The sequence below is a fragment of the Chionomys nivalis genome, chromosome 8 (assembly GCF_950005125.1).
Source record: "Chionomys nivalis chromosome 8, mChiNiv1.1, whole genome shotgun sequence".
In the NCBI taxonomy this organism is placed as follows: domain Eukaryota; kingdom Metazoa; phylum Chordata; class Mammalia; order Rodentia; family Cricetidae; genus Chionomys; species Chionomys nivalis.
Genome location: NC_080093.1, coordinates 45,581,413 through 45,650,534, shown reverse-complemented (window position 1 = coordinate 45,650,534; position 69,122 = coordinate 45,581,413). Strand labels below are relative to the sequence as shown.

Below are 69,122 nucleotides of genomic sequence, written 5' to 3'. Positions count from 1 at the left end.
ATATGTAAATTCTAGATATCGGTTCTTTGAAGTGTAGTTGGTAAAGACTTTCTCCCATTCCTTGGGCTGTCTGTTTGCTCTGCTGATGGTTTCCTTTGCTGTGCAGAGAGACTTTTACCTTCAAGTTGTCCTGTCTGTCACACTTGGGGCAAGTCCCTGTGCTACTGATGCTCTGCTCAGAGCGTCCTGCCTACCCCAGTGTCACAAAGTGATGCCTATGCGTTCATCTAGAAGTGTGAGCATTTGGGGATTTAAATTAATATCTTTGATCCATTTCCAACTGAGTTTTTTTGTAAGATGAGAGATTTGAATCTAATTTCATTATTCTGTAGGTGGAGATCAACTCTGTCACGGTATTTTTTTTGTAGTGGGTAAGTGCATAAAAAGTAAACTATAGAGAAAGTATAAAACCCTAACTAGAACTCCATAGCTTCCAAACAGCCATTCTAGCTAGATAGAAGTTCATTGAGATGTATGGAGTTTGTGACTGGGCAAGCAACTGTTTAAGTGACTACTTTATTCTAGCTGTGTGGTGTGTTTTATTTCTGAGTGTATTACAGCAAAGTGATTTTTATTTATAAAGAAAGAAAAAAAAGGGTAGGTAGTTAAGCATGGGTCTGCGAGGAAGCCAGCAAACATTGTTCTTCCTGTTTTTCCTGATCTCTCTCATTGACAGACTGTGACCTATAAGCTGAAACAGTCCTTACCCTGCAGAGGTGCTTTTGGCCAGAGTGATATATAGTGTTCTGTATAATATATATTACACAGCATATATTATATAGTATATCATATAATATATTTAGTATTGTGTATAATATATATTATATATTGTGTGTAATATATAACATCATATAATATAATGCAATATATTGTATATAGTATTTATATCATATATATTATAATATATTATATAGTATTTTGAGTGTTTTATATATAAGATATATGTATACATTATAAATAAGATATTATATATACACATATATATACATACATACACACACACACATATATGTGTGTGTGTGTGTGTGTGTGTGTGTGATTGTCAACCCATTGCATACAATCCCTCATGGAGACTTCCTTCCCTGGTGATTGGTTGTATCAAGTTGACACAGGTAACTATCACACTAATTAAGGTATAGACATTGTGGTGGTTTAAAAGAAAATGGTCCCAAAGGGAGTGACACTGTTAGGAGGTGTGACCTTGTTAGATTAGATGTGACCTTGGAGAAAGTATCACTGTGGAGGTGGGCTTTGAGGTCTCATATATGCTCAAGCCAGGCCCATGAGACAGACCACTTCCTGTTGCCTGTCAGGATGCAGGACTCTCAGTTCCTCTAACACCATGTCTGCTTGCATGTTGCCTTGCTTCCCAGCATGACGGTAATGGACTGAAACTTTGAACGGTAAGTGAGCCACCACAATGGAATATTTTCCTTTATAAGAGTTGCCGTGGCCATGGTGTTTCTTCACAGCAATAGAAACCTTAGCTAAGACAGACATTTATTGGCCCTCTATTACATGCTCGCCATACCTAGGTTATCTCATTTCAATGGGAAAAACAAAAACAAAAACCCGTTCCCCAAAGTCTCTAAGCCCTGGAGAAATAGACAGATGAACAGATAGTATGACATGAGCTGTAACAGGGGCTCTGAGAGGTAACCCAACCTCCCCAGGGAAATTAGGGGAGACTTTTCAGAAAAGGTGACTACTGGGTCAAGTCCTGAGGGACCAAGAGTACCGAGTCATGGAAAGTTCTAGGCTTGAGGAACAGCATGGGTCCAGATGCAGATGAGGTGGAGCTGGAAGCCGAGCAGAGGGCAGAGTGAGGGCAGAGTGAGCCAGGACGTGTTCAACCCTCAAAAGATTGAGACCCATAGGCTTCCACGCTGTTCTACGCCCACTGTCAAACTGCTTAGGTCATTGTCTTCTGTATTACAAGAAATGAACATTTCCATTTCTGGTTAGCTTTTGGTGCTATGGCTCTGACCCTAATTTTTAGCCTTTTATTAAGTCCAAATATGAACATTATAAAACATTTTATAAGCACAGATGTCCCACAGCCTTATAAATTTATTTTAAAACTTTTTAAATTAGAATCTCTTAAATGTCTTCCTGCAATATCAAAAATAAAGTACTTCTTTGGTCCCACGCTTGACAGCATATACATAGCCTGTCTCTGAGATCTCAGCCTGCTCACTGTAGCTGGCACTTTTGGTGATATCACCTGGCACTGGCATTTCTAAAACTGTTAAGGTCCATTGTTGCAACTGCACATTCCTTGGGACTCTAGTCCTGCCGTACGTTTATAAACCTCAGCTGTTTCCTAAGATCCCTTTATGTCTTTATAACCATTGTCACCTGGGTGACTGTCAAATTAAAGCCTAGCTGGCAGAGCAAGGTACATTTTTGAGTATAAAAACATGAAGGTGCAGCTTTAATAAAACAGTTTTAACGTTATCTATACCTAAAAATCATCTGAATTTCTGCTAACCCAAATCCAGTAACCAGAGCTCAGAGATAAATTCTGAAGTCAGGCCCATCAATGTGGCCAACAGCAGTCATGGGTGGCAGAGACAGCGAAAATATCCAAACCATTTCTGTCTCAGCAACAAAACAAGCATATTCAGTATTTGCAGGTAGGAGAAACCACAGCAAACATAGTTCACATCCCCTTCTGACCTTCTATCATTTTTTAGAAACCTTCAATCCATTTTTCCTCTCTTCATTCTTTCAGTATCCTGCTTTCTCCCTCGCTTTCCAGGCAACATACCAAAGTCTTTCTCGCTTCTCAGACAACATTAAAAACTCTTACCAAAGTCTTTCTTATGGTTTCCCTCAGTGGTATATGATATATTGTATGGCTACAGTATTTTAAACAAGAACAGAAGCATTCATATACTATAACAAAAATAACTTCAAATTTACATCACATAAAATCCCGTACCAACGTGAAAGATCTGAGACTAAGAGTAGCTTTTTCCATCCGCTAACCAATAGAAATTTGTAACCAGCCCTTCTAAATGATGGCAGATATTTATAACCCACCTGAATGCCAAAGCAGCGCCGGTGGAGGGGAGTCTGGCTATAGTGTCACAACACGGCTACTGCAGCTTCACACCTACAGCCAGTGACTGCAACTCATTGCCTTTGGCACGCGGAGCCAAACCTTGGCCAGGTTTGGCCAGAAATGGAGACCCACAGCCTCCAGGGCAGGCTGAGGGAACCCACCCATCAGCATGGGAGGGGGCAGGGTGGCATGCAACATGGGAGTTTTAAGGGAAAAACCTGCAAAGGCGAAGGGGGTGCAGTCGGATTAGCCAGAAGGAAAGGCCTATCTGGTCAAGTCAACCATCAACAGAAATACAAAGACAACACACAAGACCGACAAACACAACATTTAGACAAAGGGCCCAGAACAGACTCCCATTTGTTGAGAGCCCAGAGACTTCAGCCTTGATAAGACCAAAAACCATACAGATGGGACAGGAGCTGTTAAGGCTACCTGATCCCCAGATTCTTACAGATGGGGCCTGACTGGGTCCCTAATGGGATGATCTCAGGTGAAAGACCCCCATCCAGACAAGGAAAGGAGACATCGCCCCATTCCTCCAGGCTGGCCCTCTAGAGCATTCACCAAGGCAAATTGACCTGTTCAGATTCAGATTCGGATTCAGACTAAGATTCAAAGATTGGTGCTGACAAAAACAGAAGACAGACAGACAAGACTTCGAACACAGACTTACCATGGTTGATCAGAATAAACCTTCGGCTCAGGGGTTTGGATAGGGGTCTCTGGGAATCTCAGATGAGCCCCCAAGTGTTGTGCCCGGTCAGCAGGGACCCCAGAAGACCACCAGAGAGACAGACTCACTGAAATGCAAAAGCAAGTTTATTATTGTGCATGTGTACAAGCCGGCAGGGACCTCGTCAGCATAGCAGCGAGAGGAAGTACCCTGCTCTTCTAGAGAGCACTATTTAAAGGCAAAACCCAGAAAAGTTACATTAGCAGGGTTTGGGGTGACGGGTTCAATCCTGATTGGCCGACATTTGTCTAGGGGTGTCCTGGTGAAAAGCGATGGGTGTGTGCTGGTAGCTGATCCTATCTACAATGGTTGGAAAGTTACAACTTTCCTTTGGATGGTCTGTTCCTGGGTGGTGCCTGGGTGGTCTCAGGTTATGGTTAGTCCTGAGACTCAGGCCTCAATCAAGCTTATCATGGCTGGGTTCTATAAAAAATAGACTGAGGATATTGTTTTCATACCATTTCCATTGGTTGATTTACAAAATATTGACACAAAACTGGGCTATTTAGCAATTTTTAAGGAAGTACTTTTATTAATATTTCTTTACAGATTAGGCATTATTACAAGTAGCTACTATGAAGGCAATTTTTCCTATCCTGTTCTTGTAAAGGAATCCCAGGCTGTGATGATCCCAAAGGTTGAATTATCTTTTTAATAGCTCTTAGATCAGTGACTGTTTCCCATCATCCAGATTCCTTTTTATTACAAATATAGGAGAATTTAAGGCTAGTGGTTTCCTTGGTGTGTTTAACATCTAACGGTTCTTTTATTAGGTTTTTTTTAAAGAGTTATTTATTATGTGTACAGTATTCTGCCTGCATGTATGCCTGCATGCCAGAAGAGGGTACCAGATCTCATTACAGATTGTTGTAAACCACCATGTGCTTGTTGGGAATTGAACTCATGACCTCAGGAAGAGCAGTCAGCGCTCTTAACCTCTGAGCCATCTCTCCAACCCCTTTTATTAGTTTTTTAAGTGCCTGCAATTTTTACCTACATAGGATTTAACATCAGTTCCTGTCCTTCAGTTTTTATACATTTAATCCACTTTATATTTTGCTCCACTTGAGATAAGGTTTCAGTGTCTAAAAACTGAGAGGAGACCTCTTGCAAAGGCCAATTGGGATTCTAGGATTTTGAAAAACTACAGATATATCAGCTTTAGCTTTTAGTAGGCCTAAATCTCAATGTCATTTACATGTAACTTTGGCTTTGGTCTCACATCATAAATAACAGTTTGCTAAGACACCTTCTCTCCAGTATTTTTAAAACCCTTATCGTATAATTAGAGCTGTTTTACCTTTAAATATTGGAAGCAATGACAATTAAGCAATTCCATCACCAGTTTCTGTCTGCATCGTCTTTTTCACACAAGCCATCTATGAGAGCATTAAAGCAATCTCTATAGGATTTTAAAGGTAACTTCAGGCAATACTCATGGAGCATTTTTATAAAATCTTATAGATTCCAAGTAACACGTTAATGCAGCTTGTCAATTATTGATAGTGTGGATAAAATAATTTACCTGCATTTTATTTAATGGATAAACAATTCTGTAACCACTTTATCAGTAAAAGATTACTTTTATGAGCTTTTACCTTAGTAGCCATAGTATCTAATAACCTAATAACTCAATCTGTTTCAGGTGTTACATTTTTAGAGAATTTAACCACAAATTTTTAGAGAATAACTTAAAGAGCAGAGCCAAATTTTCAGTAATGGAAAGTATGGGCTCTCCTTTTTGATGAGCTCTCCTCAAAGCTCGCAGAACTTGCTTCCCAACCTTCAGTTTCAACTGAACACGAGGAGTTGCCTGGGACCAATGGCAATGCTGCCTGATTAACAGCATTTACTCTGTAAGCTGTTTGTTCTTTATTTTCACTCCGTTTCCTTTGAGCAGGCATTTTAATAACTGGACACACTGTTGCACCTGAAATAGGAAGCTTTTCATGGCCCTGCCAATCCTGGAGTCCCCTTACTTTGAGAGCACTTGTTCTTTTAGTTCTCAAAGTGACCAGATTCTGTGTTCTTTTTTAGGAGATCCTTTGTCCGTCTTTAAGCCCTGTGTTGGGTGTCAAAATGTCACAGGTAATGTGGTACGGGATGGTGAAATGAAGACTCAGAGACACTTTGAGAATGAACTTAGCTTTAGCAATGGCAGGAGACCCAGCCTCTGTGGATTGAAACACTTCCCTTAGCCCTTTGACATTTTTATTTTTCCCTATTTTTACACTTTAGCTAGTAGATTTTCATATGCTCAAAACAACCTCAATAAAGCTTCCAAAAATACATTGCCAAGTGAAAATACCTGATTCATAAGGCTTCATGGTTTTCTGGGTTGCCCTTAACCAAGTTTTGCATAGGCTTTGTATCCATGGGAAACTCTCAGACAAGATTTACATAGGGTAACAAAAGGTATCTGTAACAAAAATGGATTAGGGCTGGGTGCTAACATCAGAGCTAGACCAGGTAAGGCCCAGCAGGAGTTGCTTGCTAACCCTCTGGTGCCAGGTTGACAGGAATTCTCTCTCTCTCTCTCTCTCTCTCTCTCTCTCTCTCTCTCTCTCTCTCTCTCTCTCTCATATACACACACACACACACAAGATGTAAAAGAGAATAAAAATTAAAGTTATTATCCAGCGGGGGCAGCGCATGCCTTTAATCCCAGTGCCTGGGAGGCAGAGACGGGCAGATCTCAGTGAGTTTGAGGCCAGCCTGGTCATCAAAGTGAGTTCCAGGACAGCCAGAGCTGTTACACAGAGAAATCCTATCTCAAAAAATGTAAATAAATAAATAAATAAAAATTACTGAAAAAAAATAACTATTACTATCACTATAGCCAGTATATATCTTGAAGATTTTCCCCAAAGGTTCAAGTGTCCAAGGCTTGGTACTTCTGAAGCTTCTGAACACTCACAGTACCTTCAGGAAGTGAGGCCTGGTGAAAAGAAATTAGAAAACTGGATGTCTGTGAAGGGGATTTTGGGACAGGAGGCCCTTCCTGTTTCACCCTTTGATTCCCAGCTGCCACCATTCACCACAAGTTCCCAGCCATACGGTTCCCGAGTCACCACGGCCCCAAAGCATCTGGACTAAGGGATTATGAACTAAACCCATGGGCCAAGTGTCAACTTTTTCTCCTTAAATGTTTCCAGACCTCGGGCGATTCGTCACCATGATGGGAGGTAATTCATTGCCGCCCCCATTAATCCCAGTACATGGCTAGTCACATTCCTCATTCCTGGGAGCTAAGAGGACAGAGAAGACAGCAGAGGGGTATACTCTCAACTGCTGTTTTCTGTGGGCCAGCCTACAGTCTGTGCCCCATCCCTAGAAAAAGCTATGCTTGGCTCTGAGCTGTCTGCTCTGCTCCATCTGGCTCTCCCGATGGTGGGAACAGATACAAAGTTTCTGAAGCCTGCTCTGTGCCGGATAAGTGAATGGCTGCCTTCTCTTACTTGCCCTCCCCTCCTAAGAACAGGAGTGTTCACGCCCTTCCCTTCTCTTTCTACACCCCTAGGGCCTCGGTTGAACTCAGGACTCTCAAGGCCCAGCCTCAGAAGTGCCGGGAGTGTCAGGGGCACACCGTCATGCCCAGCCTCCGGGATTGTCATTTTCTGCTGCTTTCTTTGGGTTTCTCTCAGCAGAAGAGGAGACTTTCTCTTCATGGATTCCTGAAGATGAGTGACATCTAGTGAATTTTATCGTTCGTCTCACTCTCCTGGATTGGCGTGTCATGTCTGCCTAGCTCCGTGGCTAGTGGAGGAAGGAGTTGGGTCTGATGTGACCTGAGCTTCATCACCACATCTTGGTATCCGAGGATCCTGAAACATCTTCCAAGAGAGGCTGAGAAATTTTCTTTGGGCCATCAGTTCACAAAAAAATGACACAGGGCTTATTATTAATTATGAAAGCTTGGCCTATAGACTGGGCTACTCCTACTATCTCTTATAACTTAAATTAACTCATTCCTAGTCATTTACATGTTTGCATGTGACTCCTGGCTTTTACATCCCCTCTTGTATGTCTTGTTCTCTTTCTGCCTCTGGCTGGCAACCCCACCTTTATTGTTCCCAGAGCTCTCTCTCTCTCTCTCTCTCTCTCTCTCTCTCTCTCTCTCCAGAAAGTTCCTGCTGTTCTTCCTGCCTAGCCATTGGCCATTTAGCGTTTTAATAAACCACAGTGACACATCTTCACACAGTGTGAAGAAATATTCCACAGTAGAGATGGCTTTTGAGAGCAGCCTTTTCTGTCACTGTCTCTGCCGATTTAATTTAATTTAATTTAAGACTATGTCTCACTATGTAGTTCTAACAGTCCTGAAAGTTGCTATGTAGGCCAGGTTGGCCATGAACTCGAGATCCACCTGCCTCTGCCTCTTAAGGGCTGGGTTTGATGATATGTGTCATTACTCCCAGCCTTCTCTTTGTCTTAACCAAACTATGTTATCCCTCCCCACAGTGGAAAGCAAAATCAGGGTGCAATCCCCACCCCTTTCTGACCACCAAACCCTGAGCCTTATGCTTCCATGGACTTTCTCTGTTACAACTAGGCTTCTTCCCTAGTATAAAATGTTAAAAACTGGGCTGAAAGACTAGAGAGATGACTTAGTGATTAAGCACACAGGTTGCTTTTCCAAAGAGCCCAGGTTTGGTTCCCAAAATTCATATGGTGGCTCCAGTGGATCTGACATCCTCTTCAGACTTGTGAGAGGACCAGGCACTCAATGTGGTATAGATACACACACACACACACACACACATGCATACATACATACATATATACATATAGGTAAAGCATCCATACACATAAAGAAAAATAAATACATCTCTAAAATCAAGTAGAAGAATGAATAAAACCCAGGCTGGGGCTGTAGCTCAATCTGTAGAGTACTAGCCACACATGGTCAAAGCCCAGGTTTAATTACCAAGCACTACATATACTGGACATGGTGGCATTCTGAGGGTAGAAGCAGGAAGAATAGAAGTTCAAGGTCACCCTTGGCTACGTAGTGAGTTACAGAACAACCTAGCCTACATGAGACCTTACCTCAAAAACCAAGCAAACAGGGGCTGGAGAGTTAAGAGCACTGGTTGCTCTCATAAAGTACCTGGGTTCAATTCTCAGCACCCATAAAACAGTTCACAACTGTCTTATAACTGTAACTACATCCCAAGGGATCTGACACCCTCACAGAGACATGCATGCAGGCAAAACACCAATGCACATACAATAAAAAATAATATATATGAACACACACACACACACACACATATATATATATGCAAACAAAAAAGGAAATCACACACACAAGTTTAAAGCCCAGGTATTTGATGTTGACTCTGGCTTTGCCAAGGCTGCTATTTTAGCTTTTAGCTTCCTGGTTTTGTTTTTGCAAATGCGGCTGCTTAAGCTTGCTCTTTTTTGAATTCATTTATTCAACCAATGCTTTATGAACAGCTGCCATTCACAAGCACTGGAAAGTACTCAGAATGAATGGCAAAAGATTCTCAAAGGTGCCTGCCCTGATAGCGAGTCTTTCCCACCATGGAGCAGAGCACAAAACAGTAGCTCAGCCATAGCTGAACTGGGACAGCCTGACCTATTGAGTGCAATGGTGAAAATCCTTCTGGGTACTTGTTAACCTCATGCCGTCTGGGAAGGCCCCTAGGAACACCCAAGGGAAGAGAAAGTAGCCACATAAAGGACTGGAGGAAGAGCCTGTCTGTACAGGTGACAGCAAAGTAAGTGGGGGAGCGAACAGAAAGGTCAGCGGACCATACTCAGTGGGTTGAGATGAAGTCAGAAGAAGGGTCAGATCCCTCTAAGCTTATAGGTCGGTGTGTAGCTGGTTCTTCTTTATTCTCCCACATGCCGCCAGAGGGGCATGCAGGGGGTGACTGTGATTGAGTCTGAGGTCAGTGCCCATCAATCTTGTGGCTCTCATATGGCGCCACTTCCTTCCCCTTCTCAGCTTTTGCAATGCAGAGTGCCCGTGAGCACTTCTGTTGACACAGGCAGTGGGGGACCCTGGGGCTCAGATACCAGGATTCAGTCACCTCCTTCCTCCCTTCCCCACCCCTCCTGGGCTGTCTCTGGTTCTGGTAAAGGACATTCCAGCCACCAAATGCTCCATGTGGCCTTCACAGCTCTGCGTGTCTGAACTCAGTGTCACTACCTCACATTTGTGTTGAAGGATCCTGAACGTCCACCAAAGGTGGCTCCCTAGGCAGAAGCTGTCCCTCAGTGTCTGCCTGCCTCACCCAAAGTCCCTAACTTCAGTGATAAACAAACTCTGGTGGAAGTGGATGCTGCTCCAAGTGGGATAGGGAGGGGGATGGGGTGGAGTGAAAGCGAAAGCTGCTTGTGCTCCTGGTCCTGGGAAAGCCGGCAGACTTGGGCTAGCGGGCCGACGACAGTCCAGAAGAAGGGAGGTTTTAGAAAGCTGAGTGACAGGGGACCCTGTGACCCATACGCTTTCATTTCTCCTAAAATCTGAGTGACGCAGGCAGCCACAGGGCCAGTGAAAGGGGAAGTCCAGAGTTTCTTAAGAAGCAGAGAGACGGACAGTCTGAGCCAGGAGGAAAAGACAGAAGAGACTGGGGGAGGAAGGGAGGCAGTGAAGCGAAGAGGGGTGTGGAGGAGGTGGTTGCAGGGCCTGTGGGGGAGGCATTGAGGCTCAGGTGTCATAAGAGAAGGGGACAACAGTTAAGAAAAGGCAGCAGGGAGGTGGGGGCAGGGGTGGACTAGCAGGAAGGAGGGGAAGATTAGAGAAGTGGAGTGTGGAGAGCAGGGGTGATAGCGTGTGGGGATAGACAAGGCCGCAGTGGAGGAGGGAGAGGAGGAGGGAGGGGTAGAAGCACTGGGGTGGAAGGAGAGAGTGGAGAATTAAGGTGGAGATCAAATCTGGGTAGCAAGGAGAGGGACCTGAGGGGGAAAAGAGGAGAAAAAAGGGCAGTCGGCTTAGGGAAAAAGGCAGTAGAGGAGAGGCTCTGGGTCACCGAGACAGGAGGCCCACGATGTCCACACCTCGAGCTCAGGAGCAACCAAACAGATCTGAGGAGCGGCGACCGCTGGTGGCTCGAGGCCCGCGGGGTCCCCGACGATGGAGAAGGACAGCAGCCGCAGCGGTGCTGCTGGTGGAGATGCTGGAACGCGCTGCCTTCTTTGGTGTCACCTCCAATCTTGTGCTCTACCTCAACAGCTTGAACTTCAATTGGGAGGGAGAGCAGGCGTCGAGGGCCACACTCCTCTTCCTGGGCGCCTCCTACCTGCTGTCTCCTGTGGGAGGATGGCTGGCTGATGTGTACCTGGGCCGTTTTCTCACCATCTCGCTCAGCCTGGTACTCTACCTGGCTGCCTCGGGCTTGTTGCTTACTATCATCACCTACGATGGCCGCAGATCTTTCTGCGGAGAGATGCCCTTGTCGCCGCTGGAACCCGCGTGCCCATCCTCAGACTGCCCAGGTTCCTGGTCCAGCCCCTACTGCGCCACCACCCTCTACTTGGTGCTGCTGCTCCTGGCGCTGGCTGCCAGCTCTGTCAGGAGCAACCTCACTTCATTTGGAGCTGACCAGGTGAGTGGCCAGAGGTTCTAGCCTTCAGAGTGACTTCAGACAAACCACTTCCCCTCTCGGCACCAGTTTCCTTATATAAAAATAGAAGAGCTGCTTGCTCTCAGAACAGTCATGCAATCTTTAGTAAGACTGGACATAGCTCCCACCTCTAAGCCATGCCCCAAGTCTCAGGCCAAGCGCCTTTGATTTATTTATTTATTTATTTTTTAAAAAAGCAGGTTGTCAGAGTTCCAGGCTGGCCTCCAAATTTGTGGCTGTGGAAAGCCTTGAACTCCTGAACCTACTGCCTCCACCTCCCAAATGCTGGTGTGCCACTATGCCTGCCCCAGTGGTGTGTGTCTCTGTGTGTGTCTCTCTCTCTGTGTGTGTGTCTGTCTTATTTTGACACAAGGTCTCACCAGCCTGGTCTAGAATTCATTAAGTAACCAGGTTGACTGATGCCTCTCCTCCTGGCTCAGACTGCTACGTGTTGAGATTTCCGCTGTGAGCCACCATGCCTAGCTGCGGTGGCTTTCCATGTTTTATCTTGGCCTTCTTACCTTCACCAGGCGTGGGTAGTGTTGTAATGTCTCATCTTATCTCAGATTACAGAGAGCAGCAAGTCAGGAGGGCTGGTGAGGCCACTGAGCCTTAGGTCCTTGAACCCTGTATTGAATCCTAATGTATTATTGGGACTTGGCGGCTGGTGCAGGAGCCAGTCAGGCTCTTCTCTCCCAGCAGCACCAGAGGCAGTGGGCACACATATTCAGATCTCACCTGTGCCCCTCGTCAGAGGGGCAGCCAGATATATACCTCGACCTCGGTCCTTGACACTCCATATGGGGAAAACAAAACCAGAAAATAAATACTTGCTAAATGACGAACTTAAAGCCTTGCTGCCATGGTCCTGTTTTGGTAGCTATGCACAAATAGTACCGCTGATAATAAAATAAACTAGGAGAGAATATTATTAAAACACAGTGGCAGGATCACAGGCAGAATGCAGAAACAGTCATAGACAGGCGTGGGGAAGGCAAGTGACCATGTACAGAGGGACCCGGGATGCTGGCAGTGTGATCAGGCCGCTGGGTGAATCGTACTTTCTCTAATTCATTCTGTTTCCCTCAGAAAGCACTCCCCAGTCAGGCAGTTAACAAATGAGGTATGTCTTTCAGTTGGTATCCACAGCCTGGCACCTCACAGTAACCAGTGTCCTTGCCGAGGATTGCCCTTTTTAGTAACAAGTATTGTATTTGTTTGTGCGTGAGCAGATGCATAGCAGAGGTCAGCAGCGTATGTCGGGTCCCTTGGAACTGGCGATACAGGCGTTTATCGACAGCTTGAACTCAGGCACTCTCTCTCCCATTCAGTGTTGACCAGGAGATTCCCAGTACTTGCCAAAAAGAATGTCCCATCTTCTACCAACTTTATTCTTTCACTGACATCCCACTACTCACCCACTCCCAGCTGCCCTGCAACCCTGGTGTAGATAGTGGTGGCCAGCTATTACAGAGGGCTGGCAGGCAAGGAACAAGCTTGTTCTACAAAACAGAATATGAAGAGTGGTTTGTTGATATTGCGTGTGTTGTGAAGAAGAGCTGGCAGGGGAATAGATGGTATGACACCTACAGCACAGGGTGATGATGTGTGGGTCTCCATTTGGTTAGGGGGAGTCTCCTTGTGGGCATTTCCTGCCATGTGATTTGCGCCCCATGAGGGAAGGGAGCCCAGATTGGTAGCGTACAGTTCTGGAAGGTTACACAAGCTGCTGTGTATAGAACATCTGGTTGTGCAATATCACCTATGCAAATGAGAGCCATGCAAATCTGGGCAGTTCCTGTTGATGGAGATTCAGCCCATCAAAGCTCAGGTCAGAGGCAACTCTGTCAGCTCAGAGAACCCTGCCGCTAGCAGTCTGGAATTCTTAGACCAAGCTTATGAAAATTCCCTAAAGGAGGCCACCTCTGTTTTCTGATCTCTCATCAATGGTCTTTCCACCATCCCTCCAAGGGCCTCAGCCACCAAGCACCTCTTCTCTCTTTCCTTCTGGCGGCAGAACTGGTTGCCCAACTGCCAGATCACTGAGCCTCCTGTGACATTTATAGCTTTATTCAGTGAGTTGTCTCTTCAACTCGGGCATTGCTATTTAAACATAAAATCATTGTCCATAAGATGAATACAGTTTCTATGTTGGCAACCATCACAACAACCATTCATTGTGCTGGAATTCTTGATTCTCAGCTGGTGAGTGGCTTCAAACCAGACTCTGGGTTGAGGGCTCCTTTCCTGTCCCCATAATTTTTGCTGTCTTGGTAACCTGCTCCCCAGAATAGTGTAGAGACACTGGATTGGCTTAAGGCAGGATAGACTTTACTGGATTTGAGTTCTTTAAAGATGGTTCTACTGGCCAGGTGATGGTGGCACATGCCTTTAATCCCAGCAGTCAGGAGGCAGAGGCAGGTGAATCCCTGGGTTCAAGATCAGCCTGATCTACAGAGTGAGTTCCAGGACAGACAAGGCTACACTGAGAAACCCTGTCTCAAAAAACTGAAACAAAACAAACAAACAAAAATGGCTCTGCTGCGGTGGAAATATGGGTGGGGCCACAGGATTGGGTGAGCACAGGACAGGCTGCTGCAACATTCAGGAGGTTAGGGAGGCGGTCTAGGGATATGCGGAGCTTGGCACCATCTGGAAGAGAGCCATGCATAGGTGCTGCAAGTTTAGCAGAGCTGCTGATTTCAGGAAGGGCCATCCATCATTCTCCACACGGCGTTCGCTTACTCTGGAAGGACTCATTTATATCCCGCATGGGCTGCCTGGCCGGCCCCTTCCAGTTACACTTGTCATCTGTACTTACTTCCAATTAATGAATGGAAGTAGCTGTTCATAATGGGGTGTGTTCAATTTTCTGCTTGAAGGTCCAGGCAAGGATTCCCAGTAAGCTGACACGGCAGTGCCCCTCCTTCCTTCTTCAAGGAAGAATCCCAAAGGCAGTGAAATTTTAAGCACATCTGTATGAATTATAATTTTACATTTAGATAAGTAGGAAAACATTTTTTTTCGCTTCCTCAGCACAACAGCTGCAAGGAAAGCGTGGGAGAATCCTCTTAGTAAGTGGAATATGTATTCCGTGTTGGATGACGATGAATCCTAAGATTTGGTGGTTGTTGAAAGATGACTGTTAGCCAGTCTGGTACCACAGACCCAGAATCCCAGCTGTTTGGGAGGTTTAGGAAGGAGGATGGCAGGTTTTGCAGAAGCCACAGAGTAAATTCAAGGTCAGACTCCACAACTTAATGAGAGTCTGTTTCAAAATAAAAGTCAAAGAGAGCTGGAGATGTGTCTCAGTGGTAAAGTACATGTGTAGCGTGTTTGAGGCCCTTACTTGGATCTTCAGCATGGAAGGCTGAGGGTAAAAGGGTAAGAGTACATGTTACAAAAACATGAAGACCTGAGTGAGATCCCAACAACCTGTAAAAAGCATAGTGTGGGGTCTGGAGAAATGGCCCAGAGGTTAAGAGCACTGACTACTCTTCCAAGGACTTGGGTTCAATTCCCAGCACCCACATGACAGCTTACAACTGTCTGTAACTCAGTTCTAGGGGCTCTGACACTCTCACACAGACATAAATGCAGGCAAAACACCAATGCACATTTTTTTTTAAAAAAGCACAGTGTGAACGCAAATACCTGTCACCCCAATGCACACACACATGTAGATAAACCCTAGCAATACATGTTCGTATGCACATGCATGCATGCATGTACACACATGCACACATACACACATATACACCTGCATACATACACACACATTGATAAACCTCAGTATACTTGCACACAAATGCACGCACACATGCACAAACAATAATATAGAGTCATTTGAGAAGAAACCCCCAGTTCTTCCGACATTTCAGAAATACTGGAGCCTGAGCCTTCCTTCTGAGCTTTTGAATCAGAATCTAGAAGCTATGATCTGGGAATGGGAGTGAGAGCAATGCAGCTAGCCAGAGAAAGCAGGACAGAGTAGAGGATCTACTGTATGTAGAGTGACCTAACTCCTGGGGTGAGATCTGCCCTTGCTAAGGGGCCTGAGAAAGATTTTTTTCATAAGGTCAGAGCTTGCACCTAGAACCACCTCCACCCACCTCCTATTTCTCCATCTTTGTCTGGCCATGCATAGAAGGGAGGTTAGCACATCAGAAGGGGTAAGCTCCATGCAATACTCAGTCTGCAACTCGATCCTCAGAAAAAATTCTTAACCAGTCTCGGCCTAATCTTTCAGTGGTAGGCATCCATCACGTTTAATAGTGTGGAATGAACAGAGACTTTTATGGACATTTTGCTGATTATGAAAGTAACGCACAGCATAGGCTGTTCAAAGACAAAGGGATAAATCAACCAAAAGTGAACAACATGGCCCTGAAGACATCTGCTGCATAGCCTAGTTGGTGGCAGTAAAAAACAATGTGTGTCATGAGCATATAAAAACAGCTGGGTAAAAGTATTTCCGTCGTTAACTGGCTCTCAAGAGAAGGGCGTATGTATGCATGGACTGGAGAGATTGTGCAGCAATTGGCTTGCTTACTGTGCCAGCATGAAGACCAGAGTTTGGGTTCCCAGAACCCACACAGAATGCCAAGTGGACTTGGTGGCCTGCCTATAATTCCTGTCTTAAACAACAGAGATGGGATCCCCAGAACAACCTGGCTAGGAAGATGAGCCATGTTGATGAACTCTGGGTATGACTGAGAGACCCTGCCTTACTGAATAAGGTGCAAGAGTAATTGATACATCTGACCTCAAACCTCCATATGTGTGTGTGTGCACCTCTGGACATGTGTACCTACATACATACAAACATACATGCAAACATATGTACACCACATACATGAAAAAGTATATTCATTATTCATTTAATGGATATTTATTAAATATATATTTAGTAATCAGAAATTAGAAATATGCTTATTTGCTGACCCCAGAAGCATCCCTGTGGGATGTATGAGTACAGAGGACTTCCTGAGTCCTCCCTCACTCTCATCTCTGGCTGGATGGCAGGTGATGGATCTCGGACGGGATGCCACTCGCCGCTTCTTCAACTGGTTCTACTGGAGCATCAACTTGGGTGCTGTACTGTCCCTGCTGGTGGTGGCCTTCATTGAGCAGAACATCAGCTTCCTATGGGGCTACGGCATCATCGTGGGCCTTGTGGGCTTGGCATTCTTCATTTTCCTCTTTGCCACCCCTGTCTTCATCACCAAGCCCCCAACAGGCAGCCAAGTGTCATCTATGCTGAAGCTTGCCTTCCAAAACTGCTGTCCCTGGCGTCCTTCCAGGTAACAGAGGGTAAATATGGCTGCCAAGCCCCTGGGGGATGCCAGATGCAGCTTGTTGGGCTTTGGGTTCTGTTTGAGGGCTGGCACTGATGAGAACCTGCCCTCCAGGTGACTAAGGACGGTGGTTAAAGGGGAAAATGATGGGGGTGCTGCTGGTGCTGGTGGCAGTGATGTGGGGTGATGGTGGCAGTAGTGTTACCGATGATCTTCTAATTAGAAATCATAAGGACTGGGCTGTGGGGATGGCCCAGTCAGTAAAGCTTGCCCGAGTTTCATCCCAGCCCCAATAGAAAAATGCCCTTATTGATGGCGCAGAGAGCTACAATCTCAGCACTGGGGAGGTAGAGACAGGTGAGTCCCTGGGAATTGCTTAACATCCTGTCTAGCCTCATTTGTGAGCTACAGGCCAATGAGAGATCATCTCAAAGAAGTTAGACAGCATCCCTAAAAATGAGACCCACGGTTATTCTCTGGCCTCTACATGCACATGCACACATGGGCACCTGCACACACACGCACGCACACGCACACACACACATTGAAAACCATGTTAATAGGGAGAAGGAATTAAGAAAGACACTCAGTGCACCTCCAGCCTACACAGGAACGTGCACACACTGTTCCAATCTCATTCTGTTGCTGTAACAAGCACCGTGATCAAAAGCAGCTTAGAGGAGAAAGGGGCTTATTTTGGCTTACAGGTTACAGTCCGTCGCTCAAGAAAGTCAAGGCAGGAACTTGAAGCAGAAACCACACAGGAACACTGCTTGAGGCTCACCCAGGCTTGTATAGGCTTTTTTATAGAGCCCAGGACTACCTGCCTAGGGAATAGTCCCCACCACAGTGAGCTGGGTCCTCCTACATCAATTAAAAATCAAGGTAATTCCCATAGACACCATGGCGAATCTTAACTGAACAACCCCTCGGTTAAGACTCCCTTCTTCAGGTGACTCTAAGCTGTGTGAAGAAGTTGGCAATTGAAGCTAACAAAGGCACCTGCACACATGAACTGAACACAGAAGCGTTCTCTCTCTCTCTCTCTCTCTCTCTCTCTCTCTCTCTCTCTCTCTCTCTCTCTCTCTCTCTCTCTCCCACACACACACACACACACACACACACACAAATGTGTACATACACATTCACAATTTTAAGAAGGAAAAGAGAAATGCAGAGCACAGTGATGGTCTTGGCAGCAGCAGTGGGGATGTATGATGGGATTGGTAGTAAAAACAAACACTGTCGGTGGCCTTATGGTGACAATCAGGACGGGTGGGTAATGTGATGGGGACAGTGATGCTCCCCAAGATATGAACTGCACGTTGGAGAGGACTACACTGGCATCATTTCCTTTCGTGAGTCTCAGAGGATGACACTCTTGGACAGAAAAGGATCAGAAAGTCTCAGGACAAAAGACGAAGAGCAAAGGTCAGAGGTGTAGCCACAGCTGACCTAATTATTCCAAAATAAACAACCCTGTTATCAGGTGAAATAGTCTTCAGAAAGTAATTTCATGGCTCCCTATATCATGAGCTCACACCTGAGAGAAACTGATTCCAAGTGTCCTTGGAAATGATTGGTAGTCTCCTTCTGTCCCTTCCATCTGGTCTGGTTCTTGAATGTAGTGTGTGTGTGTGTGTGTGTGTGTGTGTGTGTGTGTGTGTGTGTGTGTGAAGCGATTACTTACATAATATTATTAAATAAAATTTGGGAGTCAGATATCGGGGTAAAAACTTGATTGATCAGAGAAGTATCAGAGAAGTGACCAGTGACCTCTCTCTCTCCTTCCTCCATGCAAAAGGACTGTGAATCTCTAAACCCCTCCCCCCTCCTACTTCCTGTGTCTCTCTATGTCCTGGGTTCTCTAAAACCTCTATGGCTGATTCTGGTCAGCTAGTAGCTAACTCTGCCCTCTGATTCAAGGTAAACTTTATTGGCAGTATCGGGAGTATCAGAATGTGATCAAAATATCCCACAACGTGTGTGTGTGTGTGTGTGTGTGCCTGCTTACAACATGCATATGGAGATCATAGGACAATTTGTGATAGTCTTCAGAAAGTAAATTCATGGCTCCCTATATCATGAGCTCACACCTGAGAGAAACTGATTCCAAGTGTCCTTGGAAATGATTGGTAGTCTCCTTCTGTCCCTTCCATCTAGTCTGGTTCTTGAATGTAGTGTGTGTGTGTGTGTGTGTGTGTGTGTGTGTGTGTGTGTGTGTGTGAAGCGATTACTTACATAGTATTATTAAATAAAATTTGGGAGTCAGATATCGGGGTAGATATCCCTTCTACCATGTGGGGCCCAGGGGTCAAACTCAGGTCATCAGACTTGGTGGCAAATGCCTTAACCAACTCCCTTTGTTGTACCTCCAGTCTCTGGGTTTCTCTGTGCAGCTGTCTTGAAACTCACTCTGTAGACCAGGCTGGCCTCGACCGCAGAGATCCACCTGCCTCTGCCTCCTGAGTGCTGAATTAAAGGTGTGAATCTCTTTTTAAATTGGCTTCCAAAACAGCAGGTGTCCTTCTGACGTTTTCATACATCTTTCCCCTTCCTCATCTCCCTGACCCCACTCCTTACTGTACCCTTCTAGCCCCTCTTCTCCCTTCCTATCATGTGTTCTATTACCCTTCCTAACCTCTCATTAAAGCCTCTTTATTTTCTTCTCTCCCAGTCCCCTTTCTAGTTTCCTAACATCTAAACATACTCATACCTACCTACACATATGTAATAGTTAGCAGGTGGGATCCACCTGACAGAGACCATGCAGCATTTGTCTGGGCCTGGGTTACCTCACTCAGTATGATGCTTTCCAGTTCCATCCATTTTCCTCAGATTTTGTAATTTCATTGCTTTAGGTGAAATAAATTCTATTGCATAAAATTGACCACTTATGCCAAACAAATCTATCTCTAGTTCCGGGCTGGGCCTAGTTCCAGCCAGGGTCAGTGGAGTCTAGAGAAAAGGATGATGCGCCAGCCTTCCCCAGCCTGCTGGGTTGTTGGAGGTCAGTCCGTGAAGTTACAGGTGCCGAGGAGTCTGGTGGTTTTAATTAGCCCTTACTGCCTCACAAACCATACCGCAACTTTCCACTCAAGTACCAGCTTTTCATTCTCTTTCAAATGCTGTGGGCAACTATGGTTAGTGGGGCGTGTCTTCTGCTGCTCTTAACATCACCAGGTCATTTGGGAGCTTTAAAGGGCTAGATTCCAGCACATTCTCACACATTGGTAGGAGATGGTGAGCTCAGAGCTCAGCTGGGACTGATGGTGGAATCCTAAGTCTCCCCTTCCCTTGGCCTTCTTCCCATGGCCTCATCTGTAGCTTGCACTTTTCAGGGATGGTGTCTGGGATGGGAAAAGGAGCATTCTAAGAAGGAATGTTCCAGAAGATATGTGATAGAAGCAGCTGTGGGTTTTCTTAAGGTTTGCAGGTTTTGCAAAGCATGGCATCACATCGGTCTCTCTCTGCTGAGTAAAGAGTCACAAAGCCAGGCTGGATCTGGCAAGAGAAACAGACCACAGCACTGTTGAGGAACAGCACGAATTGCTGGGAGGGGGGAGCTCATGGCAGATGTCCCTGAAGGAGACCAGCTGGACATTTTCATTTTGGAGTCTCAGGGGACAGCTCAGGGCTTTTGGATGAGAAAGGTTCAGAAAGCTTGAGGGCAAAGGGTAAAGGTCGTAGTGCTGGTCAGACTATCTGGTTTTCCATCTCTGCCTCTCCCTCCACTCTCCACCCCACTGCTAAGTCCACTGAGATAGACCTGGGTCAGCAGCAAGGGAGTTGGGGTGCATCAAATCTGTGGGAGACTCTGAGTTAGATTGTGTTGGGACTCCTGTGGTTCTCATGACAAATGGATACCACAAGTCAAAAACAAAAACAAAATCCCTGCTCCAAAACCACAGAGAAACCCTGTCTCGAAAAACCAAAAAAAAAAAAAAAAATTCCCTGAAGACTCTGCTTTCCTCCCTCTCTGGGTTTACTCCCCCTTCCCCAAATCCAAAAGCTGTTTATAGCTTGATAGTGGTGAAAGTCTGATGGCCACTCGTGATAGTTTGGGCTACATCGATGACATCGTCACCAGTGGGGGTGATGGGAAGGGTGGCGGAGTTGGTGCTGGAGGTCCTTACGGTGTAAATGGAGGGGAGGAGTGGCTAGGATTCTCAGGGATCTGGGAACTGGTTCTCTCCATCCACTGTGTGGGCCCTGGGAATTAAACTGAGATGAAAGGCAAATGCCTTTGCCAGCTGAGTCATCTCATTGGCCCCTCAATGGGGATCCTGGAAGGAGGATGATCGAGGTAGAAATGGTGGCTTTAGTGCTAGAGAGAGCTGAGGTGTAGCTGTTTTTTTTTTTTTTTTTTTCTCTCCTGTGGCCTTACAGAGACTCTGAAGGTGCCCGTCTGCTGCCTGACCAGAGGTCTCACCCACAGGGTCCTTCTCCACAAGAAGACATGGCCAACTTCCAGGTGCTGGTGAAGCTCCTGCCTGTGATGGTGACCCTCGTGCCTTACTGGATGGTATATTTCCAGGTAGGCACCCTGCCTTCTGATCTGGGGCCTGGTATCCCAAGCCCCTCATAGGCTCAGCCTTTGCTGTAAACGCCTGCAGCATTACCTCCCCAGGGTAATGGTGTGTGTGAGTGTGTGCAAGCATGTACATGTGTATGTGTCCATGTGTGTGCACATGTGCATGTGTACATAGACTTAATGTGCATATGAGTGTATATATGTGCACCATACATGTGTGCATGCGTTTTCACATGTGTGGAACCAGGGCAGCAACTTAATCCTGTAGTTGGATTTCTCTTTGGACATCCAACTCACAAATAACAACATAGAGATTTATTATTAATAAAGAAAGCTTGACAGCTTGGCCTTAGCTTAGGCTTGTCCCACTAGGGTTTTTTTTTTTTTTTTTTTTTTTTTTTGTTTGTTTTCTGGTTTTTCGAGACAGGGTTTCTCTGTAGCTTTGGTTCCTGTTCAGGAACTAGCTCTTGTAGACCAGGCTGGCCTCGAACTCACAGAGATCCACCTGCCTCTGCCTCCCGAGTGCTGGGATTAAAGGCGTGCGCCACCACCTCCCGGCTCCCACTAGCTCTTATAACTTAAATTAACCCATTTATTTTAATCTACATTTTTTTGTGTGGCTTGTTACCTTGTCCTCCCCATGCTGCCATGCTGCTTTCTCTGCCTCTCACTGGTGACTCTGTTGTCTTCTTTCCAGAGTTCTCTCTCCTGCCTAGCTATTGGCTATTCAGCCAACCACAGCAATACATTTTCACACAGTGTACAAATCTCCCACAGCCTATTCCATTCCCAGCTCCCACCCCCAAGTAGCAAGGCCATTGCCTCCCACACCCTCTTTGTTGGATGGAGAGAGCCTAAGATAGGATCATAGCCTGTTACTCTAGGGTGGCACAGACTGTCCCATAAGATACAGGAACATGGTGAAGATGTCCATACCAGCTGTCAGGACATTGACATCCTTCTACAGTAGCTATCAAGTAGCTAACAAGAGCACCCCCTTGTCTGGTCCCCTGCCAGGAGTCTCTACTTCATGACAACTAGAGTACCAATGTCTGGTATAGCAAGGGGCAGGGCCACCAAACCTGCCCCTTCCAGCGGTTGTGTCCAAAGCCATGCTGGCAGATCAGTACCTCTACCCTGGCTGTGTCAATCTTCAGGACTCAGCTTGGCTTCAGTGTCAGACGACAACTCCCAATGGAAACAGTCATGTCATTATTCCTCCATTTCACTGAAGACTTACCCATACCCACCCTGTGTAAAACGTGGAGACACAATGGGAAGGCCATCTGAGCAGCTGCAGCCAGGCTCTGGGAATGTCTGTGGTTATTGCTCATAGCCTAAGGACATCAGAAAACCTCATCGTCAAGGCTGTCTCTCAATATGAAGTGGATTGGGAGTGCCTTTTCCTGTCCGGGGGAAGGGCCAGCTGCCCAGGGATACTGCTGAGGAATACCTGTCCCAAAGCCTTCTGGAGCCAGAGGTCCAGTGACCAGCTCTACCCCAACATGCCTCCATCTCTCCACAGATGCAGTCCACCTACGTCCTGCAAGGTCTTCACCTTCATATCCCCAACATCTGGACCAACCCTACCAATAGCTCTTTGGCTCTGAGTGCAGAGAACAGTAGCTACAGGGTAAGAGAGTAAGTGTGTGGTCAGCCCCAGCCATGCTGGGAGCATCCTGTAAGAACTGCCTGCACCCTACCTCAACCCCTCAGTGATGTGGCATGCTTAGGACACAAGAAAATAACCAGCAGGATGGAGGAACGTGTGTAATACCCAGTCCCTCTCTCAGCATGACCAGTTGTCCAGAGGACCTCAGGCTTGGTGTCCTCCACCCCCAACATGCTGCTGCTCACCTCCCAGTGCACACACAGGGCACTATTCAATCTGCCTTCCCACTATTTCCCTGGGACCCTTTCCACGCTGTGCTCATGATAGAAAGTTGTGTACCCAGGAAGAACTTTGCCTTCCCTGATATAATCCTGCCCCTTAGTTACACAGCTGAGAAGACTTGAGTACTCTGGGGGGTGAGGTGGGACAGGAGTACTAGCCCTGGGTTACTAAGGGGCATGGTCCAGCCCAGAGTTCTTTCTGCTCTGCCAACCTGTCTCCTGGCCCTCTTCCACCCAGATCCCAGAAGCCTGGCTCCTGCTGGCCAATGTTGTGGTGGTACTGGTTCTGGTTCCGGTCAAGGACCACCTGATTGATCCTCTGCTGCTGCGGTGTAAGCTGCTGCCATCAGCTCTGCAGAAGATGGCCCTGGGCATGTTCTTTGGGTTTACTTCGATCATTGCAGCAGGTGTGTGGTACATTATGTTCATTCAGACCTTGAGTTAGGAGAGTCTGCCTTCAAGACACACAGTATAAGGGAGCGAATGTCTCTGGGTGTAATGGTGCACACTTAAGAGTCCTTGGCACTCAGGAAGGTTCAAGGCCAACCTGGGCTACGTGAGACTGTCTGAAAACTAAGATAGATAGATAGATGATAGACAGACAGACAGACAGACAGACAGACAGACAGATAGATAAGCAGAGGCTGAAGAAATTAAAGCTAAATGAGCACTGTCTTATTGGTCACATGCAACACAAACTAGATGTGGCTATCTTCTTTAATTTTGTCCTGTTCCACCCTCAGTAATCTCAGGAGTTTTATTGCTTCTTGGGTAAGGGGATAGAGTCTCCAAAAGGCTAGGTGAGTTGCCCAGGTTTGTACAACAAACCAGTGGGAGGCCAGGATTGGAATGCAAGTGCCTATGTGCTTGTGATTCGTTCACCAGGGCCAAGGGGTCTCTCAGGCATTGAAGGGAAGAAGACAACAAACCTAAGGCCGGGTTGGAAACACTACCATAATGCCCAACCTTGCCCTAGAGAAGTCATGTGATCTCATGGGAAGTAGGCCAGCCGAAAACCAGATAGACTGGGACTAAGATTCAGTCCCAATTGCTTATTACCTGTATGATTCTAGGCTGTTGCTCAATCTAAGTTTCACTTTCCTCATTTGCAAAGAATGTCATAACAGACTCCAGATTAATGAGAACTCCTGTGAAATACAAAACCTAGCTGAGCTTCCTAGCGGCCAAGGCAAAAAATAAATAAATAAAAAAAAAAAAAAGAATTGGAACTGAAGCTCTAAACTGCCTGGGATGGTCTGACTACTCTTTTGCCCCCCCACCCCACAACCCCCCAGGAGTCCTGGAGAAAGAGCGCTTAAGGTACATCAAAGACAACCACACAGTGCCTCAGCTGATTGGGAAGGACTTGTACTACGCGGCACCACTGCCTATCTGGTGGCAAATCCCCCAGTACCTGCTCATCGGCATCAGTGAGATTTTTGCCAGCATTGAAGGTATTCTGGATTCCCTCCCCAGCTCTTACACTGGTGCTGAGCTCTGCTTGGGTGTATGTCCCTCTAGATCGGGGGGACCATAGGCATAGCACTCTGGCTTCTGTATGGAGGGCAGCGGTAATGCCGAATGAGGTCTGCCTCTGTTCTGTCGTGAGGTCGAGGGACTTTCTAGCACTGGGTTCAGGCTTGAGCCAGCCATTGCAACAGACCCCAGGGAGTTGGGGGCTAAAAGGCGCTTTCCATATGTCCCCTGCGCTGTGGATTCTGCCTTTGTAGTCATTGTTCCTTCTGTCTTTTTCTTCGAAAATCCCCTGGGTTGGGTGCTCTTCCCTTCTGGAACTCAGCACTGTGTCCTATAGTGCGTACATACACACATGCATGCGCGCGCACGCGCGCACACACACACACACACACAACAACCCTGTCCCAACTTAGTCAGGAAGCCAAAACTACAAGAGTTGGGTAGGCTCTCCCACTCAGCCATGGAGGGAATTCTAGACCTTGATGATAAATCTGACCCTGTGAATTTAAGTTGCAAACAAAAAACCACCAGACTTGGACTGGGGACTGGAGAGTGTGGCTGGACTATGAGTAAGGTGGAGAGGGGTGAGGAGATGGGCTTCTGGGGAAGTTAAAGTCAGCAAGTATGGGAAGGATCTTCAATGTAGTGGAACCAGCATGAGCCAGGGGTGGGGGGGTATGGTGGGAAGCAAGCACTGGAGAGGGGCGTGTGGGGAGGACAGTCACAGTGGGGCCAATGGTTGAGCCTGGATGGGGAAGTTTCCCGAGGCCAACAACAGCCTTCGATCCTCCCATTGGTTCTATAGGAAATGGAAGCCTCCAAGAAGTTCCAGAGAGCGGGCAGTTGTGGCACACGCCTTTAATCCTAACAGAGGCAGGCAGATCTCCGAATCTGAGGCCAGCGTGGTCTACAGTGCGAGTTCCAGGATAGCCTGGCTATAGAGAAACCCTGTCTCACAAAAACAAACAAGCAAAAGTTCCAGAGACCCACAACCATGTGTGGGTGATGAGGTCAGGGCCCGGGACAGAGGAGACAGGAAGGGAGGCCAACCTTTGGAAACTATTTCAGATGCTGAGTGGAAGTGATTTGGTGGTGGTGTGGAAGGTCGGCAGAAAGTGGCTGAGGAAAGGCGGAAGCAGCTGCTAAGATGTCACCCAGGCTCCTGCCCAGGAGGAAGGAGACTAGTCAGAGCTCTGGGATAGTATTCATAATGTCCAGGGGGAGGTGCTCCATCAGATGTGGATGAGAAGGGCAGATACAATGTGTCAGGTCACAGGCATGCAGGTGCTGTCAGTCATGGGGACACACCATCCAAGGGAATTAGGATAGAGGCTTGGAAAAGAGAGCGGAATGATGTGACCCCCCCCACACACACTGGGAGGTTAGCAGTGGGGTTCATCTCTGCTCCCCCTGCAGCCCAAGTCCCTCCCTTCTTTCTCCCACAGGTCTGGAGTTTGCCTACTCAGAAGCTCCACGCTCCATGCAGGGTGCAATCATGGGCATTTTCTTCTGCCTTTCGGGGGTAGGCTCACTGTTGGGCTCTGGCCTGGTGGCCCTACTGTCCTTGCCTGGGGGCTGGATGCACTGCCCCAAGGACTACGGTGAGTGAGGGGACCCCCAGGAGAAGATAGGCATGGAGGGCGGTGCAGGGATGGGGTGAGCAGTCATGCTTTAGACTCGGTGGCCCTCAGAGCACCCTTCCCGCTTCCGGAACTCCGCCATTACTGGATGCTGAGCAGTCACTTTCTCCCCTGGTGTTTGGTTCAAGTCTCCAAATAAAGGAATAGGAGATTCACTGAGACACTTGGGGAGTTACAATATCAGAGGACTCTCTACTCACTGCTCTCAGACCACACCCACTGGTGTGTGGCTTTAGCCCCTCCCCACCCACATGTCAGCCTTCCTGTCCTCAGGGAACATCAACAACTGCCGCATGGACTTTTACTTCTTCCTGCTGGCGGGCATTCAGGCTGTCACAGCTGTCCTGTTTCTCTGGATTGCTGGTCACTATGAGAGGACTCGTCAGAACCCAGCCTCCCAGAGCGTATCCAGCAGGCTCAGGGGCTGAATCCGTTCTCCACCTACCCGGAGAGACAGTACCATCGCAATACCAACTGTGCCCATTCTCTTCTCATTTATTCTGTACCCAACATTAGAATGAAGTGGTTCCCATAAATAAGGGGCATGCACCCTCCCTCTTGACCATGGTCCACGACAAGGGGTGGGGTGGAGGGGGCCTGGGTTCGGGTCCCCAAGGGGTCCCAGCAGGGGACTCGGATCAACAAGCACCAGAGGATGAGCGTGAGGACCAGGTAAGAAGTCCAGTCAGACATCCCACTGGTCCCACTGCCTGGGTTGGTGGCTGAAGCTGCACTATGGCAGGCCAGGGAGTGGTCAAGAGCTGCCCCGGATTCTCTCCATGTAGTTACGAAGCTCCTCCGGGTCCTTCAGGCCCATGTCCTCGCACACCCAGCGGATGTCCTCCTCACCTGCCACCAGGATGGACTGTACGGCCGGGGCCCCTACAGGCTCCTCGGGCAGCTGGGCTGGGGGTGCTGGCGCAAATGTCACAAACTCTACTCTCTTTCGACGTCCCCCAGCGTCTTTGCGAGCCAGGGTGCTTGAGGAGCCAACGGTGCCCTCTGAAGCACTGGGGGCCACAGTTGAGGCATCCCCTCCTGCCCCACTTTCACAGGGGCATCCCCCCTCCCCCTTGGGTGGGCCTGGGGAGGAGCATCGGTCCAGCTGACGACTCAGTTCCTCCTGATTGGTGCCCAGCCAGACCCAGTTATGAGGCTGGGGGGAGGAAGGGTCCGCAGCGCTGTCGGGAGGCTCTTTGCGCTGGTAGCGCAACACGAAGACCACACCATTGACCAGAAAGATGAGGATGGCCAGACAGAAGATACCCAGCAGAGCATACATCCCCAGCTCTAGGTCGGTGACACGCTGAGGGGCAGGCACCATCTCTTCTTCGTCTTCCTCCTCTTCTTTGGCCTCATCCTCTTCCTTCCCAGTTTCTTCCTCTGCCCGCTCAAACTTGCCTCTGACATCCATATGGCCCCCCATACCACCTGCTACCCGCCGCTTTCCCCCCACAGTGGCTTCTGTGAATGGTGGGCTCCGGGCGGGACTGGATGGAAGGGCAGGCGCTGGTGAGGGCAGAGGGGGCAGCCCCAGCCAGGCAGTGCCTGAGGCCAGGGGCACACGATGGCGGCCCCGGCGGCACGGTTCCGGTGGGTGCAGAGCCACGTGTAGGGGCAGCCCTTCGGCACCCACCCCACTCACCACCACACCAAGTTGGGCTCCCTGCTCTTCAGCCGGCAGGACGGCACTGGGCTCCTCAGCTGAGACCGACAGTCCCAGGTCACTGCGGTCGTAGAGCTCGGCAGGGGCCAAAGTGTGGTCAGAGAAGGACAGCCACAGGGAGAGGGCCACCTCCTGCAGGGCACACAGACACAGGCAGAGACACGCGAGGGCACGCACGCATGCACACACAAACCACTCCCACAGTGACAGGCCACACGGAAGAAAAAGCACGGAGGAAACAAGAGACACAGGCAAATGGACAAAACACAGGGAGAGAGGGGACGCGTGTCAATCACCTGTCTGCCACTCAGCCCAGGAGTCTGAGTCCTCAAGAGAGCCTAGTGAACCTCCCAATGCCTTGCTCCAGCCAGTCTCTGCTGGACCACTTCCAGCCACAGAGAACTCACTACCTCATGGGAAGTAGTCCTTATTTTGAAAACCCTAGAGCAAGGGGTCCAAGTACCAGGACCTACTTCCTCCCCTCCTCCTCCACCATCAGCCCCCATCAATAGCTGTTGACCACGCTCCCTGATCCCCAGCCATCACCTGCTTTGGGGCTGGAAGAGCTGACTGGGCCCAGCACGTGGTTGTGACCTCCCCAGGGTGGGATGTGCCTCGGCTCAAAGCCAGTGAGATGCCCATCACGGGCTGCACTCGCAGCTCCAACATTGAGACCTTGTCGTCTGTCACAGCTAGTGCCTGCTCCCCCAGGATGGAGTCAGAAAGCGGGGAACGAACCTAAGAGTGGGAAGCAAATGAAAGCTGGGGTGGGTGGGGTATCCTGCGCACAGTCTCCCAGCATCTCTATACTCTTATACACTAATAGACTCGAATCCACAGCAGAGGACAGGGCTCTCCCGACACACCTATCCCCTCGTCCTTCACACCTGCCACACTTCCTGCAGTGAGCTCCATTCTCACTCAGCCTCCCACCCCTCCTAGCGCTGTCCTCCCCAGCCCCTACTACAAGTCTTCACACCTAACCAGGAACATTCAGGGGACACAGGTGCCCTGGGGGCAGGGGGCGGAGTCTTGCTCTTTAGCATCCCCTGTGGTGACTCACCTCAATAGAGGTGACTCCAGGCTCCCGTCCCACTAGGATACGGCCGCCTTCCAAGGAGGCTATGCGAGGATCCTGTACATGGGCGTGGGCTGCCACGAGGTGAGTCACATCCAACAGCCAGTCAGGGCCGAGAAGGTGAGTGAGGCGGCGGCCACCGTCCAGCGGATGGGCCACAAAAGGTACCAGGAAGCGCACACCAGCTCGCTGGTACTGCAGGCGACAACCGCGGGAGCGCCGCTCTGCCTCCTCAACCGCGGCCTCAGGTTCAGGCTGTCTGCAGGGCGGAGCATCAGTGATGGGCCCGCCCACTGGAGACCACGCCTTGCCCAAACTCCAAACCCAGCAAGGCCCTACCCAGCCACCCACCTAGAGGCTCTAAATTGAAGTTTAATGCCTCAGTTTGCACAAATGACAAAGCAAGAATAGTAACCAGAGGCACCTGACTGGTGTATGCCTCATGTTCTTCAAACTTGATCCTGAATACTCAAGTCTTTCTATTCAGGTCAGGGATACCCAGACCCGTGTTGAGTGTTGACTGGTGAAATGTGCCTATCTATGTAGTTGGATACCTCTGGAGTAGGAAGGTGACAAGGCAATGGGGTGACAACTCCGTTTCTACAGGGCATGAGAGCCTAGGCACCTCATCCTTGCCCTCAAGGTCTGGTGAGCTTCCCCATTACCCAATATAGTTTGTTTTTACAGAGTGCACGCCATTCAAGGCTTTGGGGTAGAGTAGTGAACATTCTCAGGGATGGAGTGTGGAGCTGGAGAAGGATGGACAGAAAACCGAGCAAAAATAATTCGTATGTGTTATAGCTGACAAGGAAGCCGGGGGAGAGGGGCTATGGAGGCTGCCAGTTAGACTACAGTGCCCAGGGTTCTGGTGGTCAAAGGTAGGTGACGGCTAATATCGTCAACCTGACAAAATCCAGGATCATCTAAGAGACAAATCTCTGGGCACGACAGTGAGGTCATTTTTTTTCCTTAATAAGTTATTTTTATTTTATGTGTATTGGTACCCTGCCTGCATACATGTCTGTGTGAGGATTACAGACAGCTGTGAGCTGCTATATGGGTGCTGGGAACTGAACCCGGGTCTCCCAGAAGAGCAGGCAGAGCTCCAAACTGTTGAGCCATCTCTCCAGCCTGTGGGGCATCTTTGTAATAGGGTAACTGAGGTGGGAAGACCCGCCCTAACTAACTATGGGCTGTGCCATCCCATCAGCTTGGGTCCCAGTACTGAGTAAAAGGAGAAAGTGAGCTGTGTACCAGCGTCCATCCCTCTGCTTCCTGACTTGGAATGCAATGTGGCCTGTCCAGCTCTCTAAACTCCTGTCGCTATAACGGCCCCGCCATAATGGGCTGTGCTTTGAACGGTGAGCCAAATAAACCAATTTCTTAAGTGCGCAGTACGCAGTGTTTTAGACCCCAGCCTGGGTCCCTGGAGGTGCTCACTGTGTATCCTCAGGCCCCGAAGGAAGTCACCAAGTCCTATGGCTCCTGCAGGCTTGCAACTCACCCTTCTGCTGGGCCTGGGACCCGCCAGCCTCGGATCTGCTCCAGAGTCGAATCTGTGAGCTCAATGTGCAAGGGGAGCAGTGGAGCCCATACAGTCAGCCTCAGTGAGGCCCGCAGTCGGCGCCACCAGAAGTCCACCCGCACTCCCTTGGCACCCCGGCTCTCCTGGCCAGTCACGAACACGGCGTCACAGGCCTCAGATACCTATGGAACGGCAGAGATGGACTGAGACACAAAGGACAGGCTATAAGATGGCATCACCTACTCCAACCGTAAGCAGGGCTACAACTCAGATTCAATTCTGTATGGCATAGAAATGTGTGTTGTGGTGGCCCGGATAGTGGCTGTTCTTTGTTTAAACATTTTGCTGTGCTAAAATCCACCCCAGAGGTACTGGGCCATACTTTGGCTTCTCCAGCGGATGAGCCGGGCCATCTGCATGCAACACACACAGCCTTCTTCCCAGCATGATCAGGACAGAGGTGTCACTGTTAGCCCCTCAGTGCCAGTCTCAGACATGGGTGCCGGAGGTATCTAACAACCAGACACAGCTAAGTGGGTGAAGGTTGAAGGGCAAGACAGGCCCACCTAGTCAGGGGCCCCCAGGGTGCTGTCCCTGCTGCCTGGGATCTGGGTCAGTGCATCCTCATTAACACGTCAAGATGGAGAAAGCTGTTTACCCTCTGAACCTCACAGGTCGTTACAGCAGTGATTATTATGTTAATCTTCATCATACGATAAGAGCAGTAACTGCTGATGCTTGGTTCTTGCTATCTGCTGGATATTGTCTTAGGGACTTTTAACTCTTCCAACAGCCTAATATGTTAGAGTTGAGGGACCAGAGGCTCAGAGAGGCTAAGAGACTTGCACACGACCACACAGCTAGTTTATAACAAAGAAGAGCTGCGATGATTCATATTGTCACCTTAACAAGATCAAGAACTCCTTAGGAGACAAACCTCTAGACATCTCTGTGAAGGAATTTCTAGACTGAGTTCACTGAGATGAGAAACCCCATCCTAACTATGGGCAGCATCATCCACGGGCTGGGTCCCCCGCCTCTTCCCCTGCCCACTACCCCCGAATAAAAAGGAGAAATCCCTTTTTCTCAGCACCAGTATTCCGCTCTCTGCTTCCTGACAACAGTGCCATGTGACCAGCTGCCTCAAGCTCCGAACTGTAGCCTTGAGCTATGCCAGAACAAACTCCTCCTTCCTGAAGTCACCTTCCTCAGGGATTTTGTCACAGCAGTGAGAAAAGTAACTAACGCAGGTCTCTGACTTCAAGGGACACACATGATTCCAGCTCAGCTCCCTGGCCGGGGCTGAAATGGACGACAGACAATGAATGTGGAAATAAACTTAAGGCCGAACTTTCAGAGTTACCACTTTTAACTTTAGTTAAACTTTACTAGACAGATGATTGGAACGAAAAAAAGAAAGGGTGATGTCACACAGCCCTGCCATGAAGTTTGTGCTTGAGAAGCCATTCTCTTGGAGATGTACTACAGGAAGGAACAAAGCTACGCGTCTGACTGTGTATGCTCACACAGATGGGCGCTGCCACTCACCTGCAGGACCTGTGTGTTGGCTGACTCACAACCAATGTGCTCTGTCACCTCTTCCAGGGCTCCCTCACTGTCCACAGTGACAAGCCGCACTGGGATGCGCTGGGGCACTCCTGTCAGTGGAGCTGTGTTCACCAGCTCCTCGGCCTGAGGGTGCAAGGGTCGTTTAGTTTCAGAGTTCTCACCCGGGGTTCCTGGGATCAGGTTTCGTGGGGCTGAGCCTCTTACCTTGGTCAGGGGGATGAGGGCTCTGATATCCCGCTCAGATACCAGGATCTCCCAGACCATTTTGTCTTTCTCAGCTTCGGGGGCCTGACCTGGGTACTCCAGCTGCCATGTGACTGGGCGAGTGACTGCCACACCCCCACCAGTGCTATTCTCCACCGCGAAGTCCACCCACAGGAACTCGGACAGTTCAAGGGGACTGCTGGTAGAAGAGAGAAGAGCTGAGTGTTTGCCAGCTGCCAGGTAGCATCTGTATTCATAAGCAGTCTCTATAGTTATCCCCATTTGATTGACAAGAAGATCAAGGCACAGAGACCATGCAGCTCTCCTAAGATTACAGTGTAAAGTGACAGAGCCTAAACCTCTATCCTGGCTATAAAGCCCAACCTGGCCTCCAGACCCCTCTTAAGAGCCACAGAGCCACTGATTTATAGCTCCAAAGGCTCCACTGGACCCCCACACCTGTTCTCTAGCATTCTAGGACTAGGACTCTCTTTTGTGCCCACCTGGAGTCTGGTCCTACAGGCTCAGCGCGGTGACAGGTGATCAGGCTGGTGTGGTGTTTTGAGCCCTTGAAGCGGTCTAACTTAGCGGTCCAGACGGCGGGCTGGGCTGGACGGGCGGCTGTCACCTGCAGCCCTCTCTTCACCTTGATCCTGCAAAGAGCAGGTGGGTTTTGGTGGAGATGAAGGCTGAGCTGCAGGTTGCGGGGGGGGGGGGGGGGCAGACAAAGCGCTGAAGATGTCAGTTTCCTGGCAGGCTTTCCTCCACCTGGAATTTCTTCTTATCTCTCTCAGAAGGACCCCACCTCAAGACAGATCACGTCACATTCCTTCCTCTACCCCCCTTCAAAGGTCACTTACAACTCTACTGCCCACCAGCTGGCATTCCAGAATCTCCAGGTCCTAGCTCAGCCTCAACAGGGGCAGTGACATCTCTCCATACATTCTGGGCTTGCGCCACACCAAGAGTTGTCCCTCCTCGGTCCAGCACACAGTCATGACCCCAGGCCTTTGCTCAGACCAAACCTATAGTCTAGTCTGCCTTTCTTCTCAAACACGATTTCTTGTAGATGTTAGTAAATGGCTTTCTCCCTTACTCTACCCACGGACCCAAGTTCTCAGGGCACATCCTTCAGCCACACAACCAACCCAATCTAGTTCATGCCCTCTCTCTGAGTCCTTGGTATAGATGGGCATTGGGCCTTCCACCTCTGTGCCACTCCGGTGTGGAGACACAGGACTGGTACTGTAATATCTGTGGACTCAGCGGATGAGTGAGCCTGAGTGGGCATGGCGGGTAGGAAGACATGTTGGGTAGGACTCCCGTATGCCCACCCTATGGTAGAGGAAAAGTGACATTAAAGATCCATTACAGATCTTTGTCAGTTTCACTGACTGGGGAGGAGGATGCTTTGGTTTAATGTCCTACAGACAAAGACATATAGAATGGGGCCTTTGATGTGCAGGAGCAGGCTTTGTCCAAAGCGCCAGCCCCCCACAACAACAGTAGCAAGCAGAGGGCCCTGTGGGTGGTTGATCCCCATAGATACCTGTCTTGTCAACATTTGAACATAGCCCAGCACTGGACACTACACTTCTCGTGCCCCAAGCCTCTCCTACTTCAACTACCACAAGCTATAAAGTCCCGGGGAAGCGTCCCACTTCTGGACTGTGCTCATCACAGGGTCTTACAACTCTCTGCTGGGGACATTTATGCAGAACTCATGGTTTAAAGAGGCCAAGAGCTCCAGTGAGGACTGCAGGAGAAATGGATACCTATTGTCCTGCCACTCACCGAAGGGTAAGAAGACTGGCCGTGAAGTTGTGTCGAAGCAGGAGGGTGGCGGTGAAGAGCTGGCCAGGCCGCATGGGCACATCGGGTGCCCGTAAAGTGACTGCTTCATCCAGAGGTACCTCCTGGTACTGTGGGGGGTCGGCCGGGTGCAGCTCCACACCACCCACTGGGAGAGCCTGCTCCCCGGGTTCTTCCTCTGTGCCAAGGCCGCAGCCCCCAGGTCCCTCGCCCGCGGGCTCCAGCGTGTAGGCCAGTTCAGCCCTTGTGGTGGCACTTTGGGAGAACCAGTGAGAAGGGAACTCCAGTTCCACCACGCAAGCGCCCAGAGATGGCTACAAACACAACGAAGGCAGAGGTTGTGGTTGGCCCTGGGTAGGGCGGGAAGGAGGCTCACTCCCATTGCAGAGAAACCTAGGCTGGAGAGCTCTATGAAAGGCAGAACCAAGGATGTTTTCCATGTGCCACAATAATCTCAGGACCCATCAGATCTAGGGTTTAGAATAATACTCTGTAGGTCACGCTTCTGATCTCTGGGACAGACTTGTAGCAAAATGTGACAATCTTGACCACATCCAGGACCTGCCTAGAGCTTAGAATATCAGAGCAAGAAACAGATGGCCTGTGGGTCTGTGGGCCCAGCTCCTCAACAGTAGAAGTAGAACCCACAAAAGTTTGAGTTTCCACACACAAAGGTTGATGGCTCTGTTACAGGGATTCTTAAATTTGGCTCATTTCTTTCTTTTCCAGTTCCCAATAGGCGGGAACTGTTGTTAGTCTATTTTACAGATGAGAAAAAACTGAGCCTCAGAGGGATTAAATTATGTGCCCAAAGTCATGCACCACGGACTGAAATTCTTAAAGGAACCTCTCCTAGGGCTATCAGGACCCAAAACAGAGCCTGGGGCTCATGCCCTAGATTTTCCAGACTGCAGTCGAGTTCTTTCCTCTCCACCCTGGCACAGCAGCAGAAACACTCACCTGGAAGCGGCAGGCTTGGTGGGCAGTGCCTGCAGGGTGTGTGGCATGCAGTCGGGCGCAGGGCAAGCTGCTAGGTCCTGGCGGCCAATCCTGCCCTTTAAGGTGGAAGAGGACACGGGCATAAGGCTCTGCTGGAGTCACAGCTGCTTCCACTGAAACAGCCCTCACATCCCAAGGGACAGGTCGCTGGTGGGGATCAGTGACCCTAGGAGGGACCACCTGGAAAAGAACGAGGATGCTCAACTGCAGGGTGGGTGGAAAGGCAGATAACAATGATAGCCAGAGACGGATCTTAGCATGGAAGGAGATTAAGGGCCTCAGTATTCCCGAGTGAGGAATGGGTAAAGCTGTCTATTGCCATACCCCCGTGATGTACCACATCTTGCCTGATTTCATTAGTTAAGCAAGACTAGGTCTGGTTAATGCTTAAATAGAAGAATGAGAAGAGCCCCAGAACCCCAGACAGCAAAACTCATGAGTCTCATTTGCCTGGAAGTCACTGGGCCCTATCCTTACCTGCTGAGTGGCAAAAGGTGGGTAGGAGGCCCGAAGAAGTGGCTGTGCCCTGGGCCAGGGCTGCAGGAGCAGAAAGGTCTCAGAGCGGGAGCCCAGAGAAGAGTTGGCAGGTGGGTAGTGGCCCACCTGCTGCACACGGAAATGCTCAGGGGCATCCAGGAGTTCCAGGGCCACTGGCAAGTAGATGGGGTCCCTGGTGTCTTGGTTACTGCCAACTGAAGAAGAATGGGGGTAGATAAGGGATGGTTTTGGAGCGAACAGAGGTTGAGCCGAGCTCCATCCTCACTGTGGGGCTGGGCAGGAGAGGGAGAAATGGGGTACAAATGTGCCATCTCCCAGATGTAGAGGAATAATCCCATTTCACAGATGCGGTGATTGAGGTACAGGGAGCCTCACAAAGGCAGAGTTTGAGAGTCAGGATTTGAAAGTAAACTTCCCCACCGATCCTTCTACCTTCCACAGACATTGCCTCTCTCTCCAACAGAGGCTTTTCAATGTCTCCCCTACATGAGCCTACTACCTGTCTGCCGCAGATACCACATTCAGTGAAAGATAGTTCTGAGCTGAGCTTTGTAGAAATGGGGACTTTTGTTGTGTCTGGGTCCTTTGGTGTACTTGATTGGACATCACCTCCAAGTTCACCTATTGCTACGGCACACCCACACCAAACTTCCAAACTTGATCCCTTCTTCTCTGCCCCAGCTGGGGGTTGGGGTTCAGGAGTGAGACTTGGGGAGGATACCAAGGAGGTCCATGGGGCTACTGGCACTCACCAACGGTGGGAACCACAAACCCAAGGAGATGGAATATTCAATAACAAAAAACACTAAGGCCCACTAAGGCTGTATTGATTTGTCCTATAATCCCGAAAGAGTAAGCACTTAACCCCACACAGATTCAAGTTTACATGTATTAACTCTTTCTGTTCTCACACAGCTCTGTGGATTAAGTTCTATTATGACAAATTCTCTTGATGGGTTTAGAAAATGATCTGTGAGGGTTCTCCAACCTAAGGATCTCTCAGGACGGACCCGAGAGGCCAGTAAGGGATTCACCACCAAGCTACCCAGCCTTTCTATCCAATGCAACACCATTATGCCACGTGAGCCTCACTCCTAAACAGTGCCGCCACCCTCCTTCAGGGCCAAGAGCAAATGCTGCCTGCTCAAGGAAGCCTTCTGTGGTCATTCAGTCTGTGTGCCTCGCCAGACTCCTTGTTCCGGCTCTGCTTGCTGCTGCTGTTCTGATAGGGGATAATCCTCCCATGGTCCAGACTAGCTGGACCCACGAGTACAGACGACGTGCCTGATTCTGCTGCCTCTTCTGAATTAGCCTTCTGACAACCACAGAATCTGTCTTACTCATTCTGGAATTCCCTCATCTCTCCCTGGAGAGGCTTCCGGGGAGCCCAGGGAGCTGTACACCATGAAAGACTGGCTAGTAACCAACATCTTGAAGCTGAGGTATCCTCAGCAGTAGAGAGGGGGTGGGAGTATTTCATGACCCATGAGCAGGGGAGGGCTTTGTAAACTGCGGTAGAATCCCACGGTGTAGAATCGTAGAATCCCACTAGAAGTGACATTGTTGGTGAGCGGAATGGTTGACAAAGCTTTTCTTCCTCCCTTTCTGGAGAGGTTATTAAGGCTCCCACTGGGTCTGCAGAGTGGGGAGCAGGTGTCTGAAAGAAGTTCTAGAACCAGCTGCCTCAGCTCCACAGTTGAGCCGGGATGGTGGTGGTGGTTGGGGGTGGGGGCACCCTTCCCCAGCATCGCCATCACCACTCCCATATCCCTAAGGGTAACAAGTGAGTGACTGCTGGCCCCTGGAGTGGCTACGGTCCACCTTCTAATTCACTGCTTCCATAATTACAAGATGCTCAATAGCCCAACTCCCACGGACTCCCATGGTCTCCCATCACTGGGAGTTCAGCTCTCTTGATCGGGGCAGGAGGATAGAGAATGCTTCACCATCTCCCAGTCTCCCAAAGCATCTTCCACCTTACAACCCCAGCTCGTGTCAGGCACGAGGTAGCTGCTGCCCCTTACCCAGTGATGGGTACACCCACAAAAGCTCGGAAAAGCAAGGCTGGGACTCTCCCTGAAGACTCCAAGGTCAGAGATCTCCTTGGGACAGGGAGAGAGAAACGCACAATCTCTCGGATCCCAGGCAAAGGTGCTGTTTTGCATTCCTGAGACTGGTGGGCGGGCTGGTGGGGGGCTAGAACAGCAGGTCGGGGTGTGCACCGGGAAGCAGGGCAGCAGGTTAGACGCTAGAACTGGAGAGGAGGCTCGCTGAGGAGTTGGGACCAGGCAGGTGGGATGGGAGAAAGAAGACTTTAGACCCAGGTAGGAGCATCCAGATGATGCACAGGGAAGAAGGCAGAAGAGCAGCTGACTGGGAACCGGTTTTCCAAGGTTGGACCTCTCCAGAACATCACTCTGGGTTTTAGTTCCAGGGCCCAAAGGCTTGAGGGCATCACTGGCGCACGGCCTCGGCCAAGCCGGGTCACCCCTCCCCTCCCTTCCCACTGACCTCTTACGACTTCCAGGGCGAGGGCCACCAGGAGGCAGAGCCAGACACCATAGGGCCCCCGAAGGGCCGCAGCCGCGCATCCAGCCATCGAGGCGCGCATCCTTCCCATCGAAGGCGGGTTCCAAGTGCGCGGCTCAGGTGCCTGCTTTCCGGCCCCGCATCTCCCGCGCCTGCTCCGCGCCGGCCCCTCTAGCCAGCTAGTTCCCTGTGCCCGCCCGCGGCTGCAGTTCCCAGACAATGGAGCGGGAGCAGTAGGGTGGGAGGGAACGCAGGCACATGGGCTGTCCCCCTCCGCCCCGCCGGGTCCTAGTGCCCTACGGATCCCAGACCCAGAGCGCTCCTGCGCCTCAGGTCGGGAAGAAGTCTTCCTGGAGACTGAGCAGACTGATGGCCTCTGCCAGGAGGCACAAGGTGAGTTCTGCGATTTCTCTTGGAAGCTGACGATCAAGGAAAAAACAAAAACCAAAAAGGAAAAACGTTTCCTCTGCCTCATGCCCTCCCCACAAGAATCTCAGCTGTAAAGGCATCTCTCTTTAGAATCAGAGATAGAATTCAGGGACCTGCTGGGGCAAAGGAGAGGCCAAACCAGGCCAGATGACAACCCTGGGCCTGCCCTGGGCCATTCCATAGAGACAGTTTGTGCTCAGTCAGCCCCACCCCAGGGAGAGTCCCAGAGGTAAAGGGTGCAGGCTGGTCAACCCTTCTAAAGAAGACGAGACTTCAGGTCCCACCCAACCTTGCCCCCGGGTAGTGTTGGGAGAGGTTCAGAAGATGATCTGGTATCTCCATGGCAACCTAAAGAGGAAAAAGCAGCACAGACATGCCTGGGCCATCCACAAAACAGAACCACCTGGAACCACAGTGAAACCCTTGGTGTGGTAAATTCCTGAGTCTGGGAGGGAAAGCCAGTCTTCCTAGGCTCCCCAGGCCAGCACGGGGCATCACAGCTCCCCAACGGAAGGAGTACTTTCAGTTCCCCAGCCTGCTGCCAGATCTGCAAGTTTTACAAGAGTGCTGGCCTCCCTCCAAGTTACCGGAGGAAGGGGTACCAGGTACAGCCTGCCTTCCTGAGTCTCCCTTCCTCCCAGCAGCTCCCTGCTAGAGAAGAGAGTCTGGCAGCAGAGGGACTTTGAGTAAATACATTTTATTCAGAAGAAGATAATAAAATAGCGTGCACTTTATTTAAAACCAACCAAGCGCGATAAAAATATATATCACTGCAGCCGTGATTCCACACCAAACCTTATCAGTAAGAATGGGCATTTAGTCTTCACATCTTGTGCTGGACCTGGCACAGGGCACCTCCCTCCACGAGGGCCCTAAAGGCCAAGGCCAAGAGTGAGCAAGTGCCCTGGTGGAAAGGGTTAGTGGTAGGTTCGCCCTGGGCTCTGTAGAAGAGATCAGGGCAAGGTCATGCTCTTCCCAGTTGCTGGGACACAACACTGATCAACAGTTGCTTGGGGATGGCAGAGAGTGGACAGGAGGAGAAATGCAAGACATTGGGTCCTCCTGCCCTTCTCAAGATCCCTGAAATCCCCCAAAGGGCGTTTGACAGTCCCTGCAGGGCCCCAGCTGCAGGAGAGTTAGCCTTTGCTTTGGCTGCAGGAGAGCTGAAATTCTGCGAGGGACTCCTCTCTCTGAACACAAAGTAGCCATAGCACACTTTCCTACATGGCAAAGGGCAATGGGCGGGAGCTGTTGACTCCTATTAAGGCACTTGGTAACAGAACCCAGATGCGCAGGCCCCCAGGGACCCTGCTTTCCCTTATCCTCAGAGCTAGCATCTCCTGCCCCTTCCCACTGCTGTGCAATGAGGAATACGGTGAGGGTCTTGAGGGACTTGGGATGTGGAGTGATAGGAGTCTGAGTAGGAAGAAGAGAGCTGGAGTGCAGTCAAACAGGAGCTTCAGCCTAGGATGGCCTTTTGTAAGGAAGCCAGGCAACAGCGGGTTAATCATCACGGAGATCGGTGGCAGTGGTGCTGGCTGGGTGCAGAAGCTGGGGCCCTTCCAGCTTGTCCTGGGGGAGGCAGGCTGGGAGCAGAGAAAGGGCAGGGAGCCATCCCTTGACTGAGCACCTGCAGAGGGCAGGTTCTTTTCTCTCGACTAGGGGCTAGTGCAGAGGTCAAGGGGTCAAGTGTTCAGACACAAGGAAAGGGCAGGGCAGGGGGCTGCAAGGAGGGCCACGAGACCCAGAAGCAGCTCAGCTCTTTGGTATGGTGAGGGTGTCACTGTGGGACAGCCCTGTCATTCCTCCTCCATACTCCGGGGTGCCTTGGCTGCTCGCCTCTGCCTGCCACGTAGCTCATCTATCTGGCGTTCCAGCCCTCTCACCTTAGCCTCCAGGTGGGCCCCTGAGCCCCTGGAGCCAGTGAGCCGGCTCAGCAAGGCAAAGAGAGTCAGCAAGGCCAGGAGCATCAGGGCCCTGGTGGAGGGGTCAGGTACAGACCTCACCAGGCCCACAAAGCCAGCCACAAAGAGGACAAGCTTCAGACCCCCCAGGATCCGCCCTAGCAAGGCCAAGACCAAGCCTAGGAGTAGGGACACCAGCCAGTAGATGACCAGTGCTGCTGCCCCCCACAGTAGAAGAGTCTGGACTTGGCTGGGGCTGAGCTTCAAGCCCTGGGTGAGATATTCACCTGAAAAGGAAAAGGAAAGAGTCAGCAATCTCGACATGTGGTGAGGGCAAAGAGGGGCAAGGGCCAGCGAAGCAGGAGGGAGCGAGAGCCTTGCAGAGGCACCGCCACTCCTGCAGGCTTGGGAGACAGGTGTGAATCTCAGTTTCCTGGCCACGGGACTCCTGGAACACTACTACTCTTGTGGACATGGAGTTTTATTTATCATATGGGGACAGTCAGTCTGCTTCCCAGGGCTGTGGTTAACCAAAGAGGAAATACTACACCTTTGCACAATGTCAACACAAGTAAACCCCCGGGACAGAGGTGAGAATCTCCAGCCTCCCTTCTACTGCACTTCCGGGGATATCTGCAAACAGCTGGGGAATGTCTAGTCCCACACAGATAAACTCCCACCGACAAGGTCAGACGCAGCCCTAACTATCTAATTCTCTGCTACTCACCATCCAGCCCCAGGGCACTCAGCAACTGGGCAGCGATCCCAGACAGGGCAAAGCAGGCCACAGAGATGGCTGATGAGATGGCCCACATCACCTGGACCAGGGTCTGTGAAAGAGACAAATCCATCATGAATGAGGCTCTTCTCCTGTCTGGTCCTCACAGCCCAGATACTACCTGTAGGGAAATCTCTGACCTTGTTTCTTCCCCAGTGGAGATGGGTTTGGGTCAAAAGTTCATGGACTCTAAGTCCAGTGAGGGGGCTCTTCTGCCTTGTCTCCTTCCTGACCCAGAATCCAGGACGTCTGGTCAGCTGAGATGTTTTGGAGGTGGCAGGAGGTGCGGTTGTGTGTGAATGGGGGCGGATTATCATTACCCACAGTAGCCACGCTATGAAACTGGAGGCCTCCGAGCCTCCTAGGGAATCAGGAAGGCGTGTGAGAGAATGTCCATGCAGGGCTGGGCCTTGTGAGAGAGGAGGAGCCAATCAATTGCACGTTATAGATTTGCATGCGTGTCTGCATGTGTGCACTACATTATGGATTTGTTTGCGTGTCTGCATATGTGCACTATGTTATGGATTTGTATGCGTGTCTGCATGTGTGCACTACGTTATGGATTTGCATGCGTGTCTGCATGTTTGCATTATGTTAAGGATTTGCATGCATGTCTGCATGTGTGCACTACGTTATAGATTTGCATGTGTGTCTGCATGTGTGCACTACGTTATGGATTTGCATGCATGTCTGCATGTGTGCCTACATAGGCCCACATGAGACTGGAAACTAACATCAGAATGCTTTCCTCAAGTCTCCACATAACTTTTTAAAAAAGATTTCATTTTTATTTATGTATCCATGTGTGTTTATATACATGAATGAATATGTGGGGGGGAGTGAGGGGGTGATCAAAGAAGCCAGAAGAGTGTGTTGGATTCCCTGGGGCTGGAGTTACAATCAGTTGTGAACCACCTGTGGTAGTGAAACCAAACTCAGGTCCTCTGCAAGAATAGAAAATGTTCTTAATTCTGAGCTGCCTCTCCAGCCTATTTTTTGAGACAGGGTTCTAACTGAACCTGGAGCTCTAGTTCCTGCTAGACCGGCCAGCCAGCAAGCTGCTGGTATCTACCTGTCTCTGCGCACCCCACTTTCCGCTGCTGAAGGTTACAAACATGCACACCATGCCCAGTTTTTACATATGTTCCGGAGACTGGAACTCATACCTGCATACTTGCATAGTAAGCACTTGACCCACTGAGCAGTTTTCCAGTGCCTGTTGTGGATTTTATAAACCACTGGCTGGGCACTTTGGTATCAACTCTCAGAAAGGACACCACACTAGAAATGGCATTGGCTGGAAAAACTGATCCTGTCACAGGCCCTCATGAGCCCTACCTCACCTTCATAGGTGAAGACTTGGACTCTTTGTGCTCCGACAGCTCGGTCTGGCTCAGATCAAAGACTCCATGGGTACCCACATGAGTTTGGAAGAGTTGGCCATTTTATAGCCTTTCTGACCAAATGGACAGAAGCTGGAGGAAGATGGGGTGGGGCTAACGGCCGGAAGGTAAGGACCAGGCAATCAGCCAGCTAGAGGCAGGATTGCTGCGCTGTATTTGTAGAAGGTGGGGCTCTCCGCAGTGGGGACTAGGACAGAGAGGTTGTGGGGACAAGGGAGGTGGCGTTCATATGTCTCTCCTTTTGTTTAAGCACACAGCCACGACAGGCACCTTCCTTACCTCTGAAATCACATGCATGGTCTCCGGCCCCAGCCAGGAATCCAGTGTCTCCTTCAGAGATCGGCCAATCTGGGTCAAAAGATCAGCTGAGGCCTCCCTCTTCTCTTGGCCGGGTGAGACAAAGTCTCGATGGGACTGGGACGATGATGAGTGGACAAGGAGAAGGGCCACTAGGACCATTAGGACGGCTTTCAACAGACGCCGGCTCCAGGATGGATTGCTGTCTGAGCCTGCCATGTTTGCGTCTGTCGAGAGAGGGCCACAGGGTAAGCAGTGAACCAGATCTGATGGATAATTTTACTTTCCCAGCTGTCTGTCCTTCCCTTCTCCACCCCTGGTCCCATAGCAAGCATCCCAGTTAAACGGAAAAGAGCTGTGTACCGAAAAAGGATGAACCAGGACTTGCAATCTAAGCTGGGCACAGCCACCTGATTCACAGCTTCCTCTTTTGTATTCTCCACCAGATCAACTCACTAGAATTACTGTTCTATGCCTTAAAGTGGCCAAGATCTCACTGCAGTCTATCCTTCCAGTTCCAAAATCTGAAGGTGTGTCTCTACGTAGGTCTTAGGCACCATGGTCATGAGGGAATTGTAAGTCTCTAAAGGCTTCATCCCAAAAGCTTATAATGTACTAAAGCCAAAGCTGATAGAAAAAGTAACTTAAAAATAGCTTGTAAGTAGGATTACCACCGTGCACCAATGTAAAATAAAGCACTCGGTTAACAGCATAGGAGGAGGACTGCATTTGCAGCAGTATCTCTGCAGGGCCATTACATAAGGTGGTTTTTCTCCCTGTCCCTGTGGGCATAGATGTGAAGAAACAGTCTGCAGGTGAGCACTTGTGCAAGGTCTCTGGGTTTAGAAGGATTTCAACCCAAGCCTCAGATTCCAAATCCTACTCTTTCTGGGGGTCAAAGTATTCAGCAGATCTCAAGCTGGGTTCCTCAGTGGCATTGCCTGAGAGTGGTACAAAGTGTCAATGTCTGTATCCAAGCACACTGGTACTGATGGCATTGCCTCTCTGTGACTTGGTCTTGGACATGAGGCCCTCAATGATTCAACTATCCAAAGTAGAGAACCATTCTAAGCATTGGGAAAGCTAAACTCTGCTCCTCCTATTCTGTCACTCAACAGGCACTGCAAGATTTCTGTGACTATGTGTGCGTTTTTGTTTTGTTTTTATTTTATTTTATTTTATTTTATTTTATTTTTCTGACCTCATCCCCAGCAAGCAAGCAATCCATTCTGCACTGGACATCTTCTAATTCCACTTGGTTTTGACACTGCCTACCCGGAGGCAGAGTCTCATCCCTTTGTCTAGTGGGAGTGGGAAGTTGAGGTCAGTTTGTGTCAATGGTTATGATATAGTGCACACACACAAGAGATACACAGACACACACACACACCAGCAGTTTGGTTTTTCAGCTATCTTTCCTTGCTTCGAGTTCACATATCTCATCTAATTTAATACTTGTTTGAAAAGAACAAAAAAGATACCTTTTGTCAAAATAAATGGCCTTTTAGCCAGCTTCCTGCAACATCTTCAGAGGATGAAGGGTGAAAGACAGTCCTTTCCAACATACAGTTTACATTAATAAGGCCATTTTGAGAGATCTTCCCAGATAACCTCAGGATCAGAGGGGCTGTTGCCAGGGGAACCACCCACGCCTTTGGAAGGACGAGACTTTCATCCTCAACCTCTGAGGAAGAAAGGCAGCTAATGATGGAGTTGGTTCCCATGACCAATGGTTTGGCTGAACGCGTCTACACAGAAGTGACCATTGTTTAGTGGGTTATCCTTTCCAAGGTTATTTCCTGTTCTTATGCCCACTGACACCTTATTAACAACTGAAGAGAAGCTGCGCCCTAATGATTAAGATGTTAACTGTTGCTGAGGGCAGGGAGCGCAGTGACAGATGGCTTGCCTAGCATGTGCATGGCCTTGACCCCTAAAACAGTAGCTAGGTAACTGCTAAGTACTCTTTATATTTACAGAATCCATAACTTCTGGTAATGTTTGGATTACATCAGGGTGTGTACTATCCTTCCTTGTTCTTTAATTCCACGCTCCAACTAATACAAAACATGTGACTAAATGGATATGAAGTCCAACTTTCCTACAAGTAATGTCTATCTAAGAACTACAGGACCTGGCCCCAGGAGGTTGAAGCCAAGGTCTATCTCTCATGATGTTCTGGCCAGAAGGAAGAAAAAGAGGGAGCTGCATGCCCTGGATGAGAAGACACGAGAGACTCAGCATTAGCACCCCCACCCACACCATACTTCACTCTTTACAAAACCCTTTTATTTATCTGCACTCCATAAGATGGAGATTTGAGGCCAACAGCGCCCTGTTTTCTCAGAGGCAGGCCCTAGGTGAATCTGATTGCCTTCCCACCAATTCTCTCCTGAGTATTTGCTTTCGAGCAATGAGCGGCAAGGGACCCCTGTCCACAACCTCAGATGACGTCACCAAGTCCTAGCTTATTTTATCTGCTCTCTGTCTAGATACAAGTCGAGGTTCCTACAACCCCGTTATCAGGTTCCATCAATTGGCTAAGGAGAGTCAAGAGTTCGGGGGAAATGTGTAAATTTAACTATATAAAGGTGTGTTACATTTGTTTATGCTGTAGACTATTTAACTGTGCAAAGGTGTGTTACATTTGTTTATGCTGTGGACTATAACTGCAAAGGTGTGTTACATTTGTTTATGCTGTGGACTATAACTGTGCAAAGGTGTGTTACATTTGTTTATGCTGTGGACTATAACTGTGCAAAGGTGTGTTACATTTGTTTATGCTATGGACTACTTTAACTGTGCAAAGGTGTGTTACATTTGTTTATGCTGTGGACTATAACTGTGCAAAGGTGTGTTACATTTGTTTATGCTGTGGACTACTTTAACTGTGCAAAGGTGTGTTACATTTGTTTATGCTGTGGACTACTTTAACTGTGCAAAGGTGTGTTACATTTGTTTATGCTGCATTTGTTTAATTATATAAGGATGTTTTGCTGTTGCATCTTGCCTGCTAAGGCACTTAATTGTTCTATTAAAAATTGTTTTATTAAATAACTAGGCAGAGAAAGGATAGGCGGAGCTGGTGGGCAGAGAGAATAAGTAGAAGGAGAAATCTAGGCTCAGGAGAGAAGAAAGGAGAAGAGAGAGAAAGAAAGGGACCCACCGGAGCCAGAAGTTAGGCAGCTGCCAGACAGACATGGAGAAGCAGTGAAAATAAGATATGCAAAAAAAGAAAGGTAAAAAAGCCCCGAGGCAAAACGTAGATGAAGAGAAACAGGATAATTTAAGTTACAAGAGCTAGTGGGACAAGCGTAAAATAAGGCTGAGCATTTATAACCAATAATAAGTCTCTGTGTCATGATTTGGAAGCTGGTTGGTGGTCACCCCCTACCCCCCAATAAAACACTGGTACAGGGGAACAGGTTCACTGGCTGGATAATCACAGATATCTATTATAAATTTAGAACAGTGACATACGCCAGCTGTAAGGGGTGGCAGCCCATGGTACGGGGGAAGGAGTGCAGAGATTCCGTGCCCTCTCTGGACATTCCACCATCAGAAAGCCTCTGTACATTTAGTGATCAGGAAGCTCGCCAAGCCCTGTCTTTTCTGGATTTCTCTAGATGTTTCATTATATACGTGTAATAAACCAAATCTCTGGGCATTGGAATCAACTCCATCATTAGCCACTCTTCCTTCTCAGAGATACCAATTCTTTAAGACATGGCTGGTCCCCTTGGCAATTCCCCACTCCAATCCTGCGGTGATCTAGAGAGCTTTCTGAAAATGGCGTTAGTCACATAAACGGTATATTTGAAAGGGCTGTTTTCAACCTTTTTCCTCTGAAGATATTGCAGAAAGCCAAGCCAAAAGGGTAATGATTTTGATAAAAGATATCTTCCCATGTATTAAATTACAAGGGATATGTGAGCCCTGAACCAGAAAGGGTAGATGAAAAAGAAACTGGTGGTGTGTGTGTGTGTGTGTGTGTACGTACGTGTACGTGTGTGCGCATGCGCACATACAAGTGAAAATTGCTGGGGGCATATTTCTGTGTGTAAACTGCTGGTGTGTGTGTGTGTGTGTGTGTGTGTGTGTGTGTTATGTCACACCACTGACACAATGACTTCAACTTCCTAAAGCCAAAATAAGCAAAGGGTTAAGGAACAGCCCTTAAGGGAAGATTACTGTGAATGAAAAGCTGACACTGGACTGGTTTTGTGTGCACTAATCTTAACCTCACAGGTACTTATCCAGGCTGGCATTGTTATCCCCTGATGATGAAATCCAGGAAGAATAGGCAGTATGTGGGAAAACCCAGCTGTGAATTCAGGTGCCTCTAAAGAGCTCTCCTTCTTTGTCCACAACCATTCTGTTGTGCCGTGTTCAATTCAGAAGTTACTGATAATGTCACATAATAGATTATCCGTAAGCCAAAACACACTTGGCATCTACCAACCATCTCAGGGAATTATGGTGAAAATTTACCCAGGCACTTTGTGCTCTGATCTCACCCGTGATATGATGCCACGGATGAGTTACGATTCAGCAAGACCAACTTATTGGAGCAGGTGAGGAGCAGGCAGGAAGAACATGTGCAGGCCCACCTTCTTTTTGGCAGCTCTGCTGGAGCAATGTCAGAAGGCTCTAGCAAATCCTGTTCTCAGGCTCAACAAGTCACCAGCAGCTCCAGACTTTCTGTGATTCAGAGCTTAGAGGCAAGCCTCTAAGGTGGAGAAAAGGCCAGGTTTTGAAGTGTTTGTGGTTGCCAGGGTACTAAGGGAGTTGGCCACAAATCTAGAGCCATCTGGATAGCAGAGAGGGAAAAGATGTTCCCATTTGGGCAGAAAAGGCTCTAGAAAAAGACTTCTAAAAATACTACATTTGGGGTAACTTCTGGCCCAGAAACAGCTGCCCGCCACCCCTCCCGAGACCTCTAAGGTCAAGTGGAGCTGCAAAACACAGAGTTCAAGGGGACGAACCTTAGGCTGGGAAAGCATTCTACCCTCTGGCACAAACCAAGAGCCAGATGGCTCCCACCTGTCACTGGTGGGAGATGTGGGAAACGTGGGCTAGTTTCTGAGCTATCTGGGTCACGTTGGGCCTTAAAGAGCAGGGTTGCTATCTTGGGTTGGATCCTATATCCAAGGACCTCCAACAGGAGGGATCAGGTGTCACCTATTCCCTACTAGAAGGTCAGGGTGATGTGAGCTGCAACTCCCACGGCAGCCTGTTGGGTTTTCTGTGCCAGCTTTCTTTACCAGTTCCTAAGCCCAGGCAATAGGAATCTGACCACCACCGTCAAGCTTCCTCATGCCTCTTAAGAATTTCACATTTTGCCAGGCAGTTGGTGGTGCATGCCTTTAATCCCAACACTCAGGAGGCAAAGGCAGGGGGAGCTCTGAAAATCTGAAGTCAGCCTGGCCTATAAAGTGAGTTCCAGGATAGAGAAACCCCATCTCAAAAAAGAAGTTTACAGTTTTGTTGTTGTTTGAGCCAGGGGTCTGATGTAGCCCAGGCTGACCTGAACTTCTTACGCAGCTGAGGATGACTTTGAACTCCTGATCCTCCTGCTTCCTCCTCCCAAGTATTGAGTTTACAAGCGTGTGCCTCCCATATGTCGCACTGGGGACTGAACCCAGGGCTTTGTGGATAAAGGCAAGCACTCTACCAACAGAGGTACATGCCAGCCTTCATCAAATTATTATTGGCTTTTTGAGACATGGTTTGTCTTTGTAGCCCTGGTTGTCCTGGAACTTTCTCTGTAGACCAGGCTGGCCTCAAACTCAAAGATCCACCTTCCTTGGCCTCCTGAGTACTAGGATTAAAGACATACACCACCATGGCCCAGTTCCTCATCAAATTATTAATTCACAAAGATGCTATAGTCATTAAGAGCCAAACAGTCTTGGCCTCTAAAAGATGGAAGCATGTCTGAAACCTTTTTCCTTACTCAGACAAATGGGCGGTACTCAATAAATAGTAATATGTATAGGCTATCGAATTTGTTTGTATAGTGATTTAGAAGTACCAAGTGCTTACTATCTACCTCATTTAATTCTGACGGCTGTGTGTGTGTGTGTAGCTGCAAAACAAACTGAGAGCTATCAGACAGGCAAGCACCCTACCACTACAAAACAAAAGACCAGCATGTGTGTACAAGTATGCATGTGTGGAAGCGAGACCAACTCAAGCACGTTGGTTCTCTCCTACCACGTGGGTCCCAGGGATCAAGGCCATCATCAGGCTTAGCGGCAGGTGCCTTTTCCCCATGGAGCATCTCACCAGCCGTAATTACCTTATAGTTAGCATTATGCTCCATTTGGCTCAGAGCAGAGGTGGGACTTGATCCCCAAGCCCAGAAGCTCAGGTTTGCCCTTTCAATTGTCCACACTTCAATACTGCCTTGGTAATGCCCACGGAAACATACAGTTCCACCGACCACCATCAAGCTCAAAGCAGAAGACCCCCAAATCTCCCAAGAGGAGGAGCCCTCACACTAGGAGATGGCCCACCTGCTGAGTTTACAGGTTATGAACCTAGGAGGTAAGAGAGGGGACAGCCTTGGATAGCGCTGCTGAGACTGGCCACACCTGTTCAGACAGCTGCAGATCGGCTGGGGCAGGCGCAGTCTCAGCTAGGCGAAACTGCTTTACTTACTATGGTGGTAAGAAGTCGCTTTAGGTTCAGCTGTGGTTTGCTCAGCCAGGGTAGGGTGGAGTTGTCCACGCGGCCCCCTTGGGGCTCCTTCCTCTTCTTTTTCACTTCTCACTATAAATCACTACAAGGGCAGGAACTGACTTGGTGCCCTCTGCTGGCTCCAACAGTCCCTTCTCTACTCAAAGGCCCGTCCTGTGAATCAGCGGTCCTCAGCTCCGGACTGCCCATCTGGACTGCCGGCACAGCCTGTTAAACAAGGATGTCTGCCCCACCCGGGCAACCCACTCAGACTCTCCCAGGGAGGGGTTCAGAGCCCTTTTTTGTTTTTAAACTGCCCCAGGATTCCTGAGGCAGAATCAGACAGCAGTTGCAAAGGTCAGCAGCCCAGAGAAGAAAAGTGCACTTTAAAGCAAAGCTTCCTAAGGGGCTCTGTACAAAGGACATAGGCTGAATTCTATCACAAACTGTCACCACCATTACACCTGTTACTTAACCTATCTGACTTTCAATCTCCTCCAGTGTAAATCCTGTTGAAAGTGGGTTAAGAGTGGCTTTGAGAAATTAAACCGTTTGTGCAAGCACCATGTTCACGGTTTGTTCCACAGCCTCCCAGCAACTCAGTCTAACTTGACACTAACTTTCTTGAGATCACCAGCACCTCGTATAGAATGACTAATAAATGCTTGCTAAAAGAATATCAGAAACCCGCCAAGAAGCCACAAGTGTAAGACATGAAGACTTGAAGAAGTGAGGGTGGGGGATGGGGGGGTAGGTTATTTGAACAGTGAATCCAAATATACAACAGCCACATGAGAAGCATTGCTGAGGTGGAAGATCCTAAACGTAGCGAAGTCACCACTAAGGAGAATGAAGTCAGCGTTCTGGCAGGTCGAAGGCAGCCCTAGCTAAACCCCTGACAGCTGCTACCCAGCAACTGTATGGGGGGCAGGGTGCCTGCAAAAGGGAGCAGCCTTGCCGCTCCCTTCCCAAGGCCAGACTCCCGACGACAGGGTGTCAGTGGCATGTGCTATTTCGAACAGCACATGTCCTGCCAAGCGCTTCATAGTGGCGTCGCAAGGCCTGTGAGGTCGGGGTACCCAAAGGGGGGCTCCAACTGGGATGGCAGGAGGCGGGACCATGGGGTTAGGGGAGGTGTACGGTTCAGCACTGGCCTCATCCCCAAGTCTGGTAGCTGCTCCCTCTACCGGGCCTCAGCGCTCGAACCCGCTTTTCCAAACACTCTCCTCCTGGGTTACTTAGTAACAACGCCCCCGGTTGCATAGCAACGAGGATCCGGGTCCCAGGCTTGCTAAATCCCACGCTCCACGTTCGACCCCTCCCGACTCGGGCTCACAGGCCTCTCGGCTTCGCCCTATTGCCGCCTGCAAATCTTTCCCTTAAGCTGAGTCCACAGCCCGGATCTCGGCCCGCACTCACCCTGCTCCGGCCACCGCTATCCTTCACGTGCGACTTCGCTAAAAAACGCGCCAGCAAACCCGCGCCTCAACTCTCGGGGTGTTGGTTTAGAGTCTGCGCATGCGCGGGCGATTGAGCTGGGCGACTGGAGAGCCTCTTAGCTGCCCGAGCGGACACCGTGGGCGCATGCGCTTTGCTCACTCCATTATGGTTTGTGTGTGTCTGTTTCCCTCCCAAGGTTTTCCTAGAGAAGAATGGCGTCGGAAATTGGAGCTGGAACGGAAGCGAAGCCTTTGGCAGGAAAGGGAAAAAAATGACTCTGTCGAGACTGTGGCGTGGGTAGAGTCGGTGTTTGGTGCAGGTTTCAGTGCTGATCCGAGTCTGCCACGCATTTAGTGCTGCATAATTTCCCGAGCCATGCCTGCTTCTCCTGCGGGAAATGTAATTCTTAGGCGGGGTTCTGGAGAGCACCTGGAGGCTTGAGAAACCTTTCTCGCTAAAAAGTCACAAAAGAGTGAAAAAGCAAAGGTCTTAGTGGACGCATTAGTGGTGCACTGTCCTGGGGAAACTCACATCCTCTCCACAGGAGAGAGCAAAACCTCACTCCTACTATGCAGGTGACCCCCAAAGCTTTGCTTAGAATTGTAGACAAAGGAAGCCGCCCAGATTCCCCTCCCTTTTAGAACCACCGAGGTAACTGTGAATGGGGTAGACGCAGGGATTTAAATTTTTAACTTACATATATTTATTCGTTTTTTGTGTATGTTTGGGTGTGCACACCACAGGACAGCTATGGAGCTCCAAGGACAACTTGCCGGAGTCCTCTCCTATGTGGGTCGCATAGAATTCAGGTTGTCAGGGTGGGCGACAAGCACCGTTATTGCTGCGCCATCTCAGCTGCCCAATGTTGTAGCTGTTGTTTTTAATTCCCATCAATGGCTGCCCTAAGACAGCCCCCTTTTCATGTTAAAATTCCTTCCGAAACAATGCCGCACCCCCTCCTTGTATCAGCCTTCCAGTTCTCCCTTCACCCCAAATCTGTCACTTCACTCAGTCGTTTCTCCTTCAGATGCTTCCCAGGCTCCTCCATCTTCATCTGCACCTTTGGTCGCTTCCTGCCGGAGTCTTCCTTCCAGAATCAGCGCTGGTAGAGCCTTCATTCCGCGGCCTTCTAATAGCTGCAACTTAACATCTGCTTGTGAAGTCTTCTTCCAGTCTCAGTTTGCCTCAGTGGAAAAGGTTTCAGGGGCGCTGATGTGGGGGTGGTGTTTGCCACCCTTGGTTTCAGGGGTGCTGATGTGGGGGTGGTGTTTGCCACCCTTGGTTTTAGGCTGCAAGTACCTCTGGAAATTAACATAGGGCTAAACATTGAGGTAGGACAGAGAATGGAAATGTCTGGGAAGGGAAAGAAGGCCCTCACTCTGGAGTCTGGTTAAAGCGTCCCACCAGCTAAGAATCAAGATTCCAACACAGTTAACCACTACTTAGGGCTTTTCTCTCTTCCGAGCTGTAAGCCTGTAAGTTTCTAGGAACTTCACTAGAAACCCCCATTTACAATAAGAAGGCCATGTCATAATCTTCCCCAACTCTGTACAACCCTAATAGATCATACTACTAACTTAGTCACTTCTGGAGTGATCTATAAAATCACTCACTGGAAAGAGAGAAAAGGATTAAAAAAAAAATCTTAGCAACCCTTTAAGATGTGACTTGAGATCTACCAGAATGCTTTGTATGGGCTAATGCTATGACACTTAACTGTGACTCTCTTGAGAATCCTTTATACACGTTTGGTTATGCCTTATTCTTTCTCTGGGTATATCACTCTCTTAACTCTCATTCCATATATGTATGTATGTATGTATATATATATATATGTGTGTGTGTGTGTGTGTAAATATATATATATATATATATATATATATATATTGAACTTCAACTCTGCTTTATCCTAGCTACCCTTCTTTTCTGTGTTGAAAAAGGGATGAAGTTTTACCTGTCAGAATCCCTGAAAGATTAAAGGAAGTCTGCAAGTTTTGTGGGTGGCAGTGTGGAGCTGTTAGTCCCTGCTACCACTGTCCCAGGGAAAGGGAACAAGTTCATCTAATCCTCCCTGTCAGCTGTCTCAGCTGGCAGTGTCAGAAACTCTGCTACCTTAGCTAATGCTCTGCTCTTAGTCCACACCCATGGCTACCGAATCTCCTGAGAAACAGATGCTTTGGGGATTTTTGCCAATGTACCCCCATTTTCCCTAAGCAGTAGCAGCAGCAGCTCTTGCATGAGAGGTGCAAGTTGGGAACAAGGCATAGAATTCCCCTTTCGGTGGCTCACCACATGTTATGCACATACATTTTCCATCATGGCTTCTTTTGTTTTTTCTAAAACCAAACATCCTTTTTGGAATTCAGGAAAATGACTCACCAAAGTATGGCACTTCGGCATATGGTCTAGTTTGTTTTCTTTTTTTTAAAGATTTATTTCTTATTATGTATACAACTTTCTGCCTCCATTTATACCCACACGCCAGAGGAGGGCGCCAAATCTCATTACAGATGGTTTGGAGCCACCATGTGGTTGCTGGGAATTGAACTCAGGACCTCTGGAAGAGCAGACAGTGCTCTTAACCACTGAGCCATCTCTCCAGCCCCTCTAGTTTGTTTTCTATTGCTATGATAAACACCATGACCTAAAGCAACTTGGAAAGAGTTTATTTGGCTCACATGCCCAGATCACATTCAATCACTGAGGTAAATCAGGGTAGGAAATCAAAGCAGGGACCTGGAGGCAGGAACAAATGCAGAAGCCACAGATGAATGCTACTTACTGGCTTGCTCAACCTGCTTTCTTACACAACCCAGAACTGTCTATTCATGATACTGCCCACAGTGGGCTAGGCCCTTCTACCTCTATCATAGAGTAATAAAGTGTCCGATAGACTTGCCTGCAGGACAATCCGATGGAGGCATTTTCTCAATTGAGGTCCACTCTTCCCAGATGACCCTGTCTTACACAAGTTGACCAACACCAGCAACAACTAATGAACCTGTGTGGTACACTGAACTAAACAAGTGGTTCAGCAGGGAAACACATCTGCTGTCCGAGCCTGATGATCCAAGTTCAATCCCCAGATCCCACATAAAAGGGGGCAGGGGGACCAACTCCACAGAGTTGTCCTCTGATGGCCACATGCTCACAGTGGTATGTACACATGCACACAAATCTTGCTGTCTGGCACGCTTGCTTGGCACTACCATGCAGTTCTCTGTGTTGTGCTGTATGTTGTGGCACTCTTCAGGTGTGGAACCCTGTTCTTAGACTTCCTAGCCTTCAAAGACAGGAGCTAAATAAGCCTCTAATGTTTTATAATTGGTCTCTGGGATTCGGTTACAGCAACAGAAAACAGACTATGACACCTGGTGATTAATTATTGGTACCATGTGACTTGTAGATAGTGTATTACTAATTGGTGATATCACGAGCAACATCAGAACTGTGTCTGTACTAGGGAGCTTATAGCTGTGATATAAATGGTGTCCAGAAATCCAGGGAAAGGGAGCCTCTTGAAGTCTTTTCAGTGTCAAAGGTCAGCTCCTCCAACAATGGAAAGGATTCAGGGTATAAAGGAAAGAAAAACTTTTGACTCTCTTAAGCCTTAATACTTAAGGCTATGAAATAAAATTCTTGTAGATAAATAAGAGTAAAACAATTTTTAATTATATATATATGTGTGTGTGTGTGTGTGTGTGTGTCAGAGTCCCACAAAAATATATAATAGAAAAGGGCCAGGTGAATGAGGATATGATACCACCCTGGGCTGCAGTAGGGAGAGGGCTCAGGGCCTCTGGGTATGAACTGGTGATAAGTACTGAGAAAGAAAGAGGAGAAATGAACTTGGGATAAATCATGGTGGAGAGGGGCCCTGGGGCTATATCTCAGAGGCGGAGGGTAGATCACTTGCCTCTCTTACCAAGGCCATGGGGTTCAGTTCCTACACACACACACAGTCTCTCAGATAATAAAAGTTGTCTCTGAGGATGCTTCAGAAGTGTGATTGTGGACTGAGGACATAGCTCAGCTAGAAAATGGCTTCCCTAGTGTGCACGAAACCCCAGGTACCACCTCAGCACTGAAGCAGGCCTGGCAGTAAACTCCTGCCATCTCAGTGCCCTGGAGTGGAAGCAGATCGAGTTCAAGGTCATCCTCAGCTAAACAGTGAGTTGAGGCTAGCCTGAGCTGTCTGAAACCCTATCTCAAAACAAATACAAAATAAAACAAAAACCAAGAAGGAAGCCAGGCAAGGGTGGCACACAGCTTTAATCTCAACACTTGGAAGACTGAGGCAGGTGAATCTCTGAGTTCAAGGTCAGTCTTATACCAGGACAGCCAGGGCTACATGGTGAAATCTGGTCTTGACAAGGAAGGAAGGAGGGAGGGAGGGAGGGAGGAAGGGAGGGAGGGAGGGAGGGAGGGAGGGAGGGAGGGAGGGAGGGAGGGAAGGAAGGAAGGAAGGAAGGAAGGAAGAAAAAAAGGGAGAGAGTTAAATTGACACGTCTTCTTTCCTGTGAGGGAACCTTCCCAGACTGATTGGATTCCCAGGCAAGGGGCTTATGACAACAGGATACCTTTATGTGTGTGTGTGTGTGTGTGTGTGTGTGTAGTAAGAAGGGTCACTTGTTGGTTCCAGGCTGCCCAGTTAGCTTAGACCTGAAATAATTACACAAAAACTATATTATTTAAATCACTGCTTGGCCCATTAGCTCTAGCTTCTTATTGGCTAACTCTTATATGTTAATTTAACCCATTTCTATCGCCATGTGGCAGTGGTTTATCGGCAAAGTTTCAGCATGTCTGATTCTGGCTGCAGCTCCATTGCGTCCCCCTCACTCAGCCCTTTTTTCTCCCAGCATACAGCCTAACTTTCCCTGCCTAGTTCTGTTCTTCCCTGACATAGGTTCTTTATTCATTAACCAGTAAAAACAGCACATAGACAGAAGGACCTCCCACACTGTGTGTGTGTGTGTGTGTGTGTGTGTGTGTGAGAGAGAGAGAGAGAGAGAGAGAGAGAGAGAGAGAGAGAGAGAGAGAGAATCTTTAGGCCAATATGAGTACTTTAGAGAAAGCACTTGGGGGTGGAGAAAGAGGACAAGAGACAGAAGGGCCTAGAGGTCAAGAGACTTTGCTTTCTGAGTCTGCTTCTGACCACTGAGCTCTGCCCCTAGCTCTACAGAACAAGTTGTTTTTAACAAAACCACTCCTTTAATAACCCACTAACCTGTTAATCCCATAATCAACAAGAGCTCTCACCACCCAGTCATTTCCCAAAGGCCCCCTCTCTCAACACTGCTGTATTGAGGGCCAAGTTTCCAACATACCAGGCCTCTTTGCTTTTATTCCATTTGTTTGTGTGGCTTGTCCTGGGAAGATGGCCAAAGAATCAACTCCACCCAAGCTGAGCTTGGTGAAGCAGTAAGTTTAAAGGTGTCACTTAAAGGCCCATGGGTGATGCAAAGTCACTGCATGACTAAAAAGCCCACCAGCATGAGGGAGAACTTGCAAAAGCTGCTTCCCTGGGGCCCCCTGGTCAACTTGCAGGCAGGAGTTCCCCTAAGAGTCTTTCCTCTTTCCTCTCCCATTTACTGCTTTTATAACTGTGAGGAGGGGCTTTGAGACTCTTGTAACATTCTGAATTTATTGAACCTGGTCACTGCCGCTAGCTCCTTGAATTTTAGGGCCAGCCCTCCTCCCTCTTGAGGAAATATTTCTATTCAGAGGAAATAGATACACAATACACTCCCGTTCCAAACTACATAGTATGTATCTTCCAGAGGAAACTCCTGAAAGTATGCTTATCAATTCACAGTTCAAAATGCAATCAAATGCTACTTTGTTGCAAACCAAGCTAGGCCTTGGGTTCATTGGCCCCACCTGGACTGATTTATTTTCTACCATCTACACTTGAGATGCCAGGCCTGCCAGGCAGCCTGCCATTCAATAAACAATAGTGACAATGTCCCTGATAAGTGTCAGACACTGGGTGGCACTCTTGGACTCTTGAGAACCAGTAGAGAACAATGTAGTAGAGAACCCAGATACCAAAAGGACTTTCTAAATAAATAATTACAGGCCAGGGAGGGGGAGGAGCTGATAAAAGTTGGCCATGTAAACATTTTGAGCCACCAAATGCAGGTATGCTGGGAACATCGAAGCGCCAATGTGTCTGAGAAGGTGAGGTGAGGCTGTGGAAGAGGTTGGCTCACCAGAAACCTGTGGTCTCAGGACTGACATCTGTCCGTCATTTAGGTCTCAGCAAAAATGTCACACTGCCCTTTGGGTTGGTGAAGTGACTTACTGTGGAGAGGAATGTATTGCAGAGTCTGATGACCTGACTTTGATCCCAAGATCAAAATGGTAAAATGAGTGAATCGGTTCTCCCAAGTTCTCCTTTGAGCTCCACATATGTGCTGTCACACACACACACACACACACACACACACACACACATTCTAAAATAATTTAAAAAAAATCTTAAGTGCTAAAAAGGTAATCATCAATTCCCTGCTGTGGAATAATCCTTCTGTACACTGTGAAAATGTGTCACTCTCTTTGTTAATAAAAAGCTGATTGACTAGGCAGGATTTTAGGGACAGAGAGAATGCCGGGAAGAAGGGCAGAGTCTGAGGAATCTTGAGCTAGATGCAGAAGTAACATGGGAAGTTGATAGATGATGTAAATAAGCCTAGGTTAATTTAAGTTGTAAGAGCTGGCTGGAGATAAGCCTAAGCTATCGGTCAAACATTTGTAATTAATATTAAGTCTCTGTGCATTTATTGGGGAGCCAGTGGTCCTGACAAAAACTCCTCCTACACTTCCCCAGATGTATACCTTTTGCTTACCCTGCCAAAAGTAGTTCCCCCCAATCTTCTCAATCTATTCTGATTTATCTTGTATTTAAAGTACCCAACCCTTTTTGGAATTTTCTTCTTATTGTTTATGTGCCCACCACCCCACAGACTGCAATCTACATAAGCATTTTTTTTTATCTTGTTTCTGTCTCAAACCAATTAGATCATTTAAAGATTTACATTGGCTTTATTTTGTGATTCTAGACTTGGGGAACACTTCATTCCATGAGTTAGAATGTGTTCTGATTTATTATTATTATTTTATTGGTTTTTTGAGACAGGGTTTCTCTGTAGCTTTTTGGAGCCTGTCCTGGAACTAGCACTTGTAGACCAGGCTGGCCTCAAACTCACAGAGATCTGTCTGCCTCTGCCTCCCTAGTGCTGGGATTAAAGGCGTGCACCACCACTTCCCGGCCAATGTGTTCTGATTTAATAAACTGAGTTGAACTTTTTCATCAGACCGTCAACTTCCCAATAACAACACAGACTTACTATTAATCACGATAGCTTAGGGCTTTTTTCTTTTCTTTCTTCTTTCTTTTTCTTTGAGACAGGGTTTCTCTGTAGTTTTGGAGCCTATCCTGGAACTCACTCTGTAGACCATGTTGCTTTCTCTTCATCTGGCTGGAGACCCCACCTTTACTTTTCCCAGTGTCCTTTGTGCCTGGAAACCTTGCCTAGCTATTGGATGTTCAGCTTTTTATTAAACCAATCAGAGTGACATATCTTCACAGTGTACAAAAAGATTATTCCACAACAATAGACAAAAAAAGGACTCAAAGAAGCAGAAATAAAACAACAAGAAAATGGTTGAACATCTGCTTTCTTTGTAAGGTTAGGAAAGGAAGAGGGAATCACATAGAGGCAACTGGCTAATGGATCAGATCATTCCAGGTTGCTTTTTTTTTTTTTTTTCCTAGGCAGGGTTTCTCTGTGGCTTTGGAGCCTGTTCTGGAACTAGCTCTTATAGACCAGGCTGGCCTCAAACACACAGAGATCCTCCTGCCTTTGCCTCCCAGGTGCTGGGATTAAAGGCATGCACCACCACCGCTGTGCTCCAGGTTGCTTTTTGTAAGGACTAAGGCGGGCAGAATGTAGTTATCATGTTAGTTGGAATTGGCCTGGCTAGGAAATTGGCCAATGCCTCTTTTTGTCCTGATTTCTTAGAAGGTCAGAAAGTTAGTTTTAATTTGGTAACATGGAACTTCAATATGAGGGACTCCATTTTAGTTTTAATTTATTTACCTTTTTTTTTTTTTGAGACAAGGTCTCAATGTTCCATTTATTTTAGTGTGTGTGTGTGTGTGTGTGTGTGTCTGTCTGTCTGTCTGTCTGTCTGTCTGGAGGTTGGAGGATAATATGCAGGAGCCAGTTCTTTCCTTCTATCAGGTGAGTCTTGGAGATTGAACTCAGGTAACAGGTTCAGCAGCAGGTCTTTGTCACAGAAAACAAAGGAACTTAGTAGGAGGCAGGGAACCATTACTATAACAAAATATCTGAGGCAGACTACTTTATAAGGAAAGAGGGTTTTTCTTGGCTCAAAGTTCTAGAGGCACAAAGTTCAGGCCTTGGCTGGGCTTTCTTCCTTGCTGGTGTCACGTTACTGTGAGAGTCTAGGTGTAGATTTGTGTCTATCACTCTCATTCCCTATGCACAGACCTGCACACTAGAAACCTATTCTAATTCCAAAGATCCCACCGATAAACACCATAGTCATGCTAACTTCCCATTCTTTTTATCTATCTGTCTGGCTGTCTATCCATCCATCCATCTATCCATCCATTTCGAGACCTGTCTCTCTTTATATCTGTCTACATAGCCCTGACTGTCCTGAACTGGAACTCACTAGTAGACCAGGCTGGGCTTGAACTCACAGAGGTCTTCTGCGGCTGCCTGCTGCGATAAAAGGCGTGTACCAACACACCCAGCAACTTTCTGTTCTTTTAATAGTCACATAAGACGCTGGGAATTAAATTCCTTCCAGTGTAGAAAACAGACTGTATTTAAAACGTAACAGGCAACGCAGCCAATAACTTGAACAAATTCACAGAGCAAGAGTAGAAACAGAACCTGGGCAGTGTTAGTTTTACTAATTGTGCTAAATTTATTTACAGGGTCACCTGGCATTGTTTCTCAAAAGGCAGCCAAGGAACACAGGCCTCAGAATCATGCCAACAGGGTCTCTGAGGCAGACTCTAGAAATCCGCATTCTTACAAGCTCCTGAGGAAACTGTCCTGCACACGAACGTTTCAAAGACTACTGTGCCCTGGGTGACAGCAGCAAGTCAAAAACCGCCTTGGCCAAATTCCTGGGTTTAAGGTTCCCGCAGCCTCATGGGAAATGTAGTTTTGGCTGGCCTTCCCGCCTCTGGCCTTTTGGAGAGCTCGCCGGAAGGAGCCGAGCCAATGCGGAAACAACCGAGTGTTGCGAGGCGGGCCTTTTCCTGCTCGATTGCATGCTGGGAAAGGGCAGTTTCCGTTAGGTGCTGAAGGCTGAGGCGCGCCACCGGCCACCTCCCCACGTGAAGCAGTTGTGCGAGCATCGCCACGCCGGGCAGCTGTCTACCCGCGTCCGAGCGCCCCGGAAGCCGCGGGGGACCGGAAGTGGCCCGCGGAGGCTGCAGAGTTAGTCCGGGAGCCCGCTGCGAGGCGACTGGCAGCGCTGCGACGGCGCCATGTCCCTGATCTGCTCGAGTGAGTGCTGGCTGCGGCGGGAGGCGGGAGCGTGGCTGCGGCCCGGGACCCGGAGCCCGCGGCCCTGCGTGCGGGGTGCATTTGCGCAGTGCTGCGCAATTCATGTAGCTGGGAAGAATGACTGTCGTTATTTTACTGAGCCGAGACAGGCCTGAACAGAGCAAGGGGGAAGGGCGAGGGGGGAGTGGTGCAGGGAAAAACAGCTCTTGGTGTCGGAAACCCGAGGACTTGCCCAGGATCCACCTTCCACTGTGATCTGGGCTATGGCGGTCTGGACCTCAGTTTCCCCATCTGCAGCATTGAAAGCGTTGCAGTGGGTATTGCTCGAGTACGTCGCTTAGGAATCGGAGTTTCTGCGATTTTGCAGAACACGCAGTGACTTCGAGACAGGGCTGGAAGCCAGGTGTCTGGCATCTAGCCTCGCGCAGTATGACTAATGAAAACAGCGAACGTTTAGAAAAACCTGTATTGATTTACGACGCATCTCCAAACGATGATCTCATTTTATGCTTACAAGAATTATCTGAAGGGAAATAAAGATCTGTGATTTAGAGAGGGCGTCATAAGTCTTAGGAAGAATGGGGGTTATCCAGGGATGCGTGGCACAGTTGGGCGATGGAGCTCGGTTCTTTGAGCCAGGATCCATGCTGTTCACTGTCTTGTCTTTGGGTATTTTATTACGGCATTGCGGGTGTTTACCTTCTTGTTGTTTGCCACATTACTAGCTTCCCCTCTCTATTCTCTTCTCAGAACGTTGCCATTAATTCAAAGAGGGAAAGGAAGGAGGGAAATGACAAACAGAAAAGGGAATCTCACACTGAAGAAATTGCAGTTTGCAAAGTATTTTCGAACGATTTGTTTCCTTTTAATCTTGAGAGAGCACTCTTACATGCCCTGGGCCATCCTTCCTTTTGCAGGGGAGGGAAAGCTCCCTCAAGTGTCCAGTATGCCAGATAAGGCAACAGGATAGCACAGGAAAGCCATATTTCCTTCCATACTTGATTACATACGCTTGGGAGTCCTGCAGAAATAGGTGACTCCGAGGGAAGCTTATCCAGACCTGTGCCACAGAAGAGAATAGGAGCTTGAAACCTTGGGATGTGACTCACAGGTTCTGGGAGGGTGAGCAAAACTATGTGGTGAATAGGAGCTGTTTTGTTATGTCTCTCAGGCTGTAAATATTATTTTAGAGCAGGCCTCAGGAGAGTCTGAGCGTGGAGGTGGCTTTCACTTGTCTGCTAAGCTAAACCGATGTCCCTCTTTAGGGGAAGTTAGAGAAACACGGGGGCCTGAGAAGGTCATAGAGACCTTGGTTCTGAGCTTGCTTTTGAGGCCTTCATTTTAGCATGCCCAGGTCCCATACTTTAGTGTCTGCATTGTCCTGGAGGTCAGTGACAGCTGTGTCGCCCATCTTCAAGGGTACACAGACCATTCTGTCAAGTGCCTAGAATAGAATCTTGCTTGGCACATAGTGGCAGACACTATGGAAAGTTTTTTTTTTTTTTAATTTTTATTTTCTTAAAATTTACCAGTGCTTGTTATGTTGCTTTTTCTGCCTGTTGATCCATGTAAGGCTCCAGAGGAATGACAGGACTTTGAGTTGTGCTGTGTGTACTTCTTTGTCATGTTCCTGGTCATCATTGTTCAAACATGAGGTGGGCAGAGCTTACTGCTCACTCTTTACAGGACTGGCACATGGGATCTGGGCAGTTATTATTTATTTCCTTTTATTATTGGCAAACTAGAGAATCTAGTTAAGTAGTTGGCAAGCATTGTAGAACCAAGAACCAGCTAGCTTGCTATCACAGACGTTGCTTCCTGATAGCTGAGAACGAGGACAGGGTCTTCTTAGGGGCTGACACAGCAAAGAGTCCCCTGTAGCCCAGGTCTCCTTTTACCCTGTGCTCACTACCTGCTTTCTCTATAGTCTCCAACGAAGTGCCAGAGCATCCATGCGTGTCCCCTGTCTCTAATCATGTGTATGAGCGGCGACTCATTGAGAAGTACATTGCAGAGAATGGCACAGATCCTATCAACAACCAGCCTCTCTCAGAGGAGCAGCTCATCGACATCAAAGGTGCCTACCCGATAGCCTGAGTCCAGGGCCAGTTCAGCGCAGCCTTCAGGAGTGGGAGGTGGGGCCAGTCTGATGGAGAAGATAGATGGTGGCTGTGAATGAATAAAGAGGGAAGGAGGAGGGTCCTTGGGTTCTGGTTCTTCATACCTGCTTTGCTGCCTTTCTTGGCAGTTGCTCACCCAATCCGGCCCAAGCCTCCCTCTGCCACCAGCATCCCAGCCATTCTGAAAGCCTTGCAGGATGAGTGGGTGAGTTCTGTGAAGGGAATGCACCTCTGAACCTGGGGATTGAAAAGATGGGACCTCCCTCCCTCTTTGCTTTTTTAAAATTGTTTATTCTATTTTATGTTTGGGTCTTTTGCTTATGTGTATGTCTATGTATCACTTATGTGCCTGGTGCTTGGGAGGAAGGGAGAGGTTGTGTGATCTCTTGGAATTGCAGTTACAGACAGTTGTAAGCCACTATGTGGGTTCTGGGAATTGAACCTCTGGAAGAACAGCAAGTGCTCTTAACTCCTGGACCTTCTCTCCAGGCCCTCTTATTTTCTTGAGCTAGGACCTTGCTTTGTGGCCTAGACCGGTCTGGAACTCATGATCCTTCTTCCTTAGCCTCCTAAGTGCCTAGGGTTACAAGAGCCCACCACCAGGCCTGGCTCTTCATGGGGTTGAACACAGGGCCAATGTAAGGGCTGTGCTGCTGAGCAGCCCCTCACTTCTTGCCAGCCGCACTTGATTTGTGTGGGGCAGGGCGGCAGCACAAGAGGAGCCTGGTTGTTGGAACTCGTGCACACCTGGATTCCAAAGTTTTCTCCACTGTCAGCCTTTGTGACATGGGGCACACTACTCAGTCTCTGACCTTCCTGACTTTAGGACACTGATTAGTCCTGTCTGTCTGGATTCTATAAGTAGAATAAAACTGACATATTTGCGTTGTGACATAGGGACTCTTCCTCACTGCTGAACACTGCACTTGCTGAGGGTAGCCAGTAAACAACCACAGCAGTGTTATTCTTTCCTTTCAGAGAAGTGATGGCATTAACACCTGTGATTTGCTGGTGACTAGCAAAGGTGGGGGTGGGAAGGAGCTAGCTCTCACTTCTGTCTGTGTGTCCAGGGTGTGTTGTGTTGTAGGAGCTTCAATGCCTTACAGGGGATTGTCATTCGGATGATAGCTTGGGTCTCTGAGCTGCTCGAGTTGGTTTCAGTGTAGAGTAGGAGGTGGTGTCCTCTTCTGGCCAAGTTCCCCAGTCCTCACAGTCGCCTACCCTCTCCCAGGATGCAGTCATGCTGCACAGCTTCACCCTTCGCCAGCAGCTGCAGACAACCCGCCAGGAGCTGTCCCATGCTCTGTACCAACACGATGCTGCCTGCAGAGTCATTGCCCGTCTCACCAAGGAAGTCACTGCTGCTCGAGAAGGTGTCTCTTCCCACTGTCCCCCACCTTTGCTGGCCCCGCTTTGTAATGTTACATTTCTAACATAATCTTTTCTCTCAGCTCTGGCTACTCTGAAACCACAGGCTGGTCTTATTGTACCTCAGGCTGTGCCAAGCTCACAGCCCAGTGTTGTGGTAAGTGTTCCCTTCCAAGCCCAGTAACTGTCCTTCCACAGGTGCCTTTGGTATTGTGAGCTCCTCCCACTCTTTCTTTTCTACAGGGTGCAGGAGAACCCATGGATTTGGGTGAGCTGGTGGGAATGACCCCTGAGATCATCCAGAAGGTGAGTCATATGCTGTTCTGTTGGGACTGCCGCATGCCTCCCTTAGTGCCTTGGGCCCTGGGGCCAGAGTAAGAATCTCACAATGAGCAGTGGAAAGAGCCTGCACTGCTACTGAGCTCTCTGACTAGCCTTACTGTAGCCTGCCTTGTCTGTCTCATTTCCCTTGCTTCTGAATAGAGGGAGGCGTCTACTTCACAGGCTTGTAGGAAAGATGTAATTACTGATAAGGGTGGCTCTTAGCTCTTGGTGGGTTTTTTTTTGTGTGTGTGTGTGTGTGTGTGTTTTGCTGATGTTCTGCCACTTTGTTACAGTTTTTGAGGGTTTTGCCTACAACATATAAGTTATCTGAAGCTGGAAGTCAGAGCTGAGACTTCCAGACTGCAACCCAGAGTTCTCTTGAATGTATAGTCTGCATTTGTAGGATCCAACAGTGTCTGAGCTCTCATATTTGGTCCCAGAGCACAACAGCCTAGCTCTGCCATTCGTCATTTTAGTGACCCTGGCAAGGGGGCTCTTTCTCTGTGTGGCTTTGGAGCCTGTCCTGGAATTCACTCTATCAACCAGGCTGGCCTCAAACTTACAGAGATCCACCTACCTCTGCCTCCCCCGTGCTGGGATTAAAGGTGTGCACCGCCACCACCTGGCTATGGGGGTTCTTTTGATGTTCAATTTCCTCAGCTATACCATAAGGTCATGGATACCCCACCTTGTAAGATTGGAGTGGAAATGTGTCAGCTTTTAGCACATAGCTTGGCAGATAGCAATTTTTTGGTGATGATTGTGACACCAGATATACCAGCATCCAGTGTGTTTCATTCTTGCAAAATCATTTGTCTCAGAAAATTGTGCTCTCCACAGCTTCAAGACAAGGCTACTGTGCTAACCACCGAGCGTAAGAAGGTGAGTTGATGCCTGGTGTGAGCACTTGACTTCTGGGGGGAGGGGCTAGTTGAAGCCTGCTTTCATGGCTGCTCTTTGGGGGCTTTCTATTTTCTCAGAGAGGAAAGACTGTGCCTGAGGAGCTAGTGAAACCTGAAGAGCTCAGCAAGTACCGGCAGGTGGCATCCCATGTGGTAAGTAGCTGGAGGTGGCCCTTACTGTTTCTAGGGCAAGGCGGGCCAGTATGAGGAGCAGGGGGAAATACTGCTCAGACCTCTGGCATGGTATCTTGCCATGCAGTGAGGGAGTTGCTGCATCCAGGCAGCCAGCCAAGCTAGATAGATAAGGGATAAAATCCACTCTTGTTTCTTGGCTAGGGAGGAATATGAGGGTTGGGGAACAGGAGTGCAAGAGCTGTGTGGCTCTCTGGCCTGCCTTGATTTGGCTGTGACTGGGTTTTGTATGAATCTGTCTGCAAAGGGGCTACACAGTGCTAGCATTCCTGGGATCCTTGCTCTGGACCTCTGTCCTTCAGACACCAACAAGATTCTCACTGGTGAGTCTGGGCCTGGCCTGACAGGCCAAGGTGAGGGGTGGCAGGAGCAAGGAAGGTACAAGCTCTGATCCTCTGCATGAATTTGAGGACAGAAAGACCTTTAGCACAGGGATCCTGTGATTCATTTTTTTGTCTTTTTTTGGATCTTCTCCAGGTGGAGCAGATAAAAATGTTGTTGTCTTTGATAAGAGTACTGAGCAAATCCTGGCTACTCTCAAAGGCCATACCAAGAAGGTCACCAGCGTGGTGTTTCATCCTTCTCAGGTAAGGTATCTCACAGCCACTCTCGTCCTTCCCTAAGTCCAGTTTCAGTGGTTTTGAGTCTCAGAGCTAATTGCCCAACCCCCCCTGTCTTGATGAAGCGGGCATTGATGGGTCTCTGTGTAGAACACCAAAGCAGTGGCCCTCAAACCAAAGGAGTAAGAAAATGCAACCAACAAGCCATATTCACATCAATTTTGCATTAGTAAAAAAAAAAAAAAACCAACCATCCTAAAGGGTTTATAGATAACTACAGACAGTAAAACTCCATGTAGTCCTGACTGCCAGGTGTCTGTTCACATGACCCTGTAGGGTTGGGCTCAAAATTTAATATTGACTATTGAAAGTATTATGAGTTCAAATAGGAGAGAATCACTGGTTTAGAGGATAAAGGTAGCTTATTAGAGAAGATTAGTGGTCTCATAAGACTTGAGACAAAAGTGCAGTGGTGTGGTATGCAGCTGCATGGGTGCTGAAGCAGTGCCTCCCAGTTAAGTCTTTCTCTTAGACATAAGGAACTGAGAAATAGAGGAATATGTCTTAATGTTCTGTTGCTGTGAAGAGATGATACCAAGATCACAGCAACTCTTTTTGTTTGTTTGGGTTTTTTTTTGGGGGGGGGGGTTGTTTTGTTTTGTTTTTTTAAGACAGGGCTTCTCAAGCCAGATGATGCACGCCTTTAATCCCAGCACTTGGGAGGCAGAGGCAGGCAGATCTTGGTGAGTTCAAGGCTGGCATTGTCTACAAGAGCTAGTTCCAGGACAGGCTCCAAAGCTACAGAGAAATGTAGTAGGAGCTGCAGACAAGCCTGCTTTTCGTCCTGCCCGGCTCCCGGCCACCTGGCTAGCTTATGCCCCGAAATAATTACATGGAAACTGTCTTCTTTTAAACACTGCCTGGCCCATTATCTCTAGCCTCTTACTGGCTAATTCTCACATCTTGATTAACCCATTTTTAATAATCTGTGTAGCACCACGAAGTGGTGTCTTAGCGGGAAAGGTTCAGCATGTCTGACCTGGTGGCTGGCTCCATCGCTTCTGACCTCTCTTCCCTTCTTCCCAGCATTCTATTCTGTCTACTCCACACACCGATGTTCTGACCTATCAGGCCAAGCAGTTTCTTTATTAATTAACCAATGAAAGCAACAGATAGACATATGACATTCCCACATCAGAGAAACCCTGTCTCAAAAAACAAAACAAAACAAAAAAACAAAAAAAAGGACAGGGTTTCTGTTTAGTCCTGGCTGTCCTAGAACTTGCTCTGTACACCAAACTGACCTCGAACTCAAAGTGATCCACCTGACTCTGCCTCCCTAGTGCTAGGATTAAAGGCGTGCGCCACCACTGCCCAGCTTCACAGCAGATCTTAATAAAAGGAAGCGTTGGGGGTTGAGGGATTGCTTACAGTTCCACATGCTAGTCCATTTTCAGCATTGCAGGGAGCACGGTGGCAAGCATGGCAGTGGGACAGTGGCTGAGGGCACATCCTGATCTGCAAGGAAAGAGACAGACACACACACACTCTGGGTTTGGCATGACTTTTGAAACCTCAAAACCAGTCCACCTCCAGTGAGATACTTCCTCCAACAAGGCCACACTTCTAATCCTTTCAAATAGTGCCACTTCCTGATGACTAAGCATTCAAATATATGAGCCTGTAGGGCCCATTTTTATTTAAACCACCACAATTATAGCAAACTGAAAAATGAATTCAAAATGAAAGCACTATTTTCTGTTTATTTGGTGTTTTGATTTTTATGAATATGTGTTAATGAATGATGATAGTTGCTTTTATCTTCTGTCTCTTACTCCTAATTAGTCAAAATAATTTGTTATGGAAACTAAATAAGCTTTCTATCTGCCCCATGTCTTTTGGACAGTCAACTCGCCCTTGAGGTCTCTGGCCATCAGCAGCATTCTCTCTTGGCTGTCTTAGGCGCTGTTGTTCGAATAGGTAGTTACAGGCAGGGGCTAGAAGGAGAAGCAGTTGCTCGTAGTTGTGACTATACATTTCACTTCCTGGGCTCTGATTCTTGGTCTCTTTTCTTTCAGGAACTGGTGTTTTCTGCATCCCCAGATGCCACTATCAGGATTTGGTCGGTCCCAAACACCTCTTGTGTACAGGTTGTTCGGGCCCATGAGAGCGCAGTGACAGGCCTCAGCCTCCATGCTACTGGAGACTATCTCCTGAGCTCCTCTGATGATCAGGTGCAGTCCCAGCCAGGGCCCTTAGGAGGATGGGGGGCATCTTGCTGTGGGGCAGCCAGATTCCCAGAGTTCTAAAAATGTTTCTTTTCTGTTGTGGGAGCTAACTTTGCCAGCAGGTGCTGAACCAGGGTCTCTCGAGGGCCACCAGACCCACTTTCTCATTGTCTTCTTTGTCTCATCTCCAGTACTGGGCCTTCTCTGACATCCAGACAGGGCGTGTGCTCACCAAGGTGACAGATGAGACATCCGGCTGCTGTAAGTGGCCTTAGAGGCACTGAGCTCTTTAGTTTGCAGTGTGTCGTTAAGTTTTACCTAATCATTTGTTTATCTGTTCTGAAGACAGTGCCTACCACTGGCACCAGTATAGTGGCCATAGTGGCCATTGACTACAGATGCCTCTCCCCTTTCCTCACTCAGCTCTTACCTGTGCGCAGTTCCACCCTGATGGACTCATCTTTGGAACAGGAACCATGGACTCCCAGATCAAGATCTGGGACTTGAAGGTAGGACAATGAGGCCTCTTCTGTGAATCAGAGGGAGAAGGAACTGATGAGTTGTGGTGGTAGGCCCTGGGATACCTCAGGGCCTAGGAGAGCCTGGCTCTGTTCGTGTGGCATGCTGAATGTCACCAAGTAACTGTGGGTGCACAGGATGTCTCAGAAGTTTTCTTCCTGTTTTGACCAGTGAGTGATAATTTTATTGCCCAACTACCACCTGTAGGAGCGTACCAATGTGGCCAACTTTCCTGGCCACTCTGGCCCCATTACCAGCATCGCCTTCTCTGAGAATGGGTACTACCTGGCCACAGCAGCTGATGA

The 69,122-nt window shown here is 48.5% G+C and overlaps 4 protein-coding genes across 6 annotated transcripts in view; 2 read left to right on the top strand and 2 right to left on the bottom strand.

The window, feature by feature from the left end:
• Positions 1-10,197: 10,197 nt before the first annotated feature.
• On the top strand, positions 10,198-26,778 carry Slc15a3 (solute carrier family 15 member 3). Its single transcript, XM_057778020.1, has 8 exons — positions 10,198-11,380; positions 16,424-16,701; positions 21,085-21,232; positions 22,755-22,862; positions 23,361-23,529; positions 24,418-24,576; positions 26,044-26,199; positions 26,512-26,778. Exons 1-8 carry the CDS (start codon positions 10,823-10,825, stop codon positions 26,664-26,666), a joined length of 1,731 nt encoding a protein of 576 aa, XP_057634003.1. The 5' UTR covers positions 10,198-10,822; the 3' UTR covers positions 26,667-26,778.
• On the bottom strand, positions 26,748-38,378 carry Tmem132a (transmembrane protein 132A). 2 transcript variants are annotated; one of them, XM_057778018.1, is made up of 11 exons: positions 38,101-38,378; positions 35,569-35,783; positions 35,053-35,271; positions 34,075-34,406; positions 32,784-32,933; positions 32,281-32,479; positions 32,056-32,199; positions 30,487-30,689; positions 28,968-29,241; positions 28,451-28,642; positions 26,748-28,036 (listed from the first exon to the last, which is right to left on the bottom strand). In XM_057778018.1, the coding sequence occupies exons 1-11, from the start codon at positions 38,207-38,209 to the stop codon at positions 26,993-26,995; spliced, it is 3,081 nt and encodes a 1,026-aa protein (XP_057634001.1). In that variant the 5' UTR covers positions 38,210-38,378; the 3' UTR covers positions 26,748-26,992. The 2 variants fall into 2 exon arrangements, with proteins under 2 accessions (XP_057634001.1, XP_057634002.1); XM_057778019.1 differs by having other exon boundaries at positions 32,281-32,476.
• Positions 38,379-39,225: 847 nt separating this feature from the next.
• Tmem109 (transmembrane protein 109) lies at positions 39,226-51,184 on the bottom strand. Of its 2 annotated transcripts, none has more exons than XM_057777009.1 (4): positions 51,030-51,184; positions 42,912-43,156; positions 41,179-41,281; positions 39,226-40,738 (listed from the first exon to the last, which is right to left on the bottom strand). In XM_057777009.1, exons 2-4 carry the CDS (start codon positions 43,146-43,148, stop codon positions 40,347-40,349), a joined length of 732 nt encoding a protein of 243 aa, XP_057632992.1. In that variant the 5' UTR covers positions 43,149-43,156; positions 51,030-51,184; the 3' UTR covers positions 39,226-40,346. The 2 variants fall into 2 exon arrangements, with proteins under 2 accessions (XP_057632992.1, XP_057632993.1); XM_057777010.1 differs by lacking the exon at positions 51,030-51,184 and adding an exon at positions 49,593-49,801.
• Positions 51,185-60,370: 9,186 nt separating this feature from the next.
• The window catches only part of Prpf19 (pre-mRNA processing factor 19), an 11,393-nt gene continuing 2,641 nt past the window's right edge, over positions 60,371-69,122 (top strand). The window contains exons 1-14 of the mRNA XM_057779835.1: positions 60,371-60,604; positions 62,532-62,681; positions 62,853-62,929; positions 63,956-64,097; positions 64,176-64,249; positions 64,336-64,398; positions 65,257-65,298; positions 65,397-65,471; positions 65,758-65,833; positions 65,988-66,097; positions 68,149-68,304; positions 68,490-68,559; positions 68,722-68,807; positions 69,025-69,122. The exon at positions 69,025-69,122 is cut by the window's right edge and continues 73 nt beyond it. Of these exons, the coding sequence (XP_057635818.1) occupies positions 60,586-60,604; positions 62,532-62,681; positions 62,853-62,929; positions 63,956-64,097; positions 64,176-64,249; positions 64,336-64,398; positions 65,257-65,298; positions 65,397-65,471; positions 65,758-65,833; positions 65,988-66,097; positions 68,149-68,304; positions 68,490-68,559; positions 68,722-68,807; positions 69,025-69,122 (1,238 nt within the window). The 5' untranslated portion in view covers positions 60,371-60,585. The remainder of the gene's footprint in view (positions 60,605-62,531; positions 62,682-62,852; positions 62,930-63,955; positions 64,098-64,175; positions 64,250-64,335; positions 64,399-65,256; positions 65,299-65,396; positions 65,472-65,757; positions 65,834-65,987; positions 66,098-68,148; positions 68,305-68,489; positions 68,560-68,721; positions 68,808-69,024) is intronic.

Excerpts from the sequence above, each read along its gene's own strand:
- Slc15a3 (XM_057778020.1), top strand. The coding sequence starts at position 10,823 with ATGTCCACACCTCGAGCTCAGGAGCAACCAAACAGATCTGAGGAGCGG. Across the intron at positions 11,381-16,423 it reads CTTCATTTGGAGCTGACCAG|GTGATGGATCTCGGACGGGA; the intron begins GTGAGTGGCCAG and ends GCTGGATGGCAG. Across the intron at positions 21,233-22,754 it reads ACTGGATGGTATATTTCCAG|ATGCAGTCCACCTACGTCCT; the intron begins GTAGGCACCCTG and ends ATCTCTCCACAG.
- Tmem132a (XM_057778018.1), bottom strand. The coding sequence starts at position 38,209 with ATGGGAAGGATGCGCGCCTCGATGGCTGGATGCGCGGCTGCGGCCCTT. Across the intron at positions 35,784-38,100 it reads CGCCCTGGAAGTCGTAAGAG|TTGGCAGTAACCAAGACACC; the intron begins GTCAGTGGGAAG and ends ATTCTTCTTCAG. Across the intron at positions 32,934-34,074 it reads GCCAGTCTTCTTACCCTTCG|GATCAAGGTGAAGAGAGGGC; the intron begins GTGAGTGGCAGG and ends TGCTCTTTGCAG.
- Tmem109 (XM_057777009.1), bottom strand. The coding sequence starts at position 43,148 with ATGGCAGGCTCAGACAGCAATCCATCCTGGAGCCGGCGTCTGTTGAAA. Across the intron at positions 41,282-42,911 it reads CCATGCATGTGATTTCAGAG|ACCCTGGTCCAGGTGATGTG; the intron begins GTAAGGAAGGTG and ends TCTCTTTCACAG. Across the intron at positions 40,739-41,178 it reads GAGTGCCCTGGGGCTGGATG|GTGAATATCTCACCCAGGGC; the intron begins GTGAGTAGCAGA and ends TTTCCTTTTCAG.